This window comes from Microtus oregoni, unplaced genomic scaffold, assembly GCF_018167655.1.
Source record: "Microtus oregoni isolate MIOR12 unplaced genomic scaffold, Mior012 000059F_ref0000304, whole genome shotgun sequence".
NCBI lineage: Eukaryota > Metazoa > Chordata > Mammalia > Rodentia > Cricetidae > Microtus > Microtus oregoni.
The window spans coordinates 11,929,534-12,000,590 of record NW_024543835.1 but is presented as its reverse complement, the minus strand read 5'-3'; the positions used below and the strand labels follow the sequence as shown (position 1 = coordinate 12,000,590).

The 71,057-nt window shown below is 46.0% G+C and overlaps 3 protein-coding genes across 3 annotated transcripts in view; 1 reads left to right on the top strand and 2 right to left on the bottom strand.

Annotated features, from left to right (window-relative positions):
* Positions 1-57, top strand: part of LOC121439030 (transcription factor SPT20 homolog) — a 1,252-nt gene extending 1,195 nt beyond the window's left edge. The window contains exon 2 of the mRNA XM_041639523.1: positions 1-57. Coding sequence (XP_041495457.1) covers positions 1-57 — 57 coding nt within the window.
* Positions 58-22,626: 22,569 nt separating this feature from the next.
* On the bottom strand, positions 22,627-29,078 carry LOC121439029 (transcription factor SPT20 homolog). Its single transcript, XM_041639522.1, has 2 exons — positions 27,908-29,078; positions 22,627-22,748 (listed from the first exon to the last, which is right to left on the bottom strand). The coding sequence occupies exons 1-2, from the start codon at positions 29,076-29,078 to the stop codon at positions 22,627-22,629; spliced, it is 1,293 nt and encodes a 430-aa protein (XP_041495456.1).
* A 16,989-nt stretch (positions 29,079-46,067) lies between these two features.
* LOC121439049 (mitochondrial intermembrane space import and assembly protein 40-like) lies at positions 46,068-47,130 on the bottom strand. Its single transcript, XM_041639542.1, has 2 exons — positions 46,785-47,130; positions 46,068-46,430 (listed from the first exon to the last, which is right to left on the bottom strand). Exons 1-2 carry the CDS (start codon positions 47,122-47,124, stop codon positions 46,354-46,356), a joined length of 417 nt encoding a protein of 138 aa, XP_041495476.1. The 5' UTR covers positions 47,125-47,130; the 3' UTR covers positions 46,068-46,353.
* Between the last annotated feature and the right edge of the window lie 23,927 nt (positions 47,131-71,057).

Sequence of the window (71,057 nt, the reverse complement as noted above, 5' to 3'; positions counted from 1 at the left end):
GGTCACCGACAGAGGGCAGATGTGATAGTCAGATGCTTCTTCCCCAAGTTGCCCTAAGTGGTTGTTTACTTGGTTCTATAGCTGGGGGAAAGATTGAGTCTGGGAAGGCAACGGATGTGTGCCAAGGGTCTGCCCAGAGCCAGGCTGAATGCCTAAGCAAAGAGCTGCAGGGATCCAATGACTCCATCTGTCTTGGCCAGCCCTCCCAAGGGATGAAGGCCAATTCCCCATCAGTGACATCCCCAGTCTTAGAGACAAGAGTGAAGAGCCCAGCTCCACTGTTCACACTACCCTCCACCTCAGATAAGGGCTCTTCAGCACCCAATCCTCCCTCAATAGCAGTCAGAGGTAGGAAGTTTCCAAGACTTGCTCCTTCTCTCCAATCAGCTAGTCTTCCTCAGCAAACTTTGTGGGGAATGAGCAGTATCAATACCCTTGCTGCAGCTGTCCAGCCCTCTGCCAGCTCATCAGAAAGCCATCCAGTCACCCAGAGCCCCAGCAGTGGCACTGCCCAAAATGTTACCAATTTGTTTAGCCTAGCACAGGGATCCCCTGGTTTGAAGAGAGGTTCACCCCAGGTGCAGAGCTTCCCCACTAGTGCCCTAGCATTTACAGAAACCTCTTCCAGAGACGTTCTGTCTCCTATAGGTCAGATGCCCAGTACCCAGACCAGCACACCACAGGGCTCTGTGCAATTAATTCTAAAAAGTACTTCAGGCCCCATAGCTGTCAGGATTCCAACTGGCACTGTCATTTTTCGCCCAGAGTCACAAACACAGCAGCCACAGCAACCACACCAACAGCCACAGTCATGGCTGTATCCACAGCCAGAGCTGCAGCAGTCCCAGCAGCTCCAGCAGCTGCAGCAGCTGCAGCAGTCCCAGCAGCTCCAGCAGCTGCAGCAGCTGCAGCAGTCCCAGCAGCTCCAGCAGCTGCAGCAGTCCCAGAAGTCCCAGCAGCTCCAGCAGTCCCAGCAGCTCCAGCAGTCCCAGCAGTCCCAGCAGCTCCAGCAGTCCCAGCAGCTCCAGCAGTCCCAGCAGCTCCAGCAGCTGCAGCAGTCCCAGCAGCTCCAGCAGCTGCAGCAGCTCCAGCAGCTCCAGCAGCTGCAGCAGTCCCAGCAGCTCCAGCAGCTGCAGCAGTCCCAGCAGTCCCAGCAGCTCCAGAAGCTGCAGCAATCCCAGCAGCTCCAGCAGTCCCAGCAGCTCCAGCAGCTGCAGCAGTCCCAGCAGCTGCAGCAGTCCCAGCAGCTCCAGCAGTCCCAGCAGCTCCAGCAGCTGCAGCAGTCCCAGCAGCTGCAGCAGTCCCAGCAGCTGCAGCAGTCCCAGCAGCTGCAGCAGTCCCAGCAGTCCCAGCAGCTCCAGCAGCTCCAGCAGTCCCAGCAGCTCCAGCAGCTGCAGCAGTCCCAGCAGCTGCAACAGTCCCAGCAGCTCCAGCAGTCCCAGCAGCTCCAGCAGCTCCAGCAGCTCCAGCAGTCCCAGCAGTCCCAGCAGCTCCAGCAGCTGCAGCAGTCCCAGCAGTCCCAGCAGTCCCAGAAGCTCCTGCAGCAGTCCCAGAAGCTGCAACAGTCCCAGCAGCTCCAGCAGCTCCAGCAGTCCCAGCAGATCCAGCAACTGCTGCAGTCCCAGCAGTCCCAGCAGCTGCAGCAGTCCCAGCAGTCCCAGCAGCTCCAGCAGCTGCAGCAGTCCCAGCAGTCCCAGCAGGCCCAGCAGGCCCAGCAGCCCCAGCAGCTGCAGCAGCCTCAGCAGCCCCAGCAGCCCCAACAGCCCCAGCTGCTCCAGCAGCCCCGGCATCTCTGGCAGCCTTGGCAGCCCCGGCAGCTCTGGCAGCCCTGGCAGCCCCGGCAGCCCTTGCAGCCCTGGCAGCCCCAGCAGCCACAGCAGTCCCAGAAGCCCTGGCAGCCCTGGCAGCCTCAGCAGCCACAGCAGTCCCAGCAGCTCCAGCAGCCCCAGCAGCCCCAGCAGCCCCAGCAGCCTGAGCAGCCCCAGCCTTTGTATGTGTTCATTCCAAAACAGCATCAACTACCTAGGGCTCCTATCCCTCCAGAGCCAGCACCACAAACTTACCAGGGCAGCCAGGGAGCTAGCGTTCAGCAATGGGCAGTGCCAACTCAGCAAACTGGTCTCTTTAACCTTGCTGAGGCCAGGAGGGTTTGCCAACCTCAGACAACTGTGGTGTGCCAGGTGGGTTCTAGCCAAAGTCCTGGGCAGATCCTTCCTTCACAAAGTTTCCAGCACCCTACTGCCCAGGTACAGCAGCTATGGGCTTGGGGCCAGAATGTGCAGCTGAGATTGCTGCCACATACTGTGTCTGTGCCCAGAGCAGCCACTCAGCCTAGTCATCAGGGCCACACAGGTGGCCAGCACAGACATACAGAGAGTGGAGGTCCACCAACCACCCCAAAGTCTTAAGTCTTGCCTATACTCCCTTTCTCAAAATTGCAACAATATACTTAAATTTAATAACTTAGCAATAATTGAGAGGTGTATTTGTAAATGATCATTAAAAACAAACACATTTTGCTGTTTTAACAAAAAAAATTAGAATGAGTTTTGTCTTCAATGACTTTTTTTTTTACTCTCTCCACCAAAGACAGGGTTTTTCTGTGTAGCCCTGGCTGTCCTGGAACTCACTCTGTAGACCAGGCCAGTCTGTAATTTCTCTCATGTGCCACTTCCTTTCTTTCCTAAGAACTACATTTCTTCCCTAAAAATTGCTATGGGTGTTTTTCTGTTGCTTGTGTGTTTATCTCATGTAAATATTCCATCTATTGGGCATACATATAGCTGTGGATAGTCAGGAAGATGATTCCTGCTTAATTATATAATTCTGAAGAATAGAAATACTAAGATATCTTCCATTATTCAGACTGACATAAGAAAGTAATAGTTTTCTCAGTCACAAAGACAGCTAATTCTAGACTTCAGAGCTCTTTACCCCTGGAGACAAATATCTGGTTGCTCCTAGAGACAAATAAACAAGGACAAATTCCCAGGTGTTATTTACTGCTGATTCAAGGTCAGGCTAGAAGCAACTTTAGTAGACAAAAATTTCTCAGTACTTGACTTTTTTGCACGTAGTCCCAATTTATGTTACAGGCTCAAGGTTCAACCAACTGTTTACTTTCTGTCTGAGAACTCTCACCAAGTTAGAGCTACGTGCATGGCCAAACAGTTACTCGCTGGCCAGTTGATGTGACCTTCTTAGCCTAAGGGAAACTATGTGACTTATCTTGTGTTATGAGAATGGGTTGGGCCCTGAAAATGTAACATGTAATTGTCCAGAGTTTGGCTGTGAGAAGGAGAGCGGTGTAGGAGAGAAAACTGTGTTGAGTTATGTAGGGAGTGGCTAGAAAAAGAGCTGTGCAGGTGTACGAATGAGGGTATGTGTGCTGAAAGGGAGATGTGAGAAGAAACATGAAGGAATGTAGCTATGTGGAGAATTTATGAAGAATGTTAACTGTGTGGAGCCAAGGAAGGTGAATCTGAATAGAAATGAGATGTAGAAGAGAAACGTATGTAAGAAAGATGTGTAGCCATGGGAAAAGTGATGTAACTGTGTATTGATATGTATGACCGTGTAGGAGAGTGATATATGTATGTAAAGAGAGATATGTAGCTGTATGTAAAGAATGCAGCTGTGTGGAGACAGAGATATAAAGATGGTCTGGTGAGGTTTTTTGGGGGAAGAGCACCAACATCTGGTGTAGGTAACCTCTCATCTACACCCTGTAAGGAAGCCTAATAAACTCACTGGTTCCCCAGAGTGGCTTGTAGTGGAATAGTACCTTGGTTTGCCCCTGGACTCTAGGAGAAAGGGTAGTTGTTGGAATTTAGTAACAGTCTGTATTTAGAGAGAATGAAGCCAAGGCCAGCATTTACTTCTCTTCAGAAATCTTGGGTGACAGAAAAGGCGTGTTGAAATACAGGTGCTGTCAAAGAACATTGTCTATCATGAAGCAGAAACTCCATGTCCCAAACATGCCAGAGTGGACACCCATGATCTCCTAGTGCACTCATCTGTGAAAAACAAAAATTAGTCTCTTGGTGACCTATACAGCTGTTGAAGAACAGAGTGCCCCGACTCATATGGCCTAGATCTCAGTGTAATGTACTTCAGGCTCAGCTTGACTGCCTTTGTCCAAAGCAGGATTTAAGGAAGTGAAAAAACCCTGTTGGCAGTGAGGCCATGTTGTTTCCAGTGATACAAAAATAGCTCTCATGGGAAATAAATGATGTTCTAAGAAGGCCACCTGGAGATCATGTTTGGAATTGGACATTCTTTTTTTTTTAATTTATTTATTTATTAAAGATTTCTGCCTCCTCCCCGCCACTGCCTCCCATTTCCCTCCCCCTTCCCCCCATCAAGTCCCCCTCCCCCGATCAAGTCCCCCTCCCTCATCAGCCCAAAGAGCAATCAGGGTTCCCTGACCTGTGGGAAGTCCAAGGACCACCCACCTCCATCCAGGTCTAGTAAGGTGAGCATCCAAACTGTCTAGGCTCCCCCAAAGCCAGTACGTGCAGTATGATCAAAAACCCATTGCCATTGTTCTTGAGTTCTCAGTAATCCTCATTGGGAATTGGACATTCTTTAACCAGGTACATGACTAGCTGTCCCTCCAAACCTCACTAAGGCTCCTTTAACTCTGACAATCTAAACTCTGTTTTAATTCTCCCTGGCTCCCAAACACAGGATTGCCAATTATTATGCTGTCTCTGCATCCTGACAATATGAAATCAGGATACACCACCACTTCCATAAAATTTTCCCAGAACCTCTTAACATCTGCCTAAGTCCAGCTCAAATCCCTATTCCCTTTTGTGGTGGAGGAAACATCTCTTAGGACCCCTGAAGTTATGTTTTGCTCACTGCTCACGCTACACAAAACTAATTTGGTGCGGTCTACAGGTGTGCTCCTTATGGCTTTCTATACAGGTCTTTTTTGTTGCCAGCTGCTTAGAATCATAATTGTAAAAGAAAAGTGAATAGGCGCTATTTTCAAACTTAGACATTTTCTTCTTTCCTCTTTCCTGTCTCCAATATATGGTCACTACTTCAGGGGAAATTGTTTAGGAAGCTATTGTTTGTGAAAATTAAACAGAATATAAAATCGTGGTGATTAGCGTGAGTTTAACGAGGTGATCATTGGATGCTGGGGCTTATGGCAAATGTAGCATGATGGCATGAGAGGGACATTGATGCTGTGCTTGAATGGGGATTAAGGGAACCTGATTGCCAGGACGAGAGCTTGGGACTAAGATGAAACCGAGTTAGGCACTAGTTCAAAAACTTAATGTAGTACTAAAGTTGTTAAAAAATTCTTAAAGGCAAAATATCAACAGTCAACAATATTTTGAAGAAATGTTTGGGCAAAAGTATCTATGATGAATGCAGATAAAAAAAAATCAAAGAAAGCCAGGTTTGGTGACTCATACTTTTAATCCCAGCACCCAGAAAGTGGAAGCAGACAGATTTTTTGTGTGTTGGAGACCAATCTGGTCTACATAGTGATTTCCAGGCCAGCCAGGGCTCCATAGTCAAACCCTGCCTCCAATAACCCAATAATGATAATAACAATAATAAAATGTATAAACAGATTTACACCTATACTTGCATAACCTTGGGAGTGAGTTTCTTGCCTATCTTCATCCCAGCCCTAGAAAGGACAATGGCTAGCCAGCAGCCAGGGGTTTTCTCACTACTCTAGCTCTCGGCTTCACTGGGAGTTACTAATCCCAAATGGAGAGGGGGCTCAAGCGAACACCTTGGCCAGGGAATGATTGATCAGAGGGAGTATGGTGTTCATGGTTTGTGGCTCATTGTTAAGGGGAGCTGAAACATCAGGGATTGGAGCTGGAACAAGAAGATAGCAGATGATAATGTCTGACCATGCTGCTCTCCCTAAAGTAAGCTAGTCTATGGTGATAACTAGTTGGGTGCCTTTTGGAAAGTCTCAGAGTCTCAAATGGAGGGATGTTTTGGAGTCAGAAGCAATAAAGGATATTGCTATCACAATTTGGGTGACTGTAGCCCCACTGTCATATGAGAAGCCAAGGCTGAAGATGTACGACATGTACAAAAACCATATGTGGGACCAAAGAGACTCCCGAAGAAGCCAGGAGGCGGCCATGTGGAAATGATATTTCCGTGTATTCTGTTGGGAATAGGGCCAAATCTGGAGAGATGCAGTTTTCTGATAGTTGTAAGCACATTGAAGAGCCAGGTTAGGTGGCCTGTGTAAAATCAGGTTTTCTGGGCATATATACAGGGAAAAGGTCATGTTTCTGGGAAACATGATAACTGTATAGAAGCTTTTATTTAAAAAAATATTTATTTATTATGTATACAATATTCTGTCTGTGTGTATGCCTGCAGGCCAGAAGAGGGCCCAGACCCCATTACAGATGCTTGTGAGCCACCATGTGGTTGCTGGGAGTTGAACTTAGGACCTTTGGAAGAGCAGGCAATGCTCTTAACCTCTAAGCCATCTCTTCAGCCCCTGTATAGAAGCTTTTAAAGTCTTTCTTAGTGTTTTTTTTGTTTCTTCTTTCTGGGGTTGCAGGGATCGAACCGAGGACCTTGTACATGTGAGGCCAGTGCTGCATCTCTGACTTTACCTACTGCTTTCTTAGTTTCCCTCTGCGATGTGTTTATTAGCCAAGTAGCACATCCTTGAATTGTCTGTGTCAAATCTGCAACTCCAAACTGCTTTTGGCACACTTAATTGATGTCTTAGTTACTGTTCTCTTTCTGTGAAGGCATACCATGACCCGAAGGAACCTAAAATTGTTGGGGGCTGTGGACCCAGACCCTGAATTTCCTGTAAACAACTTGTTATGCTTGCAGCTGCTCTGAGCAAAAAAACTTGTTTTCCTATGTTTGCAGCTACTCTGAGCATGAGACCCTCAGGAGTTCCTGATGGCAGGGGAGTGGTTTCTGGTGGGTTTGCCTGAGGCATGGCTATCAGTTAAGGAGCTCTATATAAGCGGTTCTGGTACACAATAAAGGGGGCATTCTTGTTTCAAGGATGACCCGTGTCTCTGTCTGTGTGTCTTAGTGTGTTTAAATCTCCAGGCCCTTGCCCAGCCTGTGAATGGTCCTGTAATGCAGGCTCTGCACTACAGGCATAGTACCGTAGTATATGTAATAGTATGGATGGTACAAGTGGAGGTTCCACTGAGATTGGGAACAAGGGACACTTTGAGAGATCACCCTCGGAAATGGTGAGGGTGGATTAAAGATTGGTATGCGTCTTATGTGTATTTTCATCCCCAGACTCTTGCCTGATAGCGGTTCTGGGAGGTGCAGGCAGCACAGTAGGAGGCACCGTGGAGATTGAAAACTAGAGACTCTCTGAGAGATGCCCTCCAAAAAGCTGGTCAGCAAAAAGTAATAAACAAGAGGTGGGAGGGTAAATTAAAGGCCTCAAAAATAAAAAAAAAACCCATAAAAATATAAAATGTGCACAAAGAATTTAAATTATGTATGTTTTTTTATCCCCAGAGATACTCTGAGGGACATTCTCTGAAAGACTGGCCAGTAGGAAAGTAATAAAGAGGAGTGGGAGGGTGAATTGAGGGCCTCAAAAAAATAAAATGTGTACAGATGTATGTTATTATGTTGATTGTGTTGTCTTTTGTGTCCTGGACTAGAGAAAGACATTTAATTCTAAAAACTGCTAAGAAAGGTATTTTTACTTTAAAGTACGGGCCTAAGGATTTGATGCTTTGGAAAAGAGGTTCTGCTTTTGTCTCCACAGAGGATGAGAACCTGTGGAATCATTCCAGATTCATATGGTTTGATTCACTGAGACCCCCTGAAATGTTGCTGTAAAATACCTCCAAGAATGCAGCACCCCCGCTCAGCAGGAAGTAGCCAGACAGGTTGATGATGCCCAAATTCCCTAAAAGATTGTTTAAGTGGGGCCCCTTCAGTGGTTCCAGAGCAGCAAGCCTGGTTCCCCGAGTTTTACTCCACTCCATGCACCAGTTTGGACCCAGAGTGAGTGCGGCTGGAGCCAGAAGGTAGCTGGAGTAGAGCTTTGCTGGACAGCTGTGGCAGAAGGCATGTTGCCCAGGCCCAGTTGGTGCCTGGCCTGTGGGACACCACGGTGGTACCAAGAGTATGGGCAAATGTGGCAACAAGTGCTTGGGCCAAGACAAGCTGGAGCCACACAGACCCTGCTGGGCAGCCCGTCTGTGTGCAGCATATGGAGAAGGCAGTGGCAGAGTGAGGAGAAGGCCGTGGTGGTTCCCGGCTCCGCATACCCAAGAATTTGTGGGCGAGCAGCAGGTTTTCTCACAGTACCCCAAAAACCCACATAGTAGCTGCAAAAGGTCTCCGAGCCTGCCTGCTGCCCCAGCTGGTTGTGGTGACATACGCTGGTAGGATTTGGCGAAGGAGGCAGAGGCAGGAGGATCTGGAGTTTGGGCAGCTGCAGGATTAGTCAGCCCGCCAGTTCTTCCCTGTCCTCACCACCAGGGTGAGCTCTCCAGCACTGCCCTCTGCTAATTCATCTTTGCAGCAATGAGCTAGGGGCAGGGCCAGTTCTGCTTTCATGCCCTCAGGATTACTTCTTCCCACCTACACCATCAGGACCAGCTCTACTGTATTGCCCAGGTGAGGTGCAGGGGCCTCTCTCCCAAGTGCTGCAGCTGGTGAGGGGCAGGGGCAGCTTCCTTGCTTTTATCACCCCAGAACCAGCTCTGCCACCTGTCGCAGGTGTTGATGGGTGGGGGTAAGATGGGGCAGGGAAGGCAGTCTCTCCTCTCCCCATATGCCAGATGAGTAATGGGTCAGCTCTCCCTTGCTGGCAACATCAGGGCTGGGTCACCCACACCTCTGACAAACAGGGCCAGCTCCGGTGTGCTGCCTAGGAGAGGAGCAGGTTCATTTTCCCGAGTGCTGCAGATGGTAAGGGGGAGGGTGATTTCACTAGTCTGTTGCAGGCAGTAAGGGGTGAGGGGTAAGGGGGCATCTATCCCCCACCCACACCACCTCATGACAGACAAGTAGTGGGGTTAGGTCTTCAACACTTACACTTTTAGGACTGGCCTACCCACACCTCTGCCAACAGGGTAGTCTCTACTATGCTGCCCAGGAGAGATGCAGGGCTTGCTCTCCTGAGTGTTGTAGCTGGTGGGGGTCAGGGACAACTCTCCCACCTGCCTCAGGTGTTTGATGGGCAGGAAGGGGAGACCATCTTTCCCCTGCCCTTTGAAACCACAAGAGAGATGAATAATAGGGGTAGCTCTCCCATGCTCACTACTTTGGGACTGGTTCACCCATACCGCCACCAAGGTTAGCTCTATTGTGTTGCCCAGGCAATATGCAGGGCCTGCTTTCCTGCTCTTGTAACCTCAGGGCCAGCTCTGCCACCTGCCTCAGACATTGGTGGGTGGGCTGTGGAGGGAGGGCACTTTTTCCCTGCCCATGCTTACACAAGACAGCTGAGTAATGGGGAGAGCTTTCCCATGCTCACAACTTCTGGGCTGGCTCACCCACACCTCCACCAACAGGGTTGGCTCTATTGTGTTGCCCTTGGGAGGTGCAGGGCTTGCTCTCCTGAGAGTTGCAGCCCTGCATGTGTGTGGGGGGCAGAGACAGTTCTCCCACTTTTGTTACCTCAAGGTCAGTTCTCTCACTTTGCCTTAGACGTTGATGGGCTGGTGGGGGACAGCTCTTCCCAGTCTATGCTGTCATATGGCAGATGAGGGGTGGGGCTAGGTTTCCCATGCTCACATCCTCAGGGTTGACTCACCAGGGTCAGCTCTGCTGTGCTGCCCAGATGAGGTGCAGGGCCTGCTTTCCCGAGTGTTGCAGGTGATAAAGGGCTCAGCTCCCTTGCCAGCTGGAGGCGATAGGGGTAAGGGGGGAGGACCTTTTATCCTCATCCCCACCATCTCACTGCAGATGAGGGAGGTGGTGCCAGCTGTGCCCCTCTCATGCTTTCAGGGCTGTTCCCACACTTGCATTTACAAGATCACTCTACCGTGCTGCCCAGGGGAGACACGGGGCCTGTTCTGAGTAAGGTAGCTGGTGAGGGGTTGGATCGGGTCTTCCTCCACCTGCTGCAGGTGGTGAGGGGCAAGGGGAGGAGGACATCATTCCCTTCCCCATGCCACCACACAGAACACATTCTCATGCTCTCAGAGCCAGCTTACCCATAGCCCTGCTCACAGGGTCAGCTCTATTGTGCTGCCTAGGTAAGGCGTGGGACCTTCTCTCCAGAGTGCTTGAGCCAGTGAGGGGTGGGACCAATTCTCCCTAGGGTTGCAGCCAGTGAGGGGTGGGACCAACTCTGTACAATGCTGTCCTCTCGGCCTTTGGTTGTATAAGTGGCCAGGGACATCAACAGAGACCACAGCTGTGTTAAACCAGGAACCTAGGCATGGATCCCAGCAGCAGCCCAGGTCCAGAAATCACCTTGGCCCTCGGGGACAATCAAGCCACTCACCTCAGCTCACTCCTTTCCTTTCTTTTGCCTTTTCAGATAGGCCTCTGCTGTGTTAGGAGCGGCGGGCTTCTTTCCCGGTACCCGGCCGCCCACACGGCTAGCTTTACCCGAAATAATTACACGGAAACTGTATTCTTTTAAACACTGCCTGGCCCATTAATTCCAGCCTCTTATTGGCTAGCTCTTACATATAGATCTAACCCATTTCTAATAATCTGTGTAGCCCACGAGGTGGCTTACCAGGGAGGATCTTAACCTGCGTATGTGTCTGGCAGGAGAATCATGGCGACTCACTGACTCAGCTTCTTTCTCCCCGCATTCTGTTCTGTTTATTCCACCCACCTAAGGGTTGGCCTATCAAATGGGCCTAGGCAGTTTCTTTATTAATTAACCAATGAAAGCAACAGATTAGAAAGAAATCACTCCCACATCATTTCCCCTTTTTCTGTTTAAACAAAGAGGAAGGCTTTAACTTTAACATGGTAAGATTACATATAACAAAACAGTTATCAAGCAAGAATTACAGTTACAGTATTTATATCTATTTTATCTTTTATCATAACCAAGGAAAACTATAACTATAACTAACCATTCTTCAACTCCATCAAAGACTCCAGAAGGATATAATATTACCTAAGCAAACAAGAAATCCAAAGCTCTAGAAATGACAGAGACATCTCGCTGCCTGTACAGTCACCCAAAGTTCCTCTGTACCATTGGGGCATCCATCTTCAGCCTTCAGGCCCATAGTTTCCAGCAGACACTTCCATGAAGCAGGAAATTTCAAAGACAGTTCAGTCACTTTCTGCTGTGTCCTGCAGAATGTCTCGCAGACTCTTTCATGAGTCATGAACCCCAAAAGACCGTCTCACCTTTAGGCAAGTTCAGCAGTCCTCTCTCTGCGGGTTCTCTGTGTCCAGTTTATACAATAGTCCAGGCAAGAGCAGTTTCTTGCCCAAATGGCTATCAAACTCCATAAGGATCCTCTTCGATGCCTATCTTTTTCTTAAAGTAGCTGGTGCTGCCAGGAGCAGACATGTCTCCTTGTCATGAAAAGCCTTAAGTTATTAAAATATTTTAAATGCCATATTCTGCAGTCTTTGAGAGATATGAAAAATGTCTATCTAACTGAAATATATCTCTATATATCTGGAAAATCTAACTCACATGACTACAAGCTTTACTATTATCGATGATTATCCATTAGCAACCTATATTTCCTATTATACATTACACTTTAAATGAACTACACAATCACAATACCTTAATCAAGAGCAGAAATACATATACATATAACAAAATTGACCTTAAAATCCATACCAATGTAAATTATTCATATCTATATCATATTCCCCTTTAAATGTAAAAGAACATTTATAAACAATATTTGGGAACATGGGCACAGTTTTTTCTCTCCAAACTGTTTCCTGCTGAATGGGGGTTCATGTCTTTTATGGTATAACCTGTCTCCTAGGTTCATCTCAGTCGGCAGTTGAGCAAAGTAATTTTTTGAGGGTGTTCACAGCAACCTTTCAGGAGGGCGAGGTCTATCATACCATATTGGAATAGAAGAAATCCACAGGGTCTCATCCTCTGTGAAAACAAAAGAAGACCCTTTCCAAAGCATCATATCCTTAGACCCAAATTCTGAAGTCATACCCTCATGATATCTGTTCTGGTTCCACTTGGCTGCCCATATAATGAAATGTCTGTCTGTACTTAGCTCCTTTACAGAGAAACCCTGTCTCAAATAACCAAAAAAAAGAGCAAAAATTTTAAAGAAAACGCAATGTACATAATCCAGACTCTCTGTGAATTTTCCATTTTTACGTGGCTTACTTTTACTTTATTTCTCTTAATCTATAACTATCTGTACTCTGTCTCTTTAAAGACTTTATCTTTTTTTTTAAACCATTAACTTTACTTTCTATATTTTTTTTTCTCTCAAGCCTACGTACATTTATCCAACAGTGTGGTCTTTTATGTCTGAATCTGTTTTATTGTGAATCTGTAACATTTTTTTTTTTACTATCCAGGAGCATTTTTTAAAATGTTAAGAAGTTCTTAAAAACTTAAGTTGCACCATGTACAGGTAATACGGTACCGTCTGTGTCCTGCCCAGTCAAAACCTTAACTGTGCTGTTATTACAGTAATTACGGTAGTTTCGACCAGCACAGTTCAGCACGGAGCAGTCGCTCCTGCCTCAGATCCATCTGGTGCCCCTGAGTTGCGCACAGTTCCAGGTACACAGCAAGTCCACATTGGAGCCGCATTCAGCAGTTTAACTCTGAGACTGAACGCGCAGCACAGAAATTCTTTTCATCCAAGTTACAGCCAAATCTGACAGGCAGAGCACTGCACAGTCTGAAAACACGTCTCTGTATGGCAGCAGGAATCCGCCATGCTCTTCCGCCTGTCTAAACCTGATTTTGCCGTCTGCCCAGGTGCAGACGGGGAGCGTTGAGCCATTGGCACGGTCTCAGAGCACTCTCCTTCCAATCCCAAGCAGGAACACAAACATCCAGTCCCATAAAATCCATTGAAATGCTTTAAAGCCAGAGTTCACGCTGGCAGCACAGCCGCGCTTTAAAATGACGCAGCATTTTTTTTTTTTTTTTTGCTGCTGATGCCAAATCAGGAAATCTCTCTATGGCATGCCACCAACAAAGAGCAAAACTCTGCGTTAAACTCTGTTTTTTCTCTGTTTAAAATTAAGCTCTCTCAGGTTTTTAAGTGGATTTAGCCCCACGTTGGGCGCCACTCTGCTGTGTTAGGAGCGGCGGGCTACTTTCCCGGCACCCGGCCACCCACACGGCTAGCTTTACCCGAAATAATTACACGGAAACTGTATTCTTTTAAACACTGCCTGGCCCATTAATTCCAGCCTCTTATTGGCTAGCTCTTACATATAGATCTAACCCATTTCTAATAATCTGTGTAGCCCACGAGGTGGCTTACCAGGGAGGATCTTAACCTGCATATGTGTCTGGCAGGAGAATCATGGCGACTCACTGACTCAGCTTCTTTCTCCCAGCATTCTGTTCTGTTTATTCCACCCACCTAAGGGTTGGCCTATCAAATGGGCCTAGGCAGTTTCTTTATTAATTAACCAATGAAAGCAACAGATTAGAAAGAAATCACTCCCACATCCAGCCTCTATCCACAGGACATGAACCATTCTGTCTCTCTCCCATACTACACCAAACCTCTGCTCACTCCAATTGTGCCCAGCTGGCGGGTGCTGCAAGGTATTGGGTGAGCCTGTGTTTTCTCCTCAGAGCCCAGGGTGGACAGCCCCAGGACTGCATGTGGTTCTCTTTGTCCCACTTATTTCAATAAGATGCTAGATTGGGCCATGCTTCCTCACCACAGAGAGATCATTATAGTGCCAAATGCCTGGCGTCATTGCACTCTCCTGATAGGTGCCAAGGTGGTGCTGGAACCCTGTGGCCAAATTCCTGGACCGAGTTCCACTACGTCCTGCCCAACCGGGCCACGTGGCATGGGGTAGAGGACTTCTTCATCACTTACCAGATTTTCCATAGCAGTATTTCTCAGACTCCATGTAGGAGTCTTGTCAAAAATGCTCATTCTGACTCAGAGCTTCTGGGGTATTGGGGTATAGCCTGCAAGTCTGCATATCTCTCTCCCAGTCCCTTCTTTACTACTCCTGACCCCAGAGAGGGTGGTCTAGAGTTCACTATAAAGCTAAGAATGAGTTTGAATTTCTTTCTTTCTCTCTTTATTTTTATTTTGTTTTTGTTTTTTTGGGGTCTGGGTTTCTCTGTGTGTAGTCTTGGCTGGCCTTAAACCTGGAGATTTGCCTGCCTCTGCCTCCTGAGTGCTGGAATTAAAGACATGTTCCACAATTGCCTGACAACTTTGAATTTCTAATCTTCCTGTAGCTACTTCCCAAGTCCTGGGATTATAGGCATACACTCTCACACCCTGTTTTTTTTCTTTTAAAATAAATAATATATATATATATATATATATATATATATATATATATATATAGTGTGTGTGTGTGTGTGTGTGTGTCTGTGTTTGTGTGTGTGTCTGTGTGACAGGGTCTCTCTACACAGCTCTATCAGTCCTGGAACTCACTCTGTAGACCAGACTGATCTCAAACTCATAGAGATCCACCTGCCTCTGCTTCCTGAGTGCTGGCTTTAAAGGCGTGGGCACCACACCAGGTACCATCACGCCCTGTTAATGTACTGTGACTACACAGGGCTCTGTGCGTGCTAGGTAAGCGTTCTACCACCTGAGCAGCATCCCCAGCCAGGGTACCTTCATTTTACCCCTCTCTTTCCTTCTCTGTGTGAGTGTTTTGCCTGCATGTATGTCTGTGTACCTTCTGTGTGTAGTGCCTTCTGAGACAAAAAGTATGTGTGTTGGGTCTCGTGGGACTGAAGTTCCAAGCAGTTGTGAGTTAACATGTGGGTCCTAGGAATTGAACCCGGGTCCTTTGCAAGAGCAGTCAATACTCTTAATCATTGAACCATCTCTCCAGCCTCCTGGAGCTTTCCTTCCTTGTTTCCTTCCTTGTTTCCTTCCTTGTTTCCTTCCTTCCTTCCTTCCTTCCTTCCTTCCTTCCTTCCCCCTTTCTCTCTCTTTCTTAGTTTTGAAATTATTTTTTCTCCTTTTTGTTTATCCTGTGTCTTTCACATCATGCATCTCCACCCCATTCATTTCCCTGCCCCTTTGTATCCATGCTCTGCCCTTGAAACCTCCTCCCCAAAATAAAATAAAATAAAATTTAAGAGAAAAAAGAAAAAGAGAGAGAAGGACAAATCAGTCTTGGTGGGGGAGCTGCAGTGTGTCACAGTGAGTCACACAGCAAACCCTTTTGTCCTTATACCTTTACTTGCAAGCGTTCATTGCAAAGAGAGTCATTGGTCTGTTTCGAGGTCTCTGGTTTCTACTACACTATTGGTGCTGGGCCCTCATGGGTCTCTTGGCTATCCTGCTGTTGTCCTATATTGTGGAGATCCTGTAACTTTGGGTCTGTGGGTTAGGTCCCTTCACGTGCTCCAGCAGATCACAGATGGCCTGGATATTGGGATGGGCCACCCATAACCTTGTTTCTGAGCCTGGGTAGTTGCAGGGTTGGTCAGTCTGCCAGCTCTCTCCTGTCCTCACCACCAAGGCAAGTTCTTCTGCATTGTCCTGGCTGTGAACAAGGGCCTGGGCCAATTCTCCTGTTTTCATGTCCTCCGGGTCAGATCTCCCACACCTACACCTTCAGGGCCAGCTCTCCTGTGTTACCCAGGCATGGTGTAGGGGCCACTCTCCCGAATGCTGCAGCTGATGAGGGGCAGGGCTAGCTCTCCTGCTCTTATGACCTTAGGGCTAGTTTTCCTTCCTGTCTCAGGTGTTGATGGGCGCTGGGAGGACATCTCTCCCCTGCCTATGCCACCACATGACAGATGAGTGATGAGGACAGCTCTCCCACACCTCCACTGAGCTCCCAGAGATGGCACTGCAGATTGTGGTAGGACCACACCACTGGGTATCATGGTGGTAGATTTGGGTTGTATTAATTTTGGCCAGAAGAATTGTTGCGGAATATTAAGATATGTTCCATTGATTTATGCTATGGAACTTTTGTTTTAATGATGCAAAGATGTGTTACAGTCTTTTATGTTGCATTTGTTTAATTCTGTGAAGCTGTGTTACTTTGCCTGTCTAAAACACCCGATGGTCTAATAAAGAGCTGAACAGTCCATAGCGAGGCGGGGAGGGGGGGGAAGGATAGGAGGAACTGGCAGGCAGAGAGAATAAATAGGAGATAAAAAGGGCTCAGGAAGCAAGGGAGATCAAGGAGTGAGAAAAGAAAAGGCCAGCCACCGAGTCACCCAGCCAGCCATGGGGTAAGAGTGAAAGCAAGATGCACAGACGTGAGAAAGGGAAAAAGCCCAGAGGCAAAAGGTAGGTGGGATAGTTTAAGAAAAGCTGGCTAACAACAAGCTAAACCAAGGCTGGGCATTTATAAGTAACAATAAGCCTCCATGTGATTTATTTGGGAGCTGGATGGCAGCCCCCCAAAAATAGCAAAAGAGAAAAAAATCCCAATAACAAGAATTCCTGAATGAAATGAATGCTGTGAGCTATTTTCAAATATTCTACTCAGTTCAAAAAGCACAATCAGCTGGGCAGTGGTGGGTGGTGGCTCACACCTTTAATCCCAGCACTTGGGAGGCAGAGGCAGAGGCAGAGGCACATGGACCTCTGTGAGCTCGAGGCCAGCCTGGTCTATAAAGCAAGTTTCAGGAAAGCCAGGACTGTTACACACAGAAACCCTGTCTTAACGCCCCCCCCACGCCAACACAAAACCAACCCCCCTCAAAGTGCAATCAATCAGGGAAGAGGTGGTTGGGACATCAGCGACTCTTTATCTTTCCTCTTGCTCCATTTCAAGGATAGCTGCATTTACTCTCCAGTCCCATTTTCCCTCCACCCTCTAGTTATAAACTGGCTCAGTGGTTAAGAGCACCACCTGCTTGTCTAAAGGTCCTGAGTTCAATTCCCAGCAACCACATGGTGGCTCACAACCATCTGTAATGAGATGTGGTGTCCTCCTGGCCTGCAAGCATGAATGTAGGCGGAACACCGTATACATAATAAATAAATAAATAAATAATAAGTAAATCTTAAAAAAAAATAAACAGCCAAACCTCCAATAGGGAGGGTTAGAAACTTAGGAGACATATTGATCACCATGTATTTTGTTATGTGTGTTATTTTTCTTTCACAATGTACTAGGTTTCAGAAAACAAGGTGTGTGTGTGTGTGTGTGTGTGTGTGTGGTGATGGAAAAGTCAGTATGCAAAGTGAGAGCGTCATTACAAGAGACACTGACTGTGAGAGATGCCGTGACTGAAAAATAACGCTCTGCACATTTCAAGTCACTGTACAGGGACCGCACTTGCTGATATGAAACAGTTGTAATTCCTATAGATATTAGGGGAATTCTCCCAAATTATCACTACAATTTTACAGTAAGTACAGATCCTTGATTGGGCTATAGAAGAAAGGGGGACTTGTATTGGGTAGGAAACATTGCCTCTTTTAAAACCTAGGCAGACATCTTAAGCCTGAGAATGTTAACTGGATCTCTTAATGGGAAATAATGGGCACCCTCTTGCTAGTTCCACATTCCTGTGTGTTTCACAATGTCACACATACATTGGGCAGCTGTTCTTTTCTTATCCACACTAGAAACCTACAAAATTCCTATTTAGATAAAAGAACTCCATTCAGTCCTGCGCATCTCAATGACAATCTGTTGCAAATTGCAGATGCTGGAGAACAGCCAAAGCCCACCACAGCAAAACTCCCTCCAGGCAGGGGAACGGTCTGTCCTTTCTGACTAGAGCTGGGCCTGATTGGAAACTCAGTAGGAGCTCTGTTGCTCCGCTTATCCCCCCCCCCCCCCCCCCCCCCCGTGGCCAGGGTGGGGTGGGGGTGGGGCTACGGAGCCAGCCAGCGGACGGACACCCTTTCTCAGTCTTGCGCTTACATTTTCACTTGTGTGTGGTGTGCATGTGTATATGTGTGTTCGTGCATAAGCATGTGTACATGTGCTTGTGGAGACCCGAGGCTTAGATTGGGCATCATTCTTGGTCACATTTTCACTTCATTCATTGACGCAGGGTCCCTCAGTCAAACCCAGAGCTCTTGGATATGGCTCGCCGGCTTCCTCCAGCGAGTCTGTTTTGGCAAGCATTTTATGCAGGCTGGCAAGGCCACCCTGTATTGTATGTGGGTTCTGTGGCTCCTTTGAACTCTGGTCTTCAGGTTTGCAAGGCAAGTGTTTTAAGGCAATCTCTCCAGCCTCCCACCCCTCCCCCACCCTTCTATTTGTCACTCTTTCCCAGCTCCCAACCTGTAAATGTGGGCATCCTCAAAGACTAGATCCTAGATTTCCTGCTTTATACTCTATATGCTTAGCTGCCAGGTTATTAAAGACAGATATTTATGTCAGAATCCCTTCTTTCCTTAAACTGTACCCCAGTTTTCGAACTACTGGGGAATCAAACTTCTGAAAGACCCCCACAGTATAGACAAACAGCTAAGCAGCAGCAATGCCAGGCTTAAACTTTGGAGCAACACAAGTAACATTAGAGCAGGGAAGTTCGACTTGAGAACAAGGGCGGAGAAGCCAGGCAAGATATCTGCGGTCAGCCGGTCAGCCATCTGGCCCCAAGCGATAAGGAACCCGCAGCTGGCCTGCTCTAATGAGAACATCCCGTTTGCTTAGGGAAACAGGAGGCCTATAGTCAGCACATGTGCCCAACTTAGAATATCAGTAATTCACAGAAGAGACAACTCCCCCTATGAAAGATCCCAGCTTAGCTGCTGTAACGTCATTTCACAAAGCTTTTGACGAACGACTGTAAGTGCAGAGTAAGGTCAGGGTCCCTGGCTGCAAAACAGGATATTTATATCCATAGATTCGGACAGGACATCAATTAACAGGATATCTGTTCCCATACATCTGTGCTGGGAGAGGAAAAACCACCTGTGCCCCTTGCCCCATTCCAACTGACCACTAACGATGCATTTGCTTCTGTAATCTGCTTCTGCTGCCCTCTTTCCTATAAAAAGACCTTCCCCCAGTCTGCAGGCGCGCTTGTCTCCCGAGAGACTAAGTCGCCCCAGGTACCTGTGTACTGAATAAAGCCTCTTGCTATTTGCATCCGAAGAGTGACTCGCTGTTCCTTGGGAGGGTCTCCTCAGCCTGAAAGACTGCCCACCACTGGGGTCTTTCACTTCATGTGTCCTAGGCAGGTACTCTTTCATTGTCTTTTTTATCTTTTAATTTTTTTTTCCAGGCAAGATTGCACGTAGCCCAGACAAGCCTTGAACTCCTGATCCTCCTTGTCTCCAATGCTGGGATTCCAGACCTATGCCACCCCACCTCGCTCCTTCTGTCATTGTTTTACATGTGTGTGTTGGTATGTGTGTGTTCTCAAATGTGCACACATGCATGCGAAGGCCAGGGAACGACTTTGTGGTTCCTCTAGATCAATGGTTCTCAGCCTTCCTGATGCTGTGACCCTTTAACACAGTTCCTCATTGTTATGGTTTCTGTCTCTTTAAGAGGCAAGCCACGCCCACTCCAGGCGACTCTGGGCCTCTCCTAGGCGCCATCTTAGATTCTCTTGGTCTCCTTCTGGCGGGGGGGGCCCCCCCCTTTCTGTCTCTTTAAGAGGCAAGCCACGCGCACTCCAGGCGACTCCGGGCCTCTCCTCGGCGCCATCTTAGATTCTCTCGGTCTCCTTCTGGCGGCCCCCCCCCCTTTCTGTCTCTTTAAGAGGCAAGCCACGCCCACTCCAGGCGACTCCGGGCCTCTCCTCGGTGCCATCTTAGATTCTCTCGGTCTCCTTCTGGCGGGGGCCCCCCCCCTTTCTGTCTCTTTAAGAGTCAAGCCACGCCCACTCCAGGCGACTCAGGGCCTCTCCTCTGCGCCATCTTAGATTCTCTGCCCCCCCCCTACCGCCCGCCCCCCTTTCCCTTCTCTCCTGTCTCTCTGTCTCTCTCCCTTCTCCCTTTCCCCTCCATAACCCCGTGAATAAATATTAAATCTTACTCTAATGTGTCTATCCATGTCTCTGCCTCCTGCCTGCCCGCCATGTTTCTGCCTGCCGCCAGGACCACGGCTGCCTGGCTGCCGCCTCATGGCCCCAGGGGAATTTGCAATGGCTCCGGAGCCCGGCAGCTGTCTCTGCCTGGGACTAGCTGCTCTGCAGGCTGAAGGGACCCACTCGGGACCCACCAGCATTTTTAAATCATAAAACTCATGTTGGGGTGACCCCCAAAAGTAATTTTTGTTGCTACGTCATGTTAATTTTGCTATTGTTATGAATCATAATGTAAATATTTTTGGAGATAGAGGTTTGACAAGGGGTTGCGACCCACAGGTTGAGAATTACTATTCTAGAAGCATCTACCTCACTCTTTGACAGGGTCCCTCACTGGCCCAGAGCTTTCTAAATAGGCCACGCTGGCTGGCCATGGAGCCCCAGGGATGTTCCTGACTTTACCTCCTCAGTGCTGGGATTATAAGTGTGTATCAGCAAGCCTGGTTTTTGTTGTTTGTCTTTTAATGCGGATTCAGGTCCTCATGTTTGCTAGGTAAGCGTTTTAACCAAATGAGCTATCTCCCCCGCCCCTCCTTCCATCATTTTTTTTTTTTGCTTGGCTGCATTTCTTTTAGCACTAGGGATCTTACTCAGGGCTTCACACAAGTTAGGGAAGTCTACCACTGGGCTATATCCCCAGCCCGTCCATCATTCTTTTTTAAATTGCATTTTCATATTCCTGAGTTGTGTGTGCATGTCTGTATAGGTGCATGTGCCTATAGTGACTACAGAGTCCAAAAAAGGATGCTATGGAGTTGGAGTTACAGGCAGATGTGAGCTGTTCAGTGGAGGTGCTAGAAACCAACTCGGGTCATCTGCGAAAGCAGTGGGGCTCTCAAACCACCGAACAACCACTCCAGCCAAAATAAATTACTTTAGTTGCCTGTGCGTGCATGTTTGCCTGCATCATGTATGTATGTACACCATATGCATGCCTGGTGACAGAGGACCCCTGAAAGAGGTACCAGTATAGAGCCATCCCCAGGTTCCTAAACTTACTTTTCCAGAAGTTTGTATAGTGGAAAACCTTATGGAGCTCAGGGCTAAAATAGCTCCTTCAAGAGCAGGTTTAGACCATTTTTCAGCCTCTTCTAAAACACTCCCCTTTCCTGGGACGAGAGAAATGGTCCAGTAGTTAAGAGATCTTGCTGCTTTTGGAGAAGGCCTGGGGTTCAGTTCCAAGCATCCACAAAGTGGCTCACAGCCATCTGTAACTTTAGTTCCAGGGGATCAGATGCTACCTTCTGACCCCTGCAGGCACACGTGGTGCAGATATACATTCAGGCAAATGCTTGAACATGTCAAATAAATAAATCTAAAAAATAGTAAAAGCGCTGCTCTTTCCTGCATTTGGATTGGTCAGCTGTGACACACATCCCTGTGTGTGCAACATTTACCTGGGCCCATATTACTGTTGCAGTCATGGGACTTTAGGGAGAAAGGAATCAATAACCTATCTCTCACTGCTGCTTGCTACATTATAAATAATAAAGTCCTGTCTCGACCCGATATTCTTTTGTCTTCTTTCAGCATCCATGAAACGATAGCAGGCTAACTTGTGTTAGCCCCTTCATGGTTCTATTTTGTGGAGCAGGGTCAAGACTGCGCGTTTATCTGTAGCTCAGGCAACCAGTCCTACCTCAGACTCTCGAATGCTGGCATTACAAGTGTGAGCTATCACATCTGGAACTTCATATTCTATTTTTTTTTACATTGATAGCATTTTATTTGGATCAGAAATTTAAATGTAAATAGGAATCCACAAATAACTGGAGGGAAACATTGGTAAATTCAAGCAAAAATCTCAGGAGCCAAAAAAGGACTCGAGGCATAAAATACGATCTAGAATGACAAAGGAAAAACTCATACATATAGAAAACTTTATCATAAAAGTGGGCCACAATAAACTAACAAGACTTAATAGCAGAGGGGAAAAATAACAATTGTAGTAAATAGGTCTTTAAAATACTTTGCAAAGGTCTAATTCAAGTCAATAAGAAAACTGGACTAAATAGAGTCTTGGCAAAGGACATGAATACCAAAAAGCACATTCAAAATATTGCTGTGGAGAAACTGCACGTTGGTTAAGAGAAATTATTGCACAGCCACAAGGCCCTGAGTTCAGATGCCAGCACCGTGGAGCTAATCAGCTGTGCTTTGCAGCACTCTGGAGACCCCTCCTGGGGCAGGAGCAGACAGGAGGCTCTCTGGGGCTGCCGTCTGTCAGCCTACTAGTTGAGAGGTAAGAAATATGGGGATAGGATCCTGGATAGAGACAAATTGTCACCACAATGGGGATCACTGGATGAAAACAAACAGATGCCACTAAATGGAAATTGGAAACAAAGATGAATTTATTTGCCTGTCTGAAAACAAAGGACACATCTCTCAAGCAAAACATTCTGCTTATTGTACCTGAATGGACTGGTTACAGAGCAAAGGGAGGAAGGACACCAAAACTGGCAGCACACTGAGGTTAGATCTGCTGGGCTCAGAGGCTGAGCTCAGTCCTTTGTAACTGCTCACTGGACCATGTCACTTCTTTCGAGTGCAGGCTCCACTCCTGGCGTTGTCCAGGATGCTCCCGTCTGCTCGCTGTCACTCTGGTGGCCACTGGAACCAGCGGGCTTGAAGGAGGCCAAATCTTTGTTGAAGAGCAACCGCGGAAGCCCAGCATGGTTTATGCCAGTGACATCACCGTCCCTTCGCTAATCTCTTTCAGAATGGACAGGCCGTGTTTCCACTTCTTAGGGCAAAAGGCAAACAAACATACATGTGCCCTTACAAAGGCAGACTTCATGTAGGCAGACTATCCTTAAGAGTTACAAAGGAACAAAACAAACAGCAAAATAACACCTGTGTCTGAATGATGGCAGCACCACTACCCACAGCAGCCAAAAGATGGCAACAGCCCAAACACAGATAAACAGGTCAGGCCATACACAGGGAATGTGCCAAAGAGGCTCCAAGTGCCGGTGCATAGTACAAGACGAATACACATCAAACACATGCCAGGCAAAAAGGCAGACACAAGATGTACAACGTTGTACCAAACACTGTATAAGTCATACACTATAAACACTAAGAACAATTAAATCTATAGGGCCACAAAGCAAAGTGGCTGGGGGGAGGGGAGGAAGCCTTCCCCCTTTGTGCCTAAGAGGCCCGGGACTTCTTTTGAAGTGCCGAGCATGGTTGGCATACAGACAGAGGGGCTGACTGCACAGCGCTGCCAATGTCATAAATGCGAAAGGATCACGGTAACGGAAATGTTACCTTGGTGTGGGTAACCCTACAGAACTGATCACCCCTTGACTCTCTCCTGTTTTGGATGTGAGCCTAGCCTTTAAGGGCCAGGCCATCTCTCCAGCCCAGCACACCTCGACTCTCTGAAGGGAACAGATCAAAAAGAGATGGAGCAGTTCAGGTCATTGAAACAGGAAAACTGAAATGAGCTGAACAACTGGGGAAGGATAAACGGGGGTGGGGGAGGAGGAGGAGGGGGAGAGGGGAAAAAGGAAGGAAAAGGGGAGGAAGGGGGGAAGGGGAAGAGGGGGAGGGGGGAAGGGGAAGAGGGGGAGGAGAGGGTAGTGGGAGGGGGAGGAGGAGTAGGGGAGAGGAAGGGGGAGGAGGGGGGAAGGAGGAGGGGGGAAAGGGGAAGTGGTAGAGGGGGAGAGGAGGGGGAAGGGGGAGGATGGAGAAGAGGAGTAGGGGAGAGGAAGGGGGAGGAGGAGGAGGAGGGAGAGAAGGAGGGGGAGAAGGAGAAGGAGGACGACAGTCCACTTTACAGCTCAGAAGGCTGTGGGCACTGGAGAAGCAGAGCAGTAAATGTTATTTCCAAGTGCTTATTCCCTTGGTGCAAGTATCCTAGAATGTTCTAAAATAGGTAAATGGCCTCCCAAGGAGCACCACAGCAAGCCATCCCAGACTGCCTCTTCCAGGCCAGTGGCAGGGTCTGGAGGAGAGCTGGGGCTGGCCAGAGCCCCGAGTGCTGGGAAACCTTCCGAGGGCTGGGAGGGCCATAAACAAATCTGCCACCGACTCCCTTGCACAGGGTGCCTGTCTAGGGCAGACACATTTCAGTGTGACGACTTTCCTTTGTTCTGGTCTCCTTTGGGATTAGTTTTGCCAGCGGGCTCGCAGCAATCGCATTTCAGATGCTGCATGCAGGCCTTTTAAACTAAGAAGGACAAACTAAGTTCTCCTGAAAGACATTTCTCCTGGTTCACAAGTCAGTTCCTTACATATTTAACAGGAAAATCATTTTTACAAATCTGTCACAAGGCACAACATGCACGAGCCTTGGGGACATCATGTCAAGTGAAAAAGACTGTCTGATATAATAGGCACCTCATGGTTCCACACATGTGAGGTACTGGGAGCACTCAGACTCCTGGAGGCATAAGCAGCCAGGGGTGGGGACAGGAAATGGGGGATTTTATGGTTTAGGGGTGCAGCGTTTCAGTCCCGAAAACAAATGAATTAGTTCTAGAAGCACGTGGCACAGCTTTGGGATTGTGCTTTCTAATACTGAGCTGTGACTATAAAATTGTTAAAACAGCCTCAACAGTGGTGGCGTAGGCATACCTTTAATCTCAGCACTCGGGGGGAGGCAGAGGCAGGAGGATTTCTGTACACTTAAGACTGGCCTGGTCTACAGAGTGAGTTCCAGGACAGCCAGGGCTACACAGAAAAACCCTGTTTTTGCTGGGGAGGGGGGCGGGTAGGGGTGGTGAGAAAAAAAGCCATTGAAGACAAAACTCATTCCAAATTTTTTGTTAAAACAGCAAAATGTGTGTTTGTTTTTAATCATCATTTACAATAAGCCTCTCAATTATTGCTAAGTTATGAACTTAAAGTATATTGTTGCAATTAAAAAAACATATGAAGTTTATGTGCTTGGGAGTTTTGCCAGCATATATGCATGTGAACCATGTAGGTACCTGGTGCCCATGCAGCTAAGAAGAGGGCATCATATCCCCTGGCACTGGACTTCCAGTTGGTTGTGAGCCACCATGTCGGCACAAAGAACTAAACCCCGCTCTTCTGCAAGGCCACACATTTTCTTAAGCACTAAGCCATCGCTTGAGCTATTTTATTTTTCAATTCTATTTATGTGAGAGGGACACATGCATGTGTGTCCCCTCAGAGGCCAGAAAAGTGTCTGTCAGAATTTCTGGAGCTGGAGGTGACTGAAGTGGGGGCTGGAAAGCAAACTCCAGCCCTTGAAAGGGCGGCAAGTACTCTTAATTGTGGAGCCATTTGTCCAGCCCCTTATGACTGCACTTTGAATGTTTATCTAAATGACAATCTGGAATTACTAAAGATAACAAATTTCAGATGTGAATTCACACTGGGACACTACAATAAACACTCCTTTATCAAACACAAGGAGCAAAATAAGCAAAACAGTCCTAGGTTTTAAAATTCCTTCTCTGTTTCTACGCAAAACTTTGGGCATTGAGCTTTTTACTTTTGCATTTTAAGCAGTCACATACTGACACATTCCAAACACCAACAAAAAAATAAAAACTAGGAATGATTTAGCTCAATACTGGTACATTTTACAGAGAAGTAAGAGTCAGGACCTTGGGGGGTTTGGTTGCCCTCCCGTTCCTCTATCACTGGGTTCGCTAGATGCATTCCCACGTGCATAGGACCGAATGTCTGCTCTGGACACAGTCACTATGCGTGGTATGATTCGCACATGCACATTCTGGGTCTGCCCCTGCCTCTGCCCCTGCCGGACCATGATAGCAGAGACCTGGAAGCCCTGGGCCCGAACATTCTGCCTGTGGCTCTGTGGGGTGGAGCTCACCCGAAACACCACAGACCTCTGGGTCTGTTGAACCACTCTGGGCCCCTCACTGTTAAGGCGACTAGTTTGCTGATCTGGCAAGGACACCTGCTGAGGATTAGACCCTTGGGAGGAAGCTGCTGGCCCTGGCTGTGGCTGCTGGGGGACAGGGGCGCTGGGTGGTTGCAGCTGTTTTGGAATCAATACATATGTCTGCTGTGGAAATTGCAGTGGTCTCTGGGATGACATCTGAGAGTCTGTGTGCATAATGAGAGAGCCAGGGGGAGTCCTTACACTTATGGGATTTGCTGTATTATTTATAATGAGTCGCACAGGTGGCCTCACGGTGCGCTGTGCTGGCCTAGGTTCTCTGGCTGGAATGTGGCTATTATGACTGGTTCCCTCAGCAGCTGGGGCGCTAGTGAGGCGGACTGGGACCTGGGTTGAATTACCCACCATAGTAGACCTTACCAAACGGATCACGCGAACACGAGTGGTCCAAGTGGGGGGCTGGATCTTGGGGTTGTTTTCTGATGACCTAGCACTGGGTTGGCCAGCTGGAGGAACTCTGCTCATTCCCACAGTGGTCCGCTGAACCACCCTGACTGCTTGAGGAGCAGGAGGCGGGTCTCGCCTGGCCTCTGGTGTGACGGACCTGAGAGATGAGGGGCCCTGTCTCGAGATGGGGGCCAGTGACACCAGTAGAGGAATTTTGCTTTCCTTCTTTAAGGCTGACAATGACACTAGACTGGCTGTGGGCTTCTTCCCTGGGGTGGGCTGAGGAGGCCAGACTGAGCTACTAGGCCGCTTCTTCCCTGGGGTGGTCTGAGGAGGCCAGACTGAGCTACTAGGCCGCTTCTTCCCTGGGGTGGTCTGAGGAGGACAGACTGAGCTACTAGGCCACTTCTTCCCTGGGGTGGTCTGAGGAGGCCAGACTGAGCTACTAGGCCGCTTCTTCCCTGGGGTGGTCTGAGGAGGACAGACTGAGCTACTAGGCCACTTCTTCTCTGGGGTGGTCTGAGGAGGACAGACTGAGCTACTAGGCCGCTTCTTCTCTGGGGTGGTCTGAGGAGGACAGACTGAGCTACTAGGCCACTTCTTCTCTGGGGTGGTCTGAGGAGGACAGACTGAGCTACTAGGCCGCTTCTTCCTTGGGGTGGGCTGAGGAGGACAGACTGAGCTACTAGGCCACTTCTTCTCTGGGGTGGTCTGAGGAGGACAGACTGAGCTACTAGGCCACTTCTTCCCTGGGGTGGGCTGAGGAGGCCAGACTGAACTACTAGGCCACTTCTTCTCTGGGGTGGTCTGAGGAGGACAGACTGAGCTACTAGACCACTTCTTCCCTGGGGTGGGCTGAGGACAGACTGAGCTACAAGACCACTTCTTCCCTGGGGTGGGCTGAGGACAGACTGAGCTACTAGGCCACTTCTTCCCTGGGGTGGGCTGAGGAGGCCAGACTGAGCTACTAGGCCACTTCTTCTCTGGGGTGGGCTGAGGACAGACTGAGCTACTAGGCTGCTTCTTCTCTGGGGTGGGCTGAGGAGGCCAGACTGAGCTACTAGGCCACTTCTTCTCTGGGGTGGGCTGAGGAGGACAGACTGAGCTACTAGGCCACTTCTTCCCTGGGGTGGGCTGAGGACAGACTGAGCTACTAGGCCACTTCTTCTCTGGGGTGGTCTGAGGAGGCCAGACTGAGCTACTAGGCCACTTCTTCCCTGGGGTGGGCTGAGGAGGCCAGACTGAGCTACTAGGCCACTTCTTCCCTGGGGTGGGCTGAGGACAGACTGAGCTACTAGGCCGCTTCTTCTCTGGGGTGGGCTGAGGACAGACTGAGCTACAAGACCACTTCTTCCCTGGGGTGGGCTGAGGAGGACAGACTGAGCTACTGGACCCCTGTGTCATCTTGCTGGGACAACTAGCTTGGCTCTGGACAGCCTCCTGGCACATAGGCACTGTCTTCCTTGGCTCAGTGTTTATCCCTGTCAGGAAATCATCTGAATAATCACCCAGGGCAACAGGAGGGAGAGACATGGCGTTAGCACTGCTGCCCTCTGGAAGTGGCTCTATTTCCTCATTGAGAAGCGTATTAAGGCACTCCATGATATCTTCATTCCTATCCCATAGCTGACTGTCATCCTCACAATCAAACATACAATCATATTTTACCTCAGGAATTGCTGAGATGGTTGGTTCAGTCTCATCAAAGGGCAGAGATAGCAACTCTTTAACAAAGCTCTCCAAGTCCATCTCTGAAGGCACAGTCAGTTCACAGGGACTCTGGTTGCATGTTTCTGTTCCATCAATCTGCAGGTCAGATGGGTTATCTGGACTTATTTTTGCCTGCTTTTTGCAAGGAGTGGTTGTCATTAAGTCAGGGGGACAAGAACACCCAGATGGTACCTCCTCTTGATCCAGAGAGGGGCATGCATGCCTCTTGAAGCATTGCCGCATGGGGTTAGTGTTCATCTTCTGCTCATTAAACAGCAATTTGTTGGCCGTGCAGGTGACAGCAACAGAAGGATCCAGACACAGTGGCTCTGCTGTAGCTAAGATCAGTTGGCTCTCAAGCTCCTGTTTTGCTTCCTGGGTCCACTGACTGCTGTCACTTGTCATGGACTCGACATCGCTTACTAGAGACTGCATCGTTGGACGTAAGAGAATATGCCGGACTTGGCAAGCAGGAGAGGACACAGCAGCCTCTGCAGCAGGCTCCTCGGGAGGGTAGATGTCACCACACTGCCTGTAGTCTCGGATTTCTGCTATGACACAGCCACTGTGAAAAACATTCACAGGAGACTTTTCCAGAATATCAATCAGAAAGGAAGGTAACTCTTCAGCATCCAAATATTCAAGCAGTTTCTGTCCTACATACGGCCCTGGATAGGGCTCTATAAGGACTCCATCTTTATCCTTGAGCATGAGAGAATAGTCCTGGTTTTCTGGGTACAGGCTGACCACTAAACATGGCAATGGCTCTCTCTTCATAAGCTTCTCTAGCAAGTTGACATTGCTTCGAAGGCCCTCTGCTTCTGGCTCCTTTTCACACTCCTCCACATAAATGTCATACAGTTTTTCCTGAAGAGATTTTTCCCCACAAGACGTGGGTTTCAGTGGAGGGGGTTGCTGCTGAACAGTCTCATCGCCCCCCTCCAAAGTGTCCTGTAAAGTTTGTTCCATCCTAATAGAAAATCGGGGCCCTTAAAGAAAAACAAAAAGTATTGGTGAACAGGTAGAAATCATGGCAGTTCTATCAACGGTGAGGCAAAACTTTACAACTCTGTGTAGGAGTGTACACTTTGAATTTAATACGGACCCCAAGAAACCTGCCTCCCGTTGGTGTGATGCAGATGCTGCCAATTCCTGTACTGTATTCTGGGGGATTAGATTCTGGGGGATTAGGCATGGGCAAACCAGTCTGGGCTGCACCGAGAGACCCTGACTTAACTGCGAAGACAAGCCAAAGGAACCAAGAGCTACATTTAAATTTGCAAGTTTTTTTTTTCAGGACAGGGTTTCTTTGTGTAACAACTCTAACTATCCTGGAACTAGCTCTTGTAGACCAGGTAGACCAGGCTGGCCTTGAACTCAACAGAGAATCGCCTACTTCTGCCTTCTGAGTGCTGGGGTTAAAGGGCGCCACCTCCACCCGGAAAAATTCCCCAAGTTTTTATTATGTACACAACTTTCTGCCTCCATTTATACCCACACGCCAGAGGAGGGTGCCAGATCTCTTTACAGATGGTTTGGAGCCACCATGTGGTTGCTGGGAATTGAACTCAGGACCTCTGGAAGAGCAGACAGTGCTCTTAACCACTGAGCCATCTCTCCAGCCCTTCCCCAAGTTTTTAAAAAAGCATTCGTACCTTTGGCACCCACTGTCAGTGTGTCGTCCTGGTGCGCTGTGGTGGAAAAGCTGTCCTGGACCAGGCTGTCCTCGAACTAACAGATTCGCCTACTTCTGCCTCCCGAGTGCTGGGGATAAAGGGCACCACCACTGCCTGGAAAAATTTTGCAAGTTTTTAAAAGCATCCATACCTTTGGCGCTCACTGCCAGTGTGTCAGCCTGGTGCGCTCTGTGCTGGTAAAGGTATCCTGGACTAGGCTGGCCTCGAACTAACAGAGAATCTCCTACTTCTGCCTCCCGAGTGCTGGGGTTAAAGGGCGCCCCCACCACCCGGAAAAATTCTCCAAGTTTTTAAAAAGCATCCATACCTTTGGCACTCACTGTCGGTGTGTCGTCCTGGTGCGCTGTGGTGGAAAAGCTGTCCTGGACCAGGCTGTCCTCGAACTAACAGATTCGCCTGCCTCTGCCTCCCAAGTGCTGGGTTTCAAGGGCGCCACCACCGCCTGGAAAAATTTTGTAAGTTTTTAAAAAGCATCCATATCTTTGGCACTCACTGCCAGTGTGTCATCCTGGTGCGCTCTGTGCTGGTAAAGGTATCCTGGACTAGGCTGGCCTCGAACTAACAGAGAATCTCCTACTTCTGCCTCCCGAGTGCTGGGGTTAAAGGGCGCCCCCACCACCCGAAAAAATTCTTCAAGTTTTTAAAAAGCATCCATACCTTTGGTGCTCACTGTCGGTGTGTTGTCCTGGTGCGCTGTGGTGGAAAAGCTGTCCTGGACCAGGCTGTCCTCGAACTAACAGATTCGCCTACTTCTGCCTCCCGAGTGCTGGGGATAAAGGGCACCACCACCGCCTGGAAAAATTTTGCAAGTTTTTAAAAGCATCCATACCTTTGGCGCTCACCGTCGGTGTGTCGGCCTGGTGCGCTCTGTACTGGAAAAAGAACAGGCTGGCCTCGAACTCACAGAGATTCGCCTACTTCTGCCTCCCAAGTGCTGAGGTTAAAGGCGGGAGCCACCACCGCCAGGAAAAATTGTCCTAGTGTTTACAAAAGCGTCTGTACTTTTGGCGCTCGCTGCCGGTGTGTCGGCCTGGGGCGCTCTGTGGTGGAAAAGCTGCCCTGGAGCAGGCTGGCCTCGGACTCACAGAGATTCGCCTGCCTCTGCCTCCCGAGGGCTGGGGTTAAAGGCGGGCAGGCGCCACCACCATCGGGAAATATGGCGCTCGCTGCCGTTGTGTCGGCCTGGGGCGCTCTGTGGTGGAAAAGCTGCGGGACTCACAGAGATTCGCCTGCCTCTGCCTCCCGAGGGCTGGGGTTAAAGGGCGCCACCTCAGCCCGGCAAATTTTGCAAGTTTTTAAAAGCATCCACACGTTTGGTGCTCGCTGCCGGTGTGTCGGCCTGGGGCGCTCTGTGGTGGAAAAGCTGCCCTGGAGCAGGCTGGCCTCGGACTCACAGAGATTCGCCTGCCTCTGCCTCCCGAGGGCTGGGGTTAAAGGGCGCCACCTCAGCCCGGCAAATTTTGCAAGTTTTTAAAAGCATCCATACCTTTGGCGCTCTTCGTCGCTCACTGCAGGTGGGTCGGCCTGGTGCGCTCTGTGCTGCAAAATGGACGTGCAGGGCTGACGGGGCTGACGAGCGGCAAGCTTGCCGCGTCGTCTTCCTCCGTCGCCGTGCACGCTGAGGTGGGTCGGCCTGGTGCGCTCTGTGCTGCAAAATGGACGTGAAGGGCTGATGGGGCTGACGAGCGGCAAGCTTGCCGCGTCGTCTTCCCCTGTCGCCTTCTGCACGCTGAATGCCGCGCTCGGGCTCGCCCTCCTTATATAGCCTCGTGGGTAGGCGTGTCCCTTTTCAAACTTCCTTTCCAGCGCCCGCCCTGTTTCCGCAGGAGAGGCGGGAAGGTTTTGGGGGCTTGAGCGCGCGTAGCAAATTTTTTTGTTACAGTTTCGATATCCACCATTTCACACCCGAACAACTTGCAGAGTCATCGTGCACCATTTTATTTGTCTGGGTGGGCCCTTTAAGAACCAATCTGTGAGCCGGGCGGTGGTGGCGCACGCCTTTAATCCCAGCACTCGGGAGGCAGGCGGATCTCTGTGAGTTCGAGGCCATCCTGGTCTACAAGAGCTAGTTCCAGGACAGGCTCCAAAGCCACAGAGAAACCCTGTCTCGAAAAACCAAAAAAAAAAAAAAAAAAGAACCAATCTGTGGGAGGAAGAGGTAGACAGATCTCTGGTAGTTCGAGGCCAGCCTGGCATACATAACCAGTTTGAGGCCAGCCTGGCCGTACAAGTCACCTGAGGGTCTCTCTCTCTCTCTCTCTCTCTCTCTCTCTCTCTCCCTGCCTCCCTCCCTCCCTTCCCCCCCCCCTTTCCTCGAACCCAGAGATCCACCTGCATCTACCTCTGAGACTACAGGCATGCGCTGCTACCACCCTCCAGTGAGACTATGTCTGTAAAAAATAATGTGATTGCCCACATCTTTAATCCCAGCACTCGGGAGGCAAAGGCAGGCAGATCTCAGTGAGTTCGAGAACAGCCTGGTCTGCAAAGTGAGCTCCAGGACAGTCAGGACTGTTACACAGAGAAACCCTGTCTCGAAACAAACAAACAAACAAACAAATCTGTATTTGGAATCTATTGTCGCCATTGTTTAGGCTGCTTCTGATACCCATTTGGCATACCTAAGAAAGTCACTGTATGCTTGGTGTGAGTGATACAATTCTGCCGAGAGGGACCTTGGCAGCTGGTGGCTCTAAATCGTGGCAGGTGAGAACCCACGGCGGTGAGGGACAGACATGCCAGGTAGACAGCACTTAAGTGGAGAGTTTTATTGAGATAAAGGGACTGGGGGAAGGGAAGGGAGAGAGAAAGAGAGAGGGAGAGGAAGAGAGATGTAGAGAGAGAAAGGCGAAGAGGAGGAAGTGGGAGAGGCAGGCAGAGTTCCGCCTTTTAAAGGGACAGGGTACGGGCCTTCTAACAAGCAGGTGTGAGGCACCCTATAAGGTCCTCAGCGGGTGTGGCCATGTTCGCCCGGATGCTAAGAGTGAGTTATCACAAGGCTTCTTCCTATTCCTGCCCCAGGCTTTTCATATAGCTAGACACATAACATGGCATTCTTTCTTTTTCTTTTTTTCTTTTTTGGTTTTTCGAGACAGGGCTTCTCTGTGTAGTCCTGACTGTCCTGGAACTAGCTCTTGTACACCAGGCTGGCCTCAGAGAGGTCCGCCTGCCTCTGCTCCTGAGTGCTGGGATTCAAGGCGTGCGCCACCATCGCCCAGTAACGTGGCACTCTTTTTTTTCCGAGACAGAGTAACGTGGCGTTCTTATTCACAACTACTTAGCTTTTATTTTCCTATGTGTTTCTAGTTTTTCTTTTCTTTTTATTATTATTTTGTGTAGGGTGTTTTGCCCACGCGTTTGTTTTTGTACCACACATGTGTAATACCCTCGGAGGCCAGAAGAAGGCATCAGATCCCTGTGGGCCTGGAGTTCCAGAGGTTGTGAGTGGCCAGGTGGGTGCTGGAAATGGAACCCAGGTTCTCTGGAAGAGCAACCAGAGCTCGTGATTGCTGAGCCATCTCTCCAACCCCAGCTTTTCTCTTTATTTCTTTTTTCTTTTCTTTTCTTTCTTTCTTTTTCTTTCTCGCTCTCTCTATTTTTTTATGTTGTTAGATTTCTTTGACTATTTATAGAATCTCATTTTCCAATCCTTTTGTTGCCTTGAAATTTGCCAGTTCTTTTTTGACAGATGTTTAGATTCTCTAATGTTTAGATTTACATACAGCAATGACACCAATATTCACTGTAATTGCCTATAACAACAAGAATCCAAGATAAGTTTGTGAAGTCCCAGAAGTAGGCAGATTTATAATAAATATATATATTTTTTGGTTTCTTTGCTTTGTTTTTGAGACAGAGTCTCACTGTACAGCCCTGGCTGGCCTGGAACTCAACATGTAGATCAGTCTGACCTCAAACTCACAGAGGTCTGTGTATCTCTGCCTAAGGAGTGCTGCACTATCATAACGGTTTTTTTTAAAAAAAAAAATCAGTGGCACACGGCTTTAATCCCAGCACTCTGGAGGCAGAGACAGAAGGATTTTTGTGAGTTCAAGAGCAGTCTGGTGGTATACAGAACTAGTTCCAGGACAGTCTCCAAAGCTACAGAGAAACCTTGTCTCAACCCCCCCCCAAAAAAAAATTCAGTAGGAATTGTGATTGTTATACATTATCATAGATACATTATATTTGGTTGGATTGAAAGTTCTTTGCCTGAGCACATTAGAGCTGACCATGCTCACTCTGTGTGTGTGTGTGCGCGCGCACACAGGAGAGCTGACTCTGCCTCCCCTCGTATGCCCCCTTCAGTAATCAGGAGATAGGGCCCTGCACCTTGCTTGGGCAAAACAGTAGAGCTGGCTTTGGTGGTGTGATTGTGGGTGACCAGATCTGAGGATCTGAGAGCAGGAGAACTGGCCCCATTCCTTGCTGCAGGATGCATTGGGTGAGCTGGCCAAGGCAGTGCTGGAGAGCTTACCCAGGGAAAACTGGCAGATTGACTATCACCCAGGCCCAGAACCAGGGCTATGAATTACCTCACCCCAACATTTACCTGAATTGCTGGAGTATGTAAAGGGACCAGACCTGTTGATCCAAAGATACAGGACCTCCATGACACAGGACAACAGAATATGCAAGAGGAGTCCCAGTGGGGCCCAGTATCTACAGGGCAGCAGAAGCCAGAGGCCTCCAAGCAGACCAATGCCTCATGGCAGTGAACACTTAAAGAAAAGATGACTGGACAGACGGTAAAATGTGGGGCTCCCAGGGCCACACTATAGCTTCCACGCCGAGATTCTTCTCCTTTTCCTTTCATTTCCTTTGTTTTGGTTTTTCTTTTAAATTTTGTTTATTAAGGGGAGGGCGTTTGCCAGGGCAGAGGGCACATCCTTGAGGATAGGGAGACGTGTGGGATCAGAATGCATGATGTGAGATTCACAAAGAATCAGTCAAAATGAAAAGAATAATTAAAAAAAACTTTGCTTGAGTTTCTTTGAAATGACTGGTGTTAAGCAACAGATAGTTGTTTCGTAGGGCTGGGTATATAATTTTTGGATTTCACTTGCCTAAGCACAGACAAGGCCCTAGACTCAACCCATAGTAATGGAAAATAAAAACAAATCAGCCATCACCACTACCACAAATAAAAAGCAAACCAATAAACAAACATGTAAAAAAAGTGATTTTCTAGCTCCCTGGTTATCCTTACGAAGATGGACAACACTTCTGGAACATCACAGAGGGCCTTTCTGGTTTCCTTTCTGTTTTTGGTATATGTATATGTATAGAGTGTGTGCGTGTACACTGTGTGTGTGTGTGTGTGTGTGCAGGTGTGTCTACACATGTGTGTGCATGTATAAGGAGGGCAGAGGTCAATACTGGATGTCTTCCTGAATCACTCTCTACCTTATCTTTTGAGACTGTATCTCTCACTAATTATTGTGCTCCCCAGTTGGTTAACCTGGCTGGCCACTGAGCATTAAGGATCTGCCTGTCACTATTCCCTAAGCACTGCAGTTGTACTAGGCCATATCTGGCTTTTTTTTTTAACCTGCGTCCTGGAGGGCTGAACTCAGGTCCTCACGCTTATGAGACAGGTACTCTACCAACTGACCTATTTCTCCAGCCTCCTATTTTCTTTTCTTTTTATCATTGTTTCTCTTTTTAAAAATTTCCATATGTGAACTGAAGCTAACTAAAGGCTTGGATAGTTCTTTTTTTTTTTTTTAATTTTGCTTTTTGATGTGGGATTCCCCTCTGTATACTATGAATATGTTTTATTACCATTGGTTATTAAAGAAGCTGTTTCAGCTTAGTAGAGTAAAGCCAGGCAAGAAATCCGAATAGAGATATAGAGAGAGTGTAGGCAGAGTCAAAGAGATGCCATGTAACTGCCAAAGGAGAAAGACACCAGCTGCCAGCAGAACCTTACTGGTAAATCATGAGCCTTGTGATAAAATACAAAATAGTAAAAATGGGTTAATTTAAGACGTAAGAGTTAGCTAGAAATATGCATATGCTATTGGTCAGTGTTGTAATTAATTTAGTTTCTGTGTGATTATTTGCATCTGGGCAGCCAGGAAATGAACAAGCAGTCTCTGCCTACAAAATGGTGTCCAATGTGGTGGTCTTGTACCCTGTAAAGATTTGTCACTTGTATTGGTTTAACAAAATGTTGATTGGCCAGTAGCCAGGCAGAAAGTATAGACAGGGTAACCAGTATAGGAGAATTCTGGGAAGAGGAAAGGCCAGTCTGCAGTTGTCACACAGATGCAGAGGAAGCAAGATGAGAATGCCTCACTGATAAAATGTACCAAGCTAACACAGATAAGAATTATGGGTTAATGAAAGATATGAGAGTTAGTTAATAAGAAGTCTGAGCTAATAGGCCAACCAGTTTATAATTAATGTAGGCCTCTTTGTGTTTATTTGGGGCTGAATGGCTGTGGACTAGGCGGGACAGAAACCACTGTCAACACCTTTTCTATAACTTTTTACCTTGATGGGTGATATCTTTATATCTTTATTTTGGGGGAGGAGGAGGCTGTTATTGCAGAGTACATCTGCTTTAGCACAGGAGGCTTGTCTGCCCACCCGGTCATAAGATGATGTTCTAGTTTCATTTCTGTGCCTGTGATAAAACACCCCAATGAAAAGTAGTTTAGGGGAGAAAGGAGTTTATTTGGTTCGCAATTCCAGGTCCATCATAGCAGAGAAGTTACAGTGGCAGGAACTCAAATCAGCAAGCCATGGCATGTCACAGTTAAGAGCAGAGAGAAATAAATACATACAAGATGACTTGCTTTTCTTTCTCCTCTCTTATATAGTTCAGGATCCCTTGCCTAGGGAATGGTGCTACCCACTGTGGGCTGGGTCTTCCCACATTAATTGATAGTCAAGACAATTGCCCACATACATACACACAGGGCAATCTGTTCTAGACAATTTCTTAATTGAGATTCTTTCCCCTTAGGGTTAGAGAGATGGCTCAGCAGTTAACAGCCTTTATGTTCTTGCAGAAGACCTAAGTCCAATTCCCAGTGGCCCATAAATGTCTGTATTTCAAGCTCTAAAAGATGTGACACCCTCTTCTGGCTTCTGCAGGCACCTGCACTCATATATACATACTCACATGTAGACATCTATGCATAACTAGAAATAAAATAAATCTTGAGAGAAAAAGACTCTCGAGGAGATTCGAGGCTATTTCGAGTCGAGAGTTAAAAATTACTGCAAGTATTCAATTGTTGCACAAACTGTGTTTTACATTGCGTCTCATGGGATTTCAGCTTTCACTGAGCAGAGGATTGGAGAACAAGCAGTTTTCTGACCATTTGTTTGAAGAAGTACCAGTGAGGAAACAAGGAGACAAATTAGGGACAGGAAAGAAGACAAGAAAAAGCTACAAGAGAGATGTAGGCAACTGGTCCCCATTGGAGACTCATGGGAAGCAGTGCAGAATGAGCCTCAGTTGGTTTTATCTTAGAGGCAAGGAAGCTGTGGCATTTATCCACACTCCTCTCTCATTGCCTGGGGCAGGGCCAACAACAGTGCTCCTTGACAGTTGTGGTTGTCTCAGACAAGGACCATTCCTCTCAATGTGGATTGAGGATGTCCTCAAATTGCGAGTCTCACATCCTTGCAGTATGATCCTGTATGTGTGTACAGAATGGCGATACCCCAGGAGATGGATAGGGCTCAGACAACATTTTCTTTCTTTTAATACTGAAGATAAGTGGGATGAGTCAGTTGTTCATGCTTCCTGACATAGACAGGTGCTATGGAATGAACCAGGGCATGTGGATAAGTGAGACTGTGCCCCATTTAAGGGGAGCAAGCAATTTTATGCTTTAAGGTCAAAAGACCAAAGATAGTCTACTCTTTGATGTCCCCACTGGACAGTCCCCAAAGCAGCCTGGGCACAATTGTCCCAGGAGACTCTAGACTTGTATTCTTTTTGTGTGTGTTCTTCTGTAGGGCAGCAGCTGGCCTATTGCCTCATCTTTCCAACAAGGTGAAGTATTTTTGTGTGTGTGTTTGTTTGCTTTTAATTACACCGTGTGCACAGCCTTTGGAACCCTAAGCATGTAAAGGAGCATAGTGGCTGGATTTCAGAACTCTGTGAACAGTCCTCTCTTTACAGCAGCGCAAGACGGGAAAACTTATGGCCTGGAAGATCTTGCTAGAGGAGTAAGAGAACTCATTTAATTGAGAGATCATTGGCTGAGTTTACAATTAGTAAGCCACATCCATCCTTGCCCATTGGTTCCCAGGTCTGTGCTTCCCTTCCGTGGTACAGTTCATTAGACGGGGCACCAGAGATCTTAGAAGAACAGAGTACCCAGAGCGGGGAAGTTGATGATACTTTTCAGTACGTCTCATTCTGGGTTAGCAGTCTATCAGTTGGCTTGAGACTTAATCTGTCAATCTGTCTCTGCTCCAGCAGCTGTAGCTCTGTAAGAGAAACTGAACAGACAGCACTTCCCATTGCCCATTACTTCACTTATTGCCTCTATATCTGCCCTGTGTTGTTTATTGGAGCGTCAAATGTCTCAGAGCCCATAAGTCTTGCATCGCATTATCTTCCTTCTCTTTTTAAATTTTAAGTCTTATATTAAATTCATTTTTTGACAATTTCTTATGTATACAAAATATATACTCTATAGAGTATGTTCTGATTATGGTACCTTCACCCTCTCGCCTTCCATCCTACTACCCGTGGCCCCTCCTCCCTGCAAGCCCCTTTCCTCCAGTTAGTGGTCCTCCACTTCCACATCTCCTCACTGCACTAATCCTGGTCCCTTATAGCCTCCCTCCAGTCTCTTTCCTCTTCCACTTGCCATCATCCTTTTGATGACCCCGACCTTCCTCATCATTGTTTCTCTCTCTTGTGATCTTTTGCAGGTTTTTGGGCTCTCACAGAAGACGGGGACGAGAGTTTGGTTCTCAGCTCCCATGTCAGGCACCTTACAAACCACCTGCAACTCCAGATTTGGGGAATCTGGTGTCCTTTTAGGGCCTCCTCAAGTGTACACATGCACATTCCTACACGTGCGCGCGCACGCACGCGCACACACACGAATAAAAATGAAAAAGCAAATTGCTCTACATCTTGTGCTGAGGTCGTAATTTCTCACTGTGTGCATTATCTCCACGCACCTTGGGAGCCACCCTGTGCTCTGTGGGATGTTTATCAGCATGCTTAATCTCTACCCACTGGGTGCCAGCAGCAGCCTCCTGCATTTTCTGACAGCTAAACATATTTGTAGACATTTCCAAACGTCCCGGAGGGACAAAACAATCTGTGACTGTGAGTCACTCCTCTTATGTAACAAGTCAAGCTTTGGAAACAGAGACAGTAGTCCCTCGGCCACACAGCCCTTTACACATTGGGCATGATAGTGTGCTTCCCATTTGACTTTTTGTTTTTATTTCATTTTGTCTTTCGAATGTTCTAAAATTTACCAATTTTTCTTAGTTAATAGAGTCTTTGGTCCGATGCAAACAAAAACATCACCAAATCTTTAGAAAGTGCATTAAAACTAACAAAGTATTTTATTTATTTGCTTTGGAAGCAATCTATAACCATGCCCAAATTTCCTCATTTTAGTCTTTTTAGTCTTCACTCAGTGTTTGTTCTTTTAGTGTAAAACAAATTTTCCCATGGTTTCTTCTTTAAAATCCCTTGCCAGTTTTCAGTGGTTTTAAATTTGTCCGACCAACTTTAAAATATATAACATTTTATTAATTCTTTGAGAACTTATTACAATGTATTTCGTCCCTATCAATACCCCCTAACTCCTCCTAAATCACCCCCACCCCTCTCCTCCTTCCAACTTCATGTCTTTTCTTAAAAATGACCTGTTGTGTCCATTTGAGCTGCCCGTATACACCTGAGTGTGGGGCCATCCACTGAGGCATGATGGACCTATCCAGGACCACACGTTGAAGAAAGCTGCTTCTCCCTTCCTGCAGAAGTCATCAGCTGTCTCTAGATCCTCAGACCTGGAGGCTTGTTAAGTCCCTGCCCCTTTCTTTATTCAGTCAGGTTTTAATTGGTGACTTGCTATCATGAGCAATGGCTTCTGTTCTTCTTGAGACAGGGTGCCCAGGCTGGCCTGAAGTTTGTTTGTCTCTTGCTTCAGACTCCAGAGTGCTTGGATTACTGGCCTGCACCTTCATACCTAACTATTTTCTCTCCCTGTCTATTTTTCTCCTTTTTGGATTGTTTGAGATAGAGTTCCACCCTGTAGTCTGGGCTGGCCCGGAACTCACTATGTAACTCACTCTGTCCTTGAACTCATGGCAGTTCTCTCTCTCTTTTTTTTTTTTTTTTTTTTTTTGGTTTTTCGAGACAGGGTTTCTCTGTGGTTTTGGAGCCTGTCCTGGAACTAGCTCTTGTAGACCAGGCTGGTCTCGAACTCACAGAGATCCGCCTGCCTCTGCCTCCCGAGTGCTGGGATTAAAGGCGTGCGCCACCACCGCCCGGCTCTCATGGCAGTTCTCTAGTCTGCTGGGATTACAAATGTGAGACACCACAGCTGGCACTTTACATTTTTTAATATTAGAGCATTCTTTATCCAGTATTTTTACTGAATTTTCTCTGCTAACCCTTAATGCTTCAATGACCTCATTTTGTCTTATGGCTTTAAGATCAGTTGTACATTGATATTGATCTAGGAGCCAATAACTTGGATGATGTCATTAGTCTTATGCAAGGCTTTCCCTGTACAGTTATGGCTTGCCAGTTTCCATCCCTAGCATGGACCACATACTACTCACAGCATTAAGCTTCCTATTCCAAATATTCAGGTACCTGGATGCTGAATAGGAAATCTAAATTTCACACACTGAAGCTGAACTCCTGACAACTTGCTCCTTTAGCAGTGCATCGGTGGCGTTTCAACAAGAAATTGGAACTGCTGTGTGTGCTATGGAATGACATATTTATTTATAGGAATCAGGCTCCACACGATCATAGGAGACGCAAGGGAACTGAGCGGTGGGAGAAGACAGTTGAAGGATAAGAGCGCAGAAGCCATTATCCACCAGGGATCACTAAGAGAAGCTACTAGAATCTATGAAGGGCTGTTGCTTCTTTCTCAGAGGGAGAGCCTGATTGCATGGCAGGCTAGCAGTGCAAAGCAAAAGAAAAGCGGGGCATGAAGCAGAAGATATCAAGGATCATTAGGAATGTACAAGGTTTAACTGGGACCAGTGAGAACAAGTCTGTCTGGTCTCACTGCCTTGAACTTTGATGATAGAGGTAACCTATAGAAGGGTCTAACTCCCTTCTCATTGATCTGTACAGAAACCTGGCCCTGGATTCAGGAAAGTTGAGGGAAGAGATCCAGCGGGAGCTGAGGTTCCAGCTGTTGCTTACCCTTGCCCCATATCATCCATCACTAGAGACTGTTAGAAGCTGCAGTGGTATCTGACACCTGACCCAAACCTTCAAGGTGTAATGGCTGATGTTCCAATTCTACTTTCCAGATCTCAACAGTGTTTATTTGATCACCCCTAGCCTAGAACTGCAGCAAGCTATGAGGCTATCTGTCAGTCTACATCAGTGGGCAGATCTAGAGGAGAGGAAGTAAGGAAATGGCCCTGTGTAAGGTAACATGGTATGCAATTCTCCAAGGAGCATCTCCATCTTAAGAAATGGCAATTTCATCATGCTAGGAGTCGGGGGTCTTATTTAGAAAAGTGTCTGTTCATGAACTGTGTTCATTTATGTCTGATTGTTCATTCATTTTCTTATTGTCAAACTTTAACAGCTGGTTGTGAATTGAGTGTAATAGTCTTTTGTCAGTGAAGGTTTGCTTTTCTGTATTCATTTTGGCAAACCCTCTGAATGGTAGGTATTCTAAACATTAATCAAAAATCAATTTGTTCAATTACAGGTACCCTTCTAGCTATGGAGGTAACCAAATTAGTCAAAAAGAATTTTAATTTTTACAGGGGACCAATGGTAAATCAGCTAATATCAAAGTATTTTCTTTATATAGCTTTAAACAAAAAGAGTACTCTGCAAAAAATAAGCAAATTCATATCATTTACAGATGACCATACTGGTTGAGAACTGATTTTGCCCAGGGTTGTTTGCTTAAGGCAATGGAGCTCCCATTCACCACTAATGGTGTTATTTAGGTTTGCTCCCCTGGTTTTCACTAAGATCCTTTTGTTCGATGGGAAATGCTAGGTCATAAAATAGAACATGTATAAGAAAATGAATTTTCTTGTCTCATGAGAAAAATACATATCTCTATGAACTCTAGGTAGAAGAAGATATTTGGCTGCTCTATAAATCATTTTAGTTATTTTTTTGTTTCAGAAAAGGAAGATGGACCCAAAGGAAATCAGTTTTACAAAACGTGTTCATCCTTCTCTTGATCAGAGGTGTGCATTTCCTGTTTTGAGGCTTTCCACAGAAGATTAAAAGTTGATCTCATGGCCTGAGTTGGTTTTTCCTGTCAAACAACAAAAGAAGAAAAAAGAAAAGAAAAGAATCAGTCAAGACATAGTTTAGGAGTTTCACCTGTTACTCCCATATGACAGCGCTTTTGAATCTGTGAGGTCTTGAATGTTCACTATTAATGCCAACAAGTTCTGACAGGTCACCTGTAAGACTCCCATCTGTAATCATGCAGATGGACTTAGGAAGGGCCAAAGGAAGCTGTCAGGGTGGGCTTTATTCTTCCAGAGAACCCAGGCTTGATTCCCAGGGCTCGTGTCAGGCAATCTGTGACCACATCTCCAAGAGGTCCTATACCGTCTCCTGGACTCCATGGGCGGCCACACCCATATTACATATGGTAGACACAGACAGAAGACACACATACACAAATAGAAATAAATCTTTAAATCTAAAAAAGAAAGGAAAATATAAGGGAATTACTCCGTTTTGCTCATAGTCCTAGTAGAGAGATACAGATGAGAAAAATAAATGGGGATGGGTAGCTAGACCAAGTTTTGAGACTTTTGGGAAAATGGGGGAGGCAAGGGCTGTTTCCAGGAGGACCACAGAGTTTGGAGGTTAACATGGGAGAAATAGAATTGCCTAGAGTTACACAGACACGTACAGATTCAAGCCTCAGAAGCTTTGTCAGACTCGTAGCGATTATCTTGAGGGATGCTACAGGAATGCTCTTGTGTTTGTATATCATCCAGGCATACAAACACTGCACATTCCTAGCGTGCTTTGTACTTCCCAACGTCTGTTCACCGTGCCTTGAAACCAAAGAGGATGACCAGCAGGAGTCCTGTCATTCCCATGCCCAAGAAGAAGGCCAGCAGCAGGAGACCTACCTCAGACTTAGTACCTCAGCTCGCACTACTCTCTTAGCTCAATTGTCATGTTTACTTGCCACATCAACAAAATATTCAACTTTGCAGACAGAGCCTGAGGACACCCTAGGGACCTCATCTGTTGGACAGACCTCCAGGGATCTTCATGTTTTAACAGGTCTCAGAGCAAAATGTGAGCACCCTATGGGGGGAACGACTGGAATTTCAAAAACGTGCAAAAGACACACGCACAGGCCAGCCTGAGTACAGGCCTTAGGCAACAGCTTCTTGCCTGATTCCAGGGGCCTTGCTCCAAAGTCACGTCTTCTCCGGTTTGATATATCAGAGGTCAGAATCGAAGTTTCAAACTAGGGGCTCTGTGAACAAATTCCAGAAGGTCTTTCCTGAGATCTTGGGGGATCTTAATTACTTCATTTTAAGGGTGCACAGTGTAGGAGGTGAGAAGCCACAGGGTATCTGAGGAGACACAAAACACATCCTGAGGAAGCAGACACATTTCACCTACCTTACTACTTTCTCATTAAATGGAAGAAAAAAAACCACCACCATCCAGGAAAAGACCATGTGCCATGAGAAAGGTGGGATGCGGGGACAAAATGAGTCAGTTGGCCAGACCCACAGTCTATGGCAAATCGGCACCCCTGGAAAGCCACCAATTGACCAGGAAATCATGTCACTAAATCTTCTTTCCCCAAGCCTGAAGACCAGATGCCATTTTCCAGCCATTTCCATTTGTAGTTTCTCTGATGGTGTGATACTCCAAGGATCTGTGGATTATTAAAGAATGAAGAAGTCAACTGATAGGTTAGCCCATGCAGAAAAGGCAAATCAGGATCACACAGGTCCCCATTGCTGCTGGTCAGTCTGCCCAGTGGCCCAATAACCAGGTGAGTTTCTTTTGGAAAATTAGAGTCTTAATATCAGGGTTGGTAAAAACAAAAACAAAAACAAAAAAAAAAAAACAAAAAAAAAACAAAAACGTTCTGGAATTCATTTTAGAAAGAACAGGGTTTTTTTTTGGGGGGGGGGTGATCTCTTCAGTGAACATACCCACCCCTGCCTATCTGTATTACTATCTCATTCATTTTTATGAGTCCTGATGAGCCTGGAGAGTGACGTCACTGTTGTCAGTGATGGGGAGGTTTGACTTTTCTTTCATTAATAAGAATTTTCTCCTGAGTCACAGCAGATGATTTACTGTCTGTCAGGAAGGACCTTAAACTCATAATAGTAGGTCCTCCATAAATAGAAGCCATACGTCACAGAAGATGGGAACGGCCTCCTAGGGCATAGAGAAGCGAACATTTGCAGAAAAACTAATCAAAATTGTTCCACTTGATGGTGCTTGACGTCATCCTCTGGAGCAGAGCTAGTCACTGCAGTCACCTGGGAAGAGCTGAAAAACAGGAGCATGTATTCTTCAGAAATTCTGCTTCAAAAACCATGCTGGTGACTGCGTAATGGTCACTTTCAAAACCTTTGTAAGTCATTCTATCTAATATACTAATACAATTGAAAACCAACCTTAGGTACTGGCCATACCATGAACATGCCGTTTTGTCTGATCTTGGAAGCTAAGCAGGTTTAGCCCTGGTTTAGTAGTTGGATGAGAGAAACAACCTTAATAGTTTGATTGCTTTTCCTATTTCTATTCACCTCTTCTAAACCAAGCTAGTCCAGTTTCTCTATATCACAAATAAAAGTACATTTATTTATTCCGTGTGTGTGTGTGTGTGTGTGTGTGTGTTGGGTCTGTGTGTGCCACTATTTGTGTGTAGAGGTCAGAGGTTCTCTCTTTCCAGTATGCGGGTCCCAGGGATTGAACTCAGGTCATCATGTGGCAAGTGCCTATACCCGCTCATCTATCTCGCCAGTGTAAATGATTTTCTTAGGTGCCCAAACTAGATCTAATGACAGGGTGTGGCAACAAAACTTGTAATCCTAGCACTTGGGAAAACTGAGACCAGAAGATCAAGAGTTCACGGCTGTCCTGGGCCACACTGCAGCAAGACCTCATTTAAAAAACAAACAAACCAACCAAAAATGGCTGGAAGATGGTACAGTGGGTAAAAGTGCATTCTGTGCAAGCACGAGGACCTGAGTTTGAATCTCCAGAACCCAGAGAGAAGTAAGACATGCCAACCGGAACGTCTGTGACCCATGGCTCCTAAAGGGAGAGAAAGGATTCCCAGAAGCCAGAGGGACAGTTAGCCTGGCATATGCAACCGAAAACCAGCTGACACCCTGCCTCAGGCAAGGTGGTAAGCAGACAGTGACAGCCTTGGGCTGTTCTCTGACCTCCGCACGAATGCTGTGGCATTCATGAGTCCACATATTCTCCCTCTCCCCCCCACATATCCTCCCTCTCCCTCCACATTGTCCCCTTGTCCCCCACATACCTCCCCCCCGAAGTCTTAGAACTCATTCTCTTTCTGTCTTCCATTTTTTTTAAAGGAATCATTTCTTTTAATTGAATACTTCATTCAGACCACATCCCCTTCTGGATGCTTTTCAGGCAACCATTTGGTCCCCACTTCTCAAGAATGTTACAACTGACTGTATTGAGTGAGCAGGAGCCCCAAATCAGGCCTTTGAAACTGTAAAACAAGCAGCACCTTCCCCCAAACCACCCTCTCCTTTCACTTAGCAAGGAACGGGGAGTTAAAGGATCCAAATTCTACTTTCCAACTGTAGACACCCGAGAACCTGGATGCACTGCAAACACCACAAGCTAGCATATCAGAGATGAAGCAAGGCAGCCCCTACACACTTCAAGGCGAGGCTCTGATCGCTCCTCCCACAGGAACGGCCTCTACTTAATTTCCCAAAGACTTATAAAATCTACCAAAAGGAACACAATGGATCAGCATAAGTCGGCTTACTCACGAGAGACTTTCTTGAGTAACAACTTTTGACTGTTGAGAATGTCACGTTTTTTTTCAAGGCAGCAAAGTCCAGGGCACTCGAGAGGACAGTTGAGCAGCGACCTAGTGTGCTGGGGGTAGGTTTATGTAGGGTGCAGGCGCACACCACACACACCGCTTTTCTTCAGGGTATATGGCAAGCCGCCAAGACCCCTGATCATCAAGGTAAGTTATTGTCTATAGGACAGAGCGTAGAACAGCAGAGGGAAAGGTGCTTTCGTGGAGGGCTATCGGAAGGCGGTTATTGTGCAGAAAGTCCTGAGGCTTAAGCAAAAGGGCGGCGGCAGCTGGGGACTGGGACTTCTAGATACTTGGCTACTGCTTGGTGGCAGCAGAGGCCTCAGTGCCAATTGCTTCCTCCACCGATTGTGCTGGCTCCTCTTCTTCCTCCACTTCGTAGTAGCCAACCTCGTAGTAAACATCCTCGTCCTCCTCCTCCTCCTCCTCCCCATAGTAGTCAATCTCGTAGTAGATGTTCTCATCTTCCTCCTCCTCCTCATAGTAGAAGTCGCCCTCTTCGTAATAGTCGCTCTCCCACTCTTCAGCCCCTTCGTAGTAGACATCGTCTTCCTCGCCCTCCACATAGTAGCTATCGTAGTAGTTATCCGCCTCCTCCTCACTCTCTTCTTTGTCCTCCTCGCCCTCCTCGCCATCTTCGTCCTCCTTGTCCTCCTTGTCCTCCTTGCCCTCCTTGCCCTCCTTGCCCTCCTCGTAGAAGTTTCCCTTGTCCTCATCCTTGTTCTCACCGTTGGCCTCATTCTCCTCTTGGGGATAGACGGCTGGATACGTCTGCACGCACTCCCGCATGGCTTGGAACTGCTCTACGCAGTCTGACCCCTTGATTTCGTCCGTGCTGTAATGGAAGCAGGCGAAGGCAGATTTGAAGGATTCTCCACAAGGACCGCTGGCCATCCCCCCAAAGCACGGGCAATTCCAGTTAATTTCTCCACTTGGCAGTGTCAAGCGGTACTCCTCATAGGGATCATTGGGGTCGTCGACCACCAGCTCTGCGTTGCTGGGACTTTCGTGGTCTTCTTTGGTCACAAATATGATTTGATCCTTCCCTTCCTGCTGGCAGTAGGCCATGGTAGCTCTGGGTGTTGGTGCTCAGTGCTGCTGGTTGCTACTGACTAGCAGCTTCAAGTTCGCAGCTCACTGCTCGCAATGCTGGAGGGAGTGGCTGTCTCTGTTACACCTTCAGGCTGTGACCTCCTCCCTCTCTGCTCCTCGGCCTGGAGGCGTGGAGGGCGGTTCTAAGGCCCGCAGATGCCCGCCCCTTCCAGGCCGGCTCCGCTGGCCCTCAGTATTTTTTCAAAGGAAAACATAATCCCCTGCGGTTTTGATGAGTACTCCTCAAAGGTCCATGTGTAAAAGTTGGGTCCCCAGCGTAGTGCTATTTATTGGACGGTTCCGGTGAATCTTTAAGCATTCCTGTAGAAACGACTGGAAGACCCTTAGGTTACTGAGGGTATTTCCTGGAAGGGAATAATGAGTCTGAACTCATCCAGGCCCTTTGCATCCTGGGTCATGGTGTGACCACGGTTTCTCTGGTTATGTGCATGTGTCACCTGTCACCGTCATCCACTGGAGCTGCTCAATCTTAGATTTGAATCTCCAGAACCATGAGCCAAAATAGAGCTCTCTTTACTTCCTAAGTTCCCTGGATCAGGCATTTTGTTGTAAAGCTGTCTTATGCGATTCTTCTTTATCTGTACATGAGCTAATTGCAAACTTGGCTGGCATAAGCTTGTTAAAATGAACGTTCCCGGCTTCCGCAACTGAACATGATTGTTGGGTAGGTTAGTGGAGGTACTTGGAAGCTGAATTTTAAAGTAGTTCACTGATCAATAGGAACAGGACAGTTTCCTAATTTGGAAATAAAGAGGTTGTGGATATAAGTTAGAGGAAGTAGGAGTTCTTTAATGGCAGCACAAAGGAAAATGGGTATTTCCTTTCAGTTATTTTTCTTCTGATGCCAACTCTGCTTTATCAAAAGGTAGGCCTGAACTGCGAGCCTGTATTTCTTATTTTGTTTGATTACTGTTGTTTTAAAATTAAAGAGGTGGTCCTTAATGTCCCTCCACCCCCCCCAAAAAAAAACCCATGGACATGCCTTTTATTTTTTAATTTTGCAAGTAGAATTCAAACAGTTAGAGCTTCCAGAATGGACAATGACTTGGCGAGCACTGTGACCCAGAACGATGACATACAGCCTAGCCCACAGTCATTGTGCTGTCCAGCCTAAGTCTGGAGTTCCTGGGGGGGGAGCGAAACCACTGAAGGCTTACGTGACTCAGCTGAAGTGCAGCTCAACCATCACTTGCCTCAAAAGCCCTGACTGAGCCCGTGACTCACAGAGGCATGCTCTTCAATTCCACGCTCTGAGACATCTTTGCTCAGGGACGGTGTTGAAAAGCTTCGGAAGGAATCCGAAACTTCAGGCTTGACATTCTGCTCTTTCACCTGCTGTCAGTACAACTATGATAAAGTCATTGCGAGTCTCACATCCACAGCTGTACAGAGGGGACAGTGCAATCCATCCTACCTAGCTAAGGAGAGTGGGCTCCCCCCATTTCACAAGTATTACCAAGATCGGTCGGACCTTGAGCTGGCTGACAGCCACAGGGGCGGGGTGGTCCCTGAAGTGGTTGCATCCTGAAACACCACCAAGGGTGGCTGCGGTGAAGTCAGGAGCCTTCTGTGGCACAAGACTTGGGTTTTCTTCCACAGTAGTGATAATGGAACAGCTTAGGCAGCTGGCCAGATTAGAAACCCGGAAATATTTATGCGATGAGCGAAACTAAAGCAACCAGTCAGTCATTTGACACATCTGCCCAGCGCTGAAAAGACAACCTTCCTTCCTCCCTCTCTCCCTTCCTCCCTTCCTCCTTCTCTCCCTTCCTCCCTTCCTCCATCTCTCCCTTCATTCCTTCCTTTCTCCCCCACCCACCTTTAAAACTAGCATGGTAGCAGAAGCCTGTAATATTAGAATTAGGAGACAGAGACAGGAGGATTAGGAGTTCAAGGCCAGCTTCAGTTAGGTAGCAAGTTCTGGACTATCCTGGGTATGTGAGGCCCTGTATCAAACAATAAGATCAAAGGTTCTAGTCAGGTGACTCCGTGGGTGAAGGCACTAGCTGCAGAAGCCTGGTATCCAGGACCCTCCTCTGCTGTGTTCTGCCTTCTTCTCTCAAGCCTTTGCTAAGCCCGGAGCTCACTGTTCTTTGGCTAGGCTGGTGGCCAGCACACTCCAGAGAGCCTCCTGTCTCCCTCCCACCCAAGCACCAGCACTATGGTTACAGGTTCACAGGGTCACACCTGACGTTTTGTGGGGGTGTGGATAATCTGAACTCCTGTCCCCATCCTCGTACAGCGAGTGCTCTTACCCACTGAGCCATCTCCTCAGCTCAGCTTTCTTTTCTTTTTAAAGGAAAGATTACAGATAGTATCTTCATAGAAAATTATTTTTGAGTTAGCATAAAAAGTTTCACTGTGGGATTTTCATGCATACTTTTTTGTTGATCTTTATAACTGCTTTAAATATTTTTATTTATTGTGTGGCAATTTCATACATGTATAATCCTAACTTTTGTCAAAAACAGTAATTGGAAATGAATGTTTCCTTTTCACCAAACAGTGATGGGAAAATTGGATGCCCATATATAAAAGAATAAAGTAAGACATATATCTCTTACTCTGCACAAAAAGAGGAATTCAAAATGGATAAAAGCTCCCAGTATAGGGGCTGGAGAGATGGCTCAGTGGTTAAGAGCACTGACTGCTCTTCCAGAGAACCCGGGTTCAATTCCCAGCACCCACATGGCAGCTCACAACTGTCTTAAGATCCAGTTGCAGGGGATCTGACACCTTCACACCAATGCACATAAAATAAAGTTAAATAAACCATAAAAATGTTAAAAAAGATCCCAGTATAAAACCCTAAACACTGGAACTTCCCAATGAACATATAGCGAAAACAGTTCAAAATACAAGCATAGGCAAACACTTTCTGAAAAGAACCCCAGTTGTACAGGAAAGAAGTTCAGGGGCTGACAAATGGGATTGGATGAAATCAGAGAGCCACCATAATTTATTGCACTCCTTGATTGATTTATTCGAATAAAAAAGTTATCAAGATTATTAGGTGCTGAGAAGCTGGCTTAGTCAGTAAAGAGCATGTCGGGTGAGCAAAAAGACCTGAGTTCTGATCCCTAACACTCACACAGCTGAATGCTGTGTGTGCCTGTAATCCCAGGGCCAAGGAGACAGAGGTAGGAGAATCCCTGGAACTTGCTGTTTAGCTAATCAGTGAGGCCCAGCTTCAATGAGAGACTCTCAGAAAATAAGGTGGTAGCTTTGTTCATGTGTTCTTTTGTGCAACACCAATATTATTCTTTCCCCAGCACAACTAACCAACAGCTCAAGGAGAAACAGTTAAGGATCATGAAAACGCCCTGTTGTTTATGAAGATCTCCCCTAGAGTTAGTATTTGCCAATGGTTCTTGTCTGCCTGCTTATTCTTGGCTATGATGGTTGCCGTATGATCATTTCCCACAGTTCCTCTTTTCTGAGATTCCGCACTGAATACTTATTAGCCCTTGACATTAAGCTGAAAGCAAGCCCTCCTTCTCTCCGTTTATCTGCTTATCTGGCCAATCAGAACAGACATATGTTCCTATATTTCCATGGCTTTATAACTTAGTACTGAGCTTCATAAGTTTGCTTTGGTGCTATGATTTGCCTCCTCTGTCCTTGAAGAAGGACACCATCTTGTTTTTTTAAAATATTTATTTATTTATTATGTATACGATATTCTGTCTGTGTGTATGTCTGCAGGCCAGAAGAGGGCACCAGACATCATTACAGATGGTTGTGAGCCACCATGTGGTTGCCGGGAATTGAATTCAGGACCTCTGGAAGAGCAGGCAATGCTCTTAACCACTGAGCCATCTCTCCAGCCCGAATGTCGGCATCTTTTTTCCCGTCACTTTCTTCCTTCCTAGCACATAAAAAATATTCTATGCTCCCCTTATGTCTACCATGATCTGTCCCAGAAAGCAGCAGGATCAAACAAACCTCTGATAAACCTCTGACATCCACAGCTGGTTGCATCTGAGACCAGCCTTCTAGCAGTCTTGTGTGTGTATGTGTGTGCAGACACGCGTGTGCACGCGTGTGCGTGAGAGACCAAGCATGCATGCATATGGATGCCATAGACTGGCATCTAGTGCCTTAATCGACCACTTTTTAACCCCCTATAGGCGATTACAATAAAGCAGTCCCACACTAGCTCAGAATGGAGTGTAGTAAAGGGTTCTTTATTTAGTACATGTGGCCACACCCAGGGTGTGCCAATATCTTAAAGGCTGAAGGAGTTCCCACAGCACCCCCTCCTTTTTTTGAGACAGGGTTTCTCTGTGTATCCCTGACTGTCCTGGAACTTACTGTGTAGACTATGCTGGCCTCGAACTCACAGAGATCCACCTGCTTTTGCCCTCCTCCATCCAGGTCTAGGAAGGTGAGCATCCAAACTGGCTAGGCTCCCACAAAGCCAGTACATACAGTAGGATCAAAACCCAGTGCCATTGTCCTTGGCTTCTCAGTAGTCCTCATTGTCCGCCATGTTCAGAGAGGCCGGTTTGATCCCATAGTTTTTCAGTCCCCAGTCCAGCTGGCCTTGGTGAGCTCCCAATAGATCAGCCCCACTGTCTCAGTGGGTGGGTGCACCTCTCACGGTCCTGACTTCCTTGCTCATGTTCTCCCTCCTTCTGTTCCTCATATGGATCTTGGGAGCTCAGTCTAGTGCCCCAGTGTGGGTCTCTGTCTCTATCTCCATCCATCGCCAGATGAAGGTTCTATGGTGATATGCAAGGTATTCATCAGTATTGCTATAGGATAGGGTCATTTCAGGTTCCCTATCCTCAGCTGCCCAGGGAACTGGTTGGGGACATCTCCATGGACACATGGGAATCCCTCTAGAGTCAAGTCTCTTGCCAACCCTAAAATGGCTCCCTTAATTAAGATATATAGTTTCCTGCTCCCATATCCACCCTTCCTCCATCTCAACCATCCCATTCCCCCAAGCTCTCCCCATCCTCTCCTTCTCACTTTTCTTTATGTGTTTTAAATGTTAGCTACCTCTCTGAAGTATAGCTGGCCAAGACTTGCTACCATTTTGTAGGCTGTCTCTTCACTCCGGCAGTAGGTTTCCTCTGCTGTGCAGAAGCCCTTTAATTGTATATGATCCCATTTGTCAACTCTTGAAGTTATTTCCTGTACTGTTGGGCTCCTTCTGCGCTCTTTCTTGAAGTGTTTTCTGTAAGGGTCCCTCCAGCAGCTTCAGTTTTTATATTAAGATCTTTATAGAATCATTTTAAAAGGACAATTTAAGAAAGGGTTTGGAGGACTTGCAGGTAGGAGACTGGAGAAGGAAATACTACTTCCAGATTGAAGTCTGGAGATCTGCACAGGCTGTCCCCACACCTGCATCCCCATGCTTATCTGGGTGTTTCAGGAAGCCAGGGAAGTCCTGGGGTATTACATGGGCCTGGAAAGAGTTCTTTCCTGTAGCCAGATTGGACAAGCATTGCAATAGCCAAGCATTTGGTAGACTATGTGGACGAACGTGCCCTCGGTAGTGACTGAAGGTTGCTCCTATCTGCGCTAGCTTCACAGAGTTGAAAAGCTGGCCTTGAAGGACTCAAACTATTTCCACAGAGCTTCAGCCTAGCGAAGATTAAGTTACACAATGCTAAAGAAGCCCTTTTTATTTAAGCAGAAGGACCCAGCGCTGAACAATGGCCCTAGTGTCCGGCATCTGATTAATGACTATCGTGGTTCTGTGGGACTATTCTCAGGAAACACGCGGAAATGTTTAGGCCTCAAGGACTGTGATCTGTGAGATTTGCAAAAATGGAGGGAAGAGGAGAAGTGGATGTGGGCTGATGCTAATACGGGGCTCTTTGTACGGGTTTTTAGTTTTGTATCTCTCAGATTGAAATTACTAAAATTCCAAGTTAATAGAAAAAAATTTGACGCTTCTCATATTTCAGAAACACATAGAATTTGTTTTATTTAGATCATGTTATGGTGGTGCTCAATCTAGCTATGGGAAAAGTATATACCTTTTAATTACCAACTGTTAGACAGAATAGAAAAGAGCATCGAGAGGGAGCCTATAAAGGCAGAGAGTTGCAAAAAAGGAGAGAAATTTAGCAAATAGCTCTTCACAATCGTGATGGACATTTGAAATCCCTTTGATTGGGAGTCATTTCCTATGGTTTACTTCAGTGAGAAATTTTCAGATGTACTTTCTTCTGATCTGGTGTTCCAATTTTTTATTTTTCATTTTCATTTTTTCAAAACTACCTATATATGTGTGTGTTTCTGCGTGGGTGCATGTGCACGGTGAGCTGCCCAACCACCTGTAACTCCAGCCCCAGGGGATATGACAGCCTCTTCTAGATGCAGACACCTGCACTCAGGTTTTCTGCATCATCAAGCCATCTCCTTAGCCCCCCCCCCCCATTTTTCTTAAATTTCTATTTTGAGATAGGATAGACTCACCATGTAGTTCTGGTGTTTGGAAAAGTCTGAGTCCCTGTGTGAGGCAGCAGTAGATGCTCCTACCATGAGACAATCAGGGAGAGGAGGACTGGCTCCCGGTTGCAGGGAGGAAGAACAGGTCCAAGTGAATCCATGAATGCTAAAGTATCCCATACCTCAGTGTGGCCACATGTTCCCTCTAAGTTGAGGACACACGGGCCTGTCATCACTCTGTGACCAGCTAGTTTTCTATAGCAAGAGATCCTAACACATTAAGATGACAAATATACATTCTTTGGTCAGCTTGAGGTTTGTGGTGCATGGAAGAAGACCCTAACATTTGATACCGAAAGAGTGCCGGAGGAAGTATTATAGACTGTCAAACAGATGAGAAATTTTCTTTTCTGATCTTGAGGAACAAATTCACTGAAAACAAGTACGCTTTTGGCAGTGCATTTGTATTAGATCCTCTGTCTCCCATCCAAGTGCTAACCAAGGCCAACCCTGCTTAGCTTCCAAGACCATACATTTGGTCTTTCAAAGCTCCTTCTGAGGTGTCTGAAAAAAGTATTCATTGAACATTTTTTTGCCTCCTGGTCTATTTATTTGCTTTAAAGTGAACCTCCTGTTTCCACGTTCTTCCATATTCAGAAACACTTCTTAGTTCTATATGCTTAATTTTGTTTTTTAGACCCTGGCATGGTGGCACACACCTTTAACCCCAGCACGTGGGAGGCAGAGACAGGAAGATCTCTGGAAGTTCAAGGCCAGCCTGGTCTACTCATCGAGTTCCTGGACAGCCAGGGCTGCATAATGAGAGCTACTCTGTCTCATCTATTTTTAATTTTAGGATATCATGAAATTCAGTTCCATCTTTAATTAGTGAAAATGTACGAGTCAGAAACTTTCAAAGTTCCCCAATCAAACATAAACTCAGTGACTAAAAGCCACAAGGCTTTCCCCGGGGAGCAAATAAGATGCCAACGGCAGGGATAGGACTCCACACTGCAAGAACTGGTCCTCAGCTCTGACAATACCTTCGAGTCACACTGTGAGCTTTACAGCATCTTAGGATACTAGAAGTGCAGCTGTCCTAGGAGCACAGGAGACTAATGGCAGGCGTGGCAAGGAGAGGGTAGCAAGGTATAAAGGAAGATGCTCAAAGTAACTTATATACTTGTACAAAACAGCCTAATGTGACTCATATAATAATGATGGTGATGGTGGTGATAATAAATAATAACAAACAAACAAATAAATTACACGGTCAGGAAGTCAAACCCAGAATGTTCGGAAGTGGCACGACTGTCAGCAGCTTTTGAAGCTCCCTGGGTAGTCCCCCTCACACCATCCCAAGGCTGAGGAACATGGATCTTGACTGAGACATGATTTTCACCATCTTGCGAAGTGAGCATTGCAAGGAATAAATTCCAAGAGCTGATCTTAGATCGTCTTATAGGCATGTATAATTTATAACTCCAGATTCTGTTCTCTGTCAAATGCAATTTCATATTTATAGAGTCTTTTATGGTATAAAAGGACCACTTTTTAAAAAAGCACTATCTATAAATTTCAGGAATTTTGAATGAAAAAAAAAACGAGTAAACGAGTAGATATGATGGGCACAGAGAGTATCATGGGAAACACATTTGCTAAGCCTGGTGGCACAGGCCTGTAATTCCAGCTACTTGGGAGCCTGGGGCAGGAGACTCAGCAGACTGCTTTCAAGGCCAGGCTGGGCAACTTAGAGCTTGAACAAAAAATGCTCCCACAACCCTTATCGCTCAGGAAACTACAAGGGCTCTATGAGCTCTTTGTTAGGAGGAGCTGGCAATAAAGTCTAAATATGTAGTTGTTTTTCTTCTTTTAAAAAAGATTATTTTTATCTTGTGTTTTGCCTGCAGGTGCATCTGTATATCCTATCAATGCCTGGTGTCCATGAAGGCCAGAAGAGGGGCTAGGAGTCCCTTGAACTGGAATGCTAAGACGGTTGTGAGCCACGATGTGGGTTCTGGAAACCAAATCAGGATTCTCTGCAAGAGCAACAAATGTTCTTAACCACTGAACCGTCTTTCGAGCCCCGAAATACCTAGTCCTTTCTGTGCTCCATCATCATTCTCTTCAATACTGAATCTTGACCATTCCGGAAAGAGAACTTTGGCATCTTAACATAGTGTAAACATAAAGTTTTTTTTTTTTTTTGCAGCTGAAGGTCACTATATGCAGAGAAATAATTGTAATTTCACCTGGTCATATGATAATACTAGTGAAGACCTCCGTAGAGCAGCGACTGACATTAAGGAGCTCAAGGACCTACTCAGGAAGGGAGCACATCAAGCTTTGAGACTGACTTAATGACTGTGATCAACACCATGACCAAAAGCAGCCCAGGGAGGAAAGGGTCCATTTAAAGCTTTCCATCACAATTCATCATCCAAGGAAGTCAGGGCGGGAAGCTGGAGGCAGGAGCGGAAGCAGAAGCCAAGGGGGGAGTGCTGCTTACTGGCTCGCTCTCCATGCCTGTTCCTTCTGCATTTACCCTGGACCACATGCCCAGGGGTGGCACCACCAAAGTGGCATGGGCCCTTCCACATCAATCAATCAAGAAAAATGCCCTACAGACTTACCAGTCTGATGGGGGCATTGTCTCAATTGAGGTCCCCTCTTCCCAGATGGCTCTGGTTTATGTCAAGTTGACAAAAACTAAACAACAACAACAAAAAAAACCCCAAACAAATAAACAAATAAAAGTAACCAGCACAGAGGCCTTGCCTCGAGTGGGTTTGGGCTGCAGCTCGATGATATAGCGCTTGCCTGCCATGTACGACACACCAAATTCAATCTCCAGACAAGAAGGAAAGTCAAAAGGGAAAGAGAACATTTTTTTTTTGAAAGAGAACATTTTATTAGGATACTGAATTTGCAACTGAATGAAAGAGAACTTTCCATTTCAGCTAAGAATTGACCCTTAGGGAAGACTATATGATAATGGTTCTAGTTAGACATGGCAAAGGGACACAGGGGACATGAGAACCGTTCGAGCCACTTTGCCCATTTTCTGAAGCAGCTTAGTGACCTTGCTCTCCTCAGAAGAAAGTGGCTTTCACAGTTTTCCGCCCCGACTTGGCTCTGCCTCCGCATAGATAGCAGCATTTTGATACGGAGCACTTTACTTCGTTCACCCTGATCCTACTTCCCCCGCCATGTGACCAGTGATTTCCAGCATCAGCTGACCATTGAGTTCTTCTTGGTCTCATCATCCTTTGAAGCATTGTATCTGTTCCTGGCTGTCCTGTTAGTCGTCTCTGAAGGAGCCAGGGCTGTAGAGCCCTTGGTATTTGTAACAAACGGGAGACACCGTGAAAGAATGACTGGAGACACAGATACTGGAGCTGGCCTGCCAGGGCTTAAATCCTGGCCCTTTCTTTAGGTAACACCAAGCAAGCTTCTCGATCTCACGCTGCCTCAGTTTTACCCATCTGTAAAATGGGGATAATGATAACAGAATCTCCCTGACTGGCTATGAGTCTCTCTCACACACACAAAGGCATCAATGCAATGTCTGATGCAGAGTAAACTCTAAAGAAATGGAAACGGGTCCGGAGAGATGTCTCAGCGGTTAAGAGCACTGTCCATGGCCTGATCGCCCTTCCTGCCAGAGGACCCAAGTTCGATTCCCGCTAGACGCATGGTAGCTCGCAGCCATCCGTCCTGAGCTCTGGCGCCCTCTTGTGGGAAAAAAACAACCAACCAACCAAACAAACAAAAGAAATGGAAACGGTTATTTGTAAGTGGTACTTCTCTTCTTTATGGTCCCATCAACAAAAGTCACGAGAGTGATCCTGGGAGCCAGCTCAGCATGTTTTCCAGGGAGGACTGGTGTTGAATACACAGGCTTCCTTCTTTGCTGCCTACCTTCCTTGAATTGATGGTGTTCTCAGGCCAGCACCCATCCACTAGGGAGTGCGATGTTTTCCTTAGGCTATTTAAAAAACATAGAGGGTATAGAGCTTTATCTTTTCCCTCCTGTAGCCAGAACATGGCAGCTGTTGTGTGTTCAATAACTTTGTGGTCTTGTTGGGCTCGTACTGGGGCCAAATATAGCTCCAGGAAGTTGCCAAGAGCATGTGGCTTTGAGAAACCTTCCTTTCCCTCCAAGGGACCTGCAGCAGAAGGGATGTACTACTTACGCCTTTCCAATGGGGGAAAGAAACAACCAGGAACAGTGTAGTTTGCACTTAACAGTGAGCGAGCCACATCTAGCATATGTCCTGTTAGTTAAAGTGCTGGATTAATGGGGTTTGTTAATGGGGTCAAGACCATCACTTCAGTCTCCTGGGCTATTCTTCAAGCATTTACTGGGCACTTGTTAGATACCAGACACTGTGGCATACATAGAAAAGCAAAGCAAGATGGCTGCCCTTTAGGCATCTGGGTGAAGATAGTGCAGTGCTTTGTAGGCTTTTACAGATTAAAGAAGTACCTCTGTCCTCCACTCACAAGGAACTATATGCTTGACTTTTGTTCCCAGGTCCCGACAAAGGGCTTCCAGAAACTGTCTGATTTCTTGATTGATAAGACTCAAGCAGCATCTTTTGTTCTAATGTTTGGCCTTTGGCATCGTTGTCGAGTGCAGGCTTTTGTGAGTGATGAGGGTGATAGAAGATTCTGGTTGCCCACACACCTCTTTGATTCCTTGGGTGGTAGGAGTCCTCCTTTTCTACTGAGACTACTCTTAGCACTTCGAGATGAGAGCTGATTTCAAAACCAATGAAATCTTGAGTAGCAGAGGCTTAGAACTTTTAGGTCTACACCCCTGAACTTCTGGGGGGTGGGGAGAATAGGCCATGTCTCTTTGATGAGCCCCTAAATGCCCAGACTCAGAGAGAGTCGAGATTGGTTGGGTGCTGGGAGCATGTGGGCATAAGCTCCTGGAGTTCACTCTGTGTTCCTGTTGGAATATTGGTTGAAGATGTGTTACAATTGTTTATGCTGTGGAACATTTGTTTAATGATGCAAAGATGTGTTGCATACTTTTATGTTGCATTTGTTTAACTCTTTGAAGCTCTGATTCTTTGCCTGTCTAAAATACCTGATTGGTCTAATAAAGAGCTGAATGGCCAATAGCTAGGCAGAAGAAAGGATGGGGGCCTGACAGGCAGAGAGAAAAAAATAGAAGAATGAGGTGAGAGAGAGGAACAAGAGAAGGAGAGGAGGACTCCAGGGTCCAGCCACCTAGCTGTACAGCCAGCCACGGAGGAAGAAATAAAGAAAGCTATGTAGAATAGAGAAAGATAAAAGCCCAGAGCAAAAGGATAGACTGGATAATGTAAAAGAAGCTGGCTAGAAACAAGCCAAGGTAAGGCTAAGCATTCATAAGAAAGAATAATTCTCCATGTGATTATTTGGGAGCTGGGTGGGCATGTCCCACAAAAGACCAAAGAGTAAAGAGTTAAAAAACAAAACCAAACCAAAAACCACGTACCTCTTCACCAGGACGCTTGACAATATCCTCTGTAACAAAGTGGTACATGTACTGAAAGGGATGCTTCTGAGTTCTGTGAGCAACTGTAGCAGGTTATAAAGTGGGGGAAGGGGATGATGAGAACCTCCCGAATTTCTAGCTAGTTGATCAGAAACCCCAGATTTTTAGCAGGGTTAGGACTTGCAACTAAGATTTCCGGTGGGAGCAGTCTGGAGGGACTGAGTCCTTAAATTTTGAAACCTAGAAGATCAGACTCAAGAGTTGAATTGTAGGGCATTCAAACGGCATCCAGGAAGTCGGAGAGCTGTTGGTTAAGGAGCAGAAAGCACCACATATTTGCTTGGTTTGGAAGTGTTCTGTGGCTAGAAATATGTTAGCATGTTGGCAGACCCAAGAGTACACAGTGATCCTTGACTTTACATCTGCATTGATTAAATAAAATTAACCTTGACCCAGGAGGCTGAGTTAGCAACTAGTGGCAGGAAGTGATTATAGCACTATCAGAGGGCATCTGGGAGAGAGACACACACACAGGAAGTAGTTGGGTGGGGATTTGGAATGGTGCAGAATTTTCTGTTTTGGCAGAGCCAAGGTCCTTTGAAGATGCCAGTAAGGAGAGAAGGTTAGCATTTTGCTACTCAGCCTCTCTGAGCTCGCAGGTTTTCACTCCAGCCTTTGAATTTTGAGTTTTATTTAAAATTAGAACGATAGAGATCTAGTTAAAACTACCTTTAGCAGCGGCCACAGCACTGGTGCCTGCAGGAACAGAATGGGCACCAGGCGGCATCCTGAGCCGCCAGGCCACTCCCAGAGAAGCAGGCCAGTAACTGTGGAGTTGCAGTTGCTGGCTGGGATAGCAGTGGATTAAGGCACAGCCACTGTGCCAAAGTTAAAGCAACATTAGCGGATTCTTATATCAATCTTTGAGTATCAAGATCAGAAATATATAACTCACAGTAGCTTAAACAATAAAGGTAATTCATAACTCCAGAGGATAAAAACTCGAGAGACTGGCAATAGCTTTCGGAGAGGCTTGAGCCGGAAGCCTAAAGACATCACCAAGGGCCCTGCATTTCCACTTGGCTTTGTTCAGAATTGTGCAAACGAAAAACACACTCCCTTGCAATCTCAGTATGACTTCTGGCAATAGGCGGGGTTTTTTTTTTTTTCTTCTTCACTTCTAATTGGAAAAAGGATACTGGCTGGTTTCCTACCAAAAACTCCTGATATTTGTTTTGGTTGACTTGGATCATACATCGAAACTGCCTCTGAGTATGACTTGCATGGGAGATGGAACACGCTATCTTAGCTCTCCTCAAGTGCTACATCCCTGAGACGTTACAAGGGAGATAGAACGTGGGGTGTGAATTGATACCAGCAGCATAACCAATTAAATCAATAACAAATAATCAAAGGTTAACTGTGGATATAATCCAATAATAAAAACATAGTCTTGGGACCAACCGAGGATGACAGTTGTGTAGCTTGGTCTGTTGGTAGATCTCCTAGCAGTGGGATTAAGACCTGTCCCTGGTGCATGAGCTGGCTCTTTTGGAATCTATTCCCATGCAGGGTAGCCTCACCCAGCCTTGATGCAAGGGGAGGAGCTTGCTCCTGCCTCTACATCATGTGATGTGCTTTGTTGACTCCCATGGAAGGCCCTCCCCTTTCTGACTGGAGGAAGAGTGGGTGGGGCTAAATGAGTGGTGGTGGGGAGGGAAGGGGAAGAAAAGAGGGAGGGGAAACTGGCTGGTATGTAAAATAAATGAAAAGATTTAATAAAAAAAGTAAAAAAAAAACCCCAAAAAAGTAAAAAATCAGAACTGAGGAACAAAGCATAATCTTAGCTCTTTCACATTTCCCAAGGTTTTGTTCCTTTTTAGTAAGTTTCCCAGTCTTGACATTCTTAGCATTTGAGGCAGATTTTGGTTTTGCTCTGTGTGTGCGTGGGGTGGGGGTGGAGGGTGGGTGGTTGTCTGTCTGGGAGGTAAAATGACTTTTTTCTTGAGTCACCATTTTGTAGTTAAACCTTTTAGGTAAAAAGCCCTGTTAGGAATGTCTGGAGACATTTCAGTTGCCACAGCTATGGGAGAGTGGGTGGAGCTACTGACACCTAGTGGGTAGAGAGTAGGGGTGCTCTAAGCGCTCACAGTCCACAACATAGTCTCACAAAAAGAAATCTATCTGGCCCAAGATGTCAATAGTGCCAAGGCCGAAAAGTCCCGTGCTAGCTAAAAATTTTAGGACAGTTTTCAATTTTATGTTTTTGTTTTGTTTGTTTGAGACAGGGTGTCTCTGTGTAGCTTTGGAGCCTGTTCTGGAACTCACTCGTAGACCAGGCTGGCCTCGAACTCACAGAGATCTGCTTGCCTCTGTTTCCCAAGTGTTGGGATTAAAGGCACATGCCACCATCGCCTGGCCTAATTTTATGTTTTAAACACAGACCATTCTATATTTGCAAAACATCAGAAGAAAAATTGCTGGGTGATGTTTTACTCTTTTGGCTTTTTTGGTGTGTGTGTGTGGGGGGGGGGGGCTACTACTTAGATTCCAAATAATTTACACACAAAAGCTTATTCTTAGTTAGGAATGCCTGGCCTTAGTTTGGCGAGTTTCTTGCCAGCTTTTCTTAAATTATCCCAACTACATTTTGCCCCCAGGCTTTCTTCGTTCCTTAGTTCTGTATACTTAAGATAATACATGTCCGTAACATGTGGGTAAATTAGAACTCTCATGTACCATTGGTGGGAATGTAAAATGATGCAGCTGCTTTAGAAAACAGTTCACTGGTTCGTCGCAAGGTTAAACACAGATGCCATATAATCCAGAAATTTCTCTTTGAAATGCATATACTCAAAAGTTTGGAGATATGTGTTTAGAGAAAATTTTTTTTCAGCATTCACAATAATTCCCAAATGAAAATAACTCAAAATCCATCAACAAATGGATGGAACACACACAAGATGTCTTATGTATATGAATAGAATGTTGTTTATCAATAATGAACAATGAAATATTGAAACAATACCAATGAAAGGAGTCAGCTACAATAGGCCATGTATTACAGGATTTCATTTACATAAAGTATCCAAAATAGACAAATTAAATCGGTGCTAGCCAAGGGCTGAGACAAGGAACTTGGGGGCTAGGGAATGGTGGTGGACGGGTGAGGCCCAAATGGTCTAAAGTTGATTATGATAAGAGTTGCGCAGCTCTGAACATACAGAAGCCACTGAAGTGTATACTTTAAGTGAAATAGATGATGTAGGAATTATCACTTAGTAAAGGTTGTCACAGAAATGACACACATGGCAAGACAGAGGCACAGAAGTATGGTATGTTTCAAGAAGACAAGGAAGTTGACATAAACGATTATAGAGGACATACGGGGAAATCTATGAGCTGGGTAGGGGTCAGATCACGGAGGACATGAGGGAAATGAGGAGAAACAATAATGTTTTAGAAATATTAATTCATGGAAAAATGGTTTGAAGACACCAGAGGGGAGAGAGACGGCAGTTAAGACTTCTGCAATATCCCCAGTGTCGACTGCTGAAGGCTGAGCCAGAATGACGAAGGCTGGCCTTGGCTTCACTAGCCTTCTGCTTCCACTCCCTAAGTGTTGGCATTTCAGGCATGCACCACCATGCTTGGCTAACATTCTGGAGGCATCACAATCCCTGACTTCAAACTCTACTACAGAGCTATAGTACTGAAAACAGCCTGGTACTGGCATAAAAACAGACAGGAGGACCAATGGAACCAAATAGAAGACCCAGATATCAATCCACACATCTTCAAACACCTGATCTTTGACAAGGACGCAAAAAATATCATATGGAAAAAAGAAAGCATACTTAACAAATATAATGTAGGCATAACTGGATATCAACATGTAGAAGAATTAAAATAGACCCCTATCTGTCACCATGCACAAAACTCAGGTCCAAAAGATCAAAGTCCTCAACATAAAGCCAGCCACACTGAATCTCATAGAAGAGAAAGTGGGAAGACACTTGAATGCATTGGCACGGGGAACCACTTCCTAAATATAACCCCAGCAACACAGACACTGAGAGAAACAATTAATAAATGGGACCTCCTGACACTGAAAAGCTTCTGTAAAGCAAACGACATGGTCAACAAGACAAAACGACAGCCTACAGAATGGGAAAAGATCTTTACTAACCCCACATCAGACAGAGGTCTGATCTCCAAAATATACAAAGAACTCAAGAAATTGGACACCAAAAGAACAAATAATCCAATAAAAAAAATGGAGTGCAGACCTAAACAGAGAACTCTCAACAGAAGAATCTAAAACGGCTGAAAGACACTTAAGGAAATGTTCAGCATCCTTAGTCCTCAGAGAAATGCAAATCAAAACAACTCTGCGATTCCATCTTATACCTGTGAGAATAGCCAAGATCAAAAACACTGATGACAACTTATGCTGGAGAGGTTGTGGGGAAAAGGGAACACTTCTGCATTGCTGGTGGGAATGCAAGCTGGTACAACCCCTTTGGATGTCAGTGTGGCAATTTCTCAGAAAATTAGGAAACAACCTTCCTCAAAATCCAGTAATATCATTTTTGCATATATATCCAAAGGAGGCTCAATTGTGCCACAAGGACATGTGCTCAACTATGTTCATAGCAGCTTTGTTTGTCATAGCCAGAACCTGGAAACAACCTAAATGCCCCTCGACTGAAGAATGGATAAAGAAAATGTGGTACATTTACACAATGGAGAAAAAAATACACAGCAGAAAAAATAACAACATCTTGAATTTTGCAGGAAAATGAATGGAGTTAGAAAACATTATTTTGAGTGAGGTAACCCAGACACAAAAATACAGTTATCACATGTACTCATTTTTAGGTGGTTTTTAAACATAAAGCAAAGAAAACCAGCCTACAAACCACAATCCCAGAGAACTTGGACAACAATGCAGACCCTAAGAGAGACTTACATAGATCTAATCTACATGAGAAGTAGAAAAAGATAAGATCTCCTGAGTAAATTGGGAGCATGGGAACCTTGGGGGAGGGTTAAGGGGGGAGGGGAGAGGCAGGTAGGGGAACAGAGAAAAATGTAGAGCTCTATAAAAATCAATAAAAATATAAAATAAAGAGATGTAAATAATTAGGTTTCATTATGGCATTTTATTCATTCATTTATTATTATTATTATTATTGGTTTTCAAGACAGGATTTCTCTGTGTAGCCCTGTCTGTCCTGTAACTTGCTTTGTAGAGCAGGCTAAACTCAAACTCAGAGATCCACCTGCCTCTGCCTCCCAAGTACTGGCATTAAAAGTGTGCACCAGCACATGCAGCATCATTATGGAATTTTAAAATGAAGATTTAAAAAATATTTATTTATATGTATGTGGCTGCGTACGTGTATGTCACATATGTGTGGGTGCCTTAAGCGGCCAGAAGAGGGTCTCAGATCCCCTGGAACTAGTGGTACAAGTGTTTGCAAGCCACCTGACGTGGGTGCTGGGAACCAAACCTGAATTCTCTGGAAGGAGCAGCAAATGTTCTTAACCTGGAGCTCCATTATGGTATTTATTCCAAAAAAAACAAAACCAAAATTTGTGCCTGTTGTTTCTTCTCGTGACCACACAAGAGATCTCAAAGAGGATCTTAAGGAAACAGGGTTTTGTGATGATCAGAGAAGTGGTTATGGATGAAGGAAGCAAAGACATTTTCTCATTCATCCCCATGACCACAGCTATTTACATCTCTGACATAAAACAATGCCCTGCGAAGTTTTGTGAACACAAGAATGTGTGAAGTAGATTCTTTGTATTTTTGGAATTGCTCTTACCTAACAGAGACCTTCTGGACACTGCAAAGGCTTTTGAAAAATGGAGATGCAGAACTGTCACATTCAGAGAATGGACCCTTTTATGTGAGGGGAAGGCTGTGATAGGGAGACAAAGACAAGAGTGGGAAATCTAAAGTGTCCTCTCCCTCTCATTAGCCAGACAGGACCTAGTCGCACAAGCAAGAGAGAAGACAACATGCTCTACGTATTGACCCAATGAATATCCTATTAGGCCGCATGACTAAAGCCATGGCCACCCAAAAGCACCTAGATAGTTTTCTTTTTCAATGACTCCTGATTGGCTACAGTCAGCCTTATTCTGCTACAAAACATCCCGAGATGATCAAGTCAGAAGACCTTGCTTCCATATCACAACTTAGAGTCGATAGTAGAAACCCATTTCTCAAGCAGAGCAAAAGTGGTTTTTTCTTTCCCTGCAGCTAGGTTACATCTAAGGAGATGGAATGAACCAGGACTCTCCCACAGAAGATTCTACTCTGTAGAGTTACTGATTTTTTTATTTGTATATTGGAGGGAGGAGAAAGGGGATGCATGAGCCATCACGAGCCTTTTGGCTATGACTTCCTGTGGATCTGCATTCCCTACATTAGCAAAAGGAGCTTGTGGGTGACTAATGCATTTGCTTGGCATTTTGAGTATTTATGCACAAAACCATACTGGGGTCACACTTGGTGAACAATATATGGTTTATTTATAGCAAAGGAAAGGCTGTAAATAGTGTCTCAGGGTCTCTCTGGGAACCAGTTATGGATTAGAGTAATTGAAATCAGTTAGGGTGGTCGGAAATATTGGCAGAAGAGGCGGGTTGTGATGGAAAGCCTCCTGAAGGATTTCTTCTTTCATTTTCTATCAAATGGTACTCAGTTAAAATAAACGACCGCCAGCAAATTTAGAAGATGAACAAGGTTTTGGGTTTGAGCAGTAGTGAAAATCAATTCTCTGTCTTTTCTAGAGCTAAGGCCTTGTTTCAGGAACCATTAACTATCTAGACCCAAATGGCTCTCAGTGGAATCATCCCGCCCCCTTTCGGAAACTAACCCTTTTGGGCTGCCTCTGTCTTAGTTTGGTCTGTGGCTGGACTTTGCAAACATCAGGGCTGGCAGAGTAACAATCTGCCACAGGCAAGAAGAAAATCCAGTTCAACATGACTTAGCTGATGTTGGGTCAAAATTCTCAAGTCTGACCTCTGGTAGTATAATTTAGCCATATTTAAGGACAGCACGATTTTGGGAAAAAGTTACCTGATGATAATAACTCCATCCTGTGTGTACAATCAAGTTTAAGACGTGTTTACATTGAAACTTTTTATAAAAGTACAGGTGGCCTCTTCCATAAAGATTGGTTTTGTTGACTTGGAAACATTGCTTAAGATAAGGGTCTAGGGAGAATGACTGAGACAAACATAAAAGTCTCTGGGAGCCAGACCTACAGCTAGCACAGAAGTCACCTAGGCTGTTGTAAAGTACAAGTGACATCTCCCGTAAGGATGGGTTTATGGAATTCAAGATAAAGGTCTAGAGATGAAGAATCTGGGATAAACAAACTTAAAAGTCTGGGGAATTCAGGCGAGGCTTGACCCTGTAGATAGCACAGTTCACCAGGCTACTAAGTATGCGCATTCCCAGCTTTCTGGGTGGGAAACGGGTCTGATCCAGGAGACAAGCCTGCGTGGTTACCATTCCTTGTTGCCATAGTGCTTATTTGTGAACACAAGCACCTTGTGTCCTCTTACATTGGGCCATTCAGAACATTCTTGATATTTTTCAGGTCCTGGGGGCTGCGGGTTGGTGATGTTTCCCCATTGCATGTACTATTCAGAGTCTCAACAGTTGTCCTTACAGTTCTGGCTCACCTTTCCTGAGTTAAGAGAGAGCAGGAAGTAGAAAGTTAGACTTCTAAGAATCAAAACTTGTTATTGTCTAGCTCTCTGGCTTCTGTAGTGGTTTGTATCTGAACAAGTCCCCCAGGGACTCCTGTGTGGAACGCTTGGTCTGTAGCCAGTGCTGTGCCGGCAAGGGGCCTGGAACATAAAGCAAGGGTGATGGAGTTGCGTAGGTCACCAGGGGTATGTAGCTTGTGGACAGCCTCAGCAACAAGCTCCTGCTGCAGCAACTAAGGCTTTCTGCCATGGCTCCCCTGCCATGATGGACTAAGACCCTCTGAAACTATAAGCCAAAATAAACCTTTTTTCTCTGGAGTTGCTAGGTCAAGTATACTATCATAGTGTCTACCCATCTTTTCCTCTGATTGGTGTAGTTGGGGCTGTCTGTGTCTCTGATGATCAATCTTCCAGGTGCCAGTGGATCCAAGGCTCAGATGGTTGCTCCTTATAGTGTAGTCAGGGCCATGGTTCCAGTCACCCTAGAGGTTACTCGGCCTTCTCGGAGATCGCTCAGTGCTCACAGGGGTTGCTCTGAAATACTGGGGGTTGTTCAGGCCTGCTCCCACGGAGGTTGCTTGCTTGGGGCTGTTCCCACTGAGGTTGCTGCCTTGGGCCTGCTCTGTCAGAGGTTGCTGACTCAGGCCTGCTACCCCAGAGGTCGCTGATTCATGCTTGGTCCCACAGAAGTCTCTGGCTTGGACCTGCTCTCTCAGCAGTGGCTCCCTTGTAACTGCTCCTGTGGAGGTCACTGCCTTAGGCCTGCTCTGACAGAGGTTGCTGGCTCAGGCCTGTTCCCATAGATGTTCCTGGCTTGGGCCTACTTCCGCAGAGGTCCCTGGCTTGGGCCTGCTACCTCAGAGATCCATGACTCACCCCAGGGGTTATTGTTAAAGATACATTAAAAAAGAGTTATGTTGAATTCGTACCTCAGAATTTGGCCTTATTTTCAAATATGATCTTGGCAAAGGTAATTAACATAAAGTAAGGTTATAAAGGTTAACCCACAATCCCTAAGGATTGTGGGTAAATATCAAAAGTTAAGAAGATTCTTCCTAGAGATCTTAGAAGGAGCATAATCTTGCCCATTTTGGATACTAACCTCATTTATGATGTAATACTAGTAATTATGAGATACAGACCCAGCCTGGGTAAGTCAGGTCAGTGTCACTGTAGCTGTCTTTCATGTTAGTCCATTAAGATGTGCATTAGCCTAGACTTAACATCTAAAATTTTTTAAAAGATTTATTTATTTATTTATACAGTATCCTGCATGTAGGCCAGAAGAGGGCACCAGATCTCATTATAGGTGGTTATGAGTTAACATGTGGTTGCTGGGAATTGAACTCAGGACCTCTGGAAGAGCAGTCAGTGCTCTTAACCACTGAGCCATCTCTCCAGCCCAACATATAAAATTTTTAAGTAATATATATAGTCATTACTTATACTCTGATGGTTATATAGTTTATGTATATTTTCCAGGGAGCTATGCCCCACAAATACACACACACACACACACACACACACACACACACACACACACATATCCCAGGTTTGTTTACCATAACAATAGTAGACAAAGCAGGTGAATCCTACTAAGAGCATTCCACAGATAAGGATTCTTTCACTAGTTAATGCTGTTAGTGGATTTGCAAGATTGGTCATCAACATGTACACATGGATAGTTGGTTGCCTCAGAATATTTTCTTTACTAGAGACGACCTCAGTAGAAAGAGAGATTGAGCTGCAGCTTCTTGCTAACCCTTTCCTTCCCAGTTTCCAAGGAGCAAGAGAGGCTGAATGCCTTCCTTATTTATTTATAGCTTCCCAGACTAGGAAAGCTAAGGACTTTTCCATATGTTTCAAGAATCATACCTCATCTGAGCTTCTCAACAACCCTAGGGGGTCATTAGCTGTTTTTTTCTTTTAGTGATAACTTCATTTTTAAAGAGAGAAAATGTATTCAAGATGCAGCAAATTCTTTTGCTCAATTATCGGTAGATAGAATTTCCCCATGTTACAATCACCAAGATTATCTTTTTAAAGGTTGTTTATTAGATACACACACTGTCTCTAATTTTTAACAGGAATAAAACTATAAAGAACAGATTTTTGCAGAAACTTGTATTAAATCTAAATTTATTTGAACTTTGTCCCTATAGGCATTCTCCCCTTAGCTGTTCAGAGAAGTTTTACATACCTATAGAAAAAGTTCATGCAAATACCAACTCAATATGTTTTCACAATAAAGAATTATTTGTTCCTGGGCTTGGAGAGATGACTCAGTGGTTAGGAGAACTTGCTGTTCTTCCAGAGGACATAAAATTTGGTTCCCAGCAGCAACATAATGCTGACGACCATCTGGAATTCTAGTTCCAGGGATCTGACACCTTCTTCTGGCCTTTGCATACCCACACACATGACATACATTCAGACACAAACTTATACTTAAGAAATATTATCTATTCCTGGAGTTCCCTTTGTGTTTCCTTCTAGAAATTACACTATTGTCTCCCATCAAGGGTAACCACTATTTAGGCTTCTGACGCTAGAGATTTATCCATGTGGTTATCTGAGTTATAGTTGGTTCACTTGATATAAGGTATTAAGTCTATAGATTAGAAAAATGGAGTCTCAGAGAGGTTAAGTAACTTGTTCAAAATGACATAGCAGTAAATAGCAGAGCCAGAATTTGAATTCAGGTAATCTGACTACATTGTTAACCGTGATGCTATTTTGTCCCTGATTGCTGTTTATCTAATATCTATATTCTAGATTTTATGTGATGAATTATCATGATCAAAGTAACTTATAGAAAAAGGTTTACTTTGTCTTATGGTTCTAGAGGGCTAGAGTTCACAATGGTAGGTAAGGCCCGGCATGGCACTAGGAGCAGAAAGCTAGCTGACTACTTCTTTACTCATACACAGGAAGCAGAGAGAGTGAACAGGAAGTGGAGCAGAGCTATACACCTTCAAAGTCCATCCTACGTGACGTACTTCCTGCAGCCAAGCTCAACCTCCTAAAGGTTTCAGGACCTCTCTCAAAGAGCACCACCGACTGGAGTCAAACGTTCACATTCATGAGCTTAGGGGGTCATTTCCCATTCAAACCACAACATCATCTACGTCCTTTTCCATAACAGCTAGAACACACTAATAGATGTTTGTATACAACATGCTAATAGATTTCCTGGAGTGAATGAATGACAAATAAATAAGAATGAGATGTGCTTGCTTCTACAATGCAGTGATTTTGCTTAGGTTGTTAGAAATGCCTTAAGAGATTCTACATCTTCCTCTGGTTTACCTTGATTATGGGCTTTTCCTCAGACTCACTCACACTGCCTGCCATCCTTTGTGTTTTCTGGAGGTGCTGGGACGGAACCCAGGGCCTCACACGTTAGCCAAGTACTTTACCAATGAGCGACACCCTCCACCCTTTGAAAATTGCCTTGCAAGTTATTAGTCTAAACTGATAGTCTTTGAGGTCATAAGTGATCACTAGAAAATTTCCAGAACCAAGAGAAGTGGTAAATTTCCCCCAAGATTTAAATTTTTTCCAATATCTTGAAAGCCTGTTCCTAAAGCAGAAAAAAGTAAGGAGGTAAGGATGTGCCATCTCAAAATTTGTCACGTCTTTCAGTTAAAATTACTTGAAGAACTTCAGCTTCAAAGGGGGGCATTTGACCTGTTTTTCCTTGCATGCACAAATCATAAAAATTCTTTTTAAAAAATAATTTATCTTTTGAGATTATATTGTATTTCTATTGTTTTCCCCTTTCCTGCAAATGTACCCATGCACCCCTCCCATGCCTTGCTCTCTTTCAAATTCAAGGCCTCTTTTTCTTTAATTCGTGTGTGTGTGTGTGTGTGTATTTTCCTAAATACATAAATATAATCTGATCAGTCCATATAATGTTACTTGTCTGTATATGTTTCCAGGACTGTTCATTTGGTATTGGATAACCAGTTGGTGTGCTATTCCCGGAGCCATAAAAATTCTTTAGGGAGGCATGTCTTCACATATCAAATCTGGAAAATAGCCTTGCTCACCAAAGACTAGTAACCTGAGCTGCAATCAAGCTGAATAAACAAACGTCAAAGCAATCTTTATCTTCCACTTCCTTGCATGCTTCTCTCAGCAGCATTCCTAAAAATCACCTCCCTAGCCTGGCTATCCATTTTTCCCTCTCATTCCCTCACAAATTAATTATTCTTTGTTTAAAAAGTATAAAAGCATCAAGCGCTGGTGA

Coding starts and splice junctions, on each gene's coding strand:
- LOC121439029 (XM_041639522.1), bottom strand. CDS start 29,078: ATGGAACAAACTTTACAGGACACTTTGGAGGGGGGCGATGAGACTGTT. Junction 22,749..27,907: donor TCTCCCTCCTGTTGCCCTGG/GTGATTATTCAG, acceptor TCTTCAACAAAG/ATTTGGCCTCCTTCAAGCCC.
- LOC121439049 (XM_041639542.1), bottom strand. CDS start 47,124: ATGGCCTACTGCCAGCAGGAAGGGAAGGATCAAATCATATTTGTGACC. Junction 46,431..46,784: donor AGAGGAGAATGAGGCCAACG/GTGAGAACAAGG, acceptor GCTACTACGAAG/TGGAGGAAGAAGAGGAGCCA.